Source organism: Theropithecus gelada, chromosome 13 (genome assembly GCF_003255815.1).
Source record: "Theropithecus gelada isolate Dixy chromosome 13, Tgel_1.0, whole genome shotgun sequence".
NCBI lineage: Eukaryota > Metazoa > Chordata > Mammalia > Primates > Cercopithecidae > Theropithecus > Theropithecus gelada.
Window position 1 is genome coordinate 11806872 of NC_037681.1, and position 72089 is coordinate 11878960.

The 72089-nt window shown below is 37.4% G+C and overlaps 1 protein-coding gene across 2 annotated transcripts; it reads right to left on the bottom strand.

Annotated features, from left to right (window-relative positions):
• Window positions 1–1962: 1962 nt before the first annotated feature.
• MRPS9 (mitochondrial ribosomal protein S9) lies at window positions 1963–58875 on the bottom strand. 2 transcript variants are annotated; one of them, XM_025354885.1, is made up of 11 exons: window positions 58128–58875; window positions 47931–48110; window positions 30719–30781; window positions 30605–30635; window positions 21724–21803; window positions 12792–12877; window positions 11876–11951; window positions 9309–9477; window positions 8235–8343; window positions 4590–4759; window positions 1963–2252 (listed from the first exon to the last, which is right to left on the bottom strand). In XM_025354885.1, the coding sequence occupies exons 1-11, from the start codon at window positions 58260–58262 to the stop codon at window positions 2161–2163; spliced, it is 1191 nt and encodes a 396-aa protein (XP_025210670.1). In that variant the 5' UTR covers window positions 58263–58875; the 3' UTR covers window positions 1963–2160. The 2 variants fall into 2 exon arrangements, with proteins under 2 accessions (XP_025210670.1, XP_025210669.1); XM_025354884.1 differs by lacking the exon at window positions 1963–2252 and having other exon boundaries at window positions 4189–4759.
• Window positions 58876–72089: the final 13214 nt, after the last annotated feature.

Consider the following 72089-nt stretch of genomic DNA (forward strand, 5'->3'; position numbering starts at 1 on the left):
TTACCACATAAAGGGTTTGATGTGTATATACATGTCTCAGAACTTATTCAAGATTATTTAAAAATAGACACTTATGAAGAAATCAGTGGATAATTGAGCATTGAGGGGGGTCTAATTCTTGAAGCAATATTTTTACTTAAAATAACTGCATTGAAATGAATTTTTTTTGAGACAGGATCTGACTCTGTTACCCAGGCTGGAGTGCAGTGGTGCAATCTCGGCTTACTGCAGCCTCTGCCTCCCAGGTTCCAGCGATTCTCCCACCTCAGCCTCCTGAGTAGCTGGGACTATTGGCACATGCCACCACAGCCAGCTAATTTTTGTATTTTTTGGTAGAGATGGGGTTTCACCATGTTAGCCAGGCTGGTCTTGAACTCCTGGCCTCAAGTGATCCACCTGCCTCAGCCTCCCAAAGTGCTGCGATTACAGGCATGAGTCACCAAACCTGGCCTGAAATGGATTTTAAAGTACCCGTCACCAACTGCCTCTTTCCCCCCTCAAAAACCTACTGCACAATTGCATTAGAGTCAAAATGCCAAAGCTTCTTCGTTTTAAGGTACTTTAGAAATCCTAGAGCAAAACGCAATTGAACGCTTAGCTATGACTGAGGAGTCTAGCTCCTGGTCGAACACCGATGTGTGATCCTTCATGCCAAACCATGGTCAATCATAAAGACTGCCTGGTGGGCCTCACGGGGGCAAGCTACACTCCCCAGCCCTGACTTGTGCATAGCCAGTGCACGACAGGTTCTGGGGGCTGCAGTCAAGGACTCAGCCCACTTCCCGCAGTCCATGCTCTTCCAGAGCTATGTGCACTCCTGGCTGGGTGCCTTCATTCAGAGGGATCTGTTCCCTTCAGCCAGTCCTCCCTCAGGCACCTCAGCTGAGACTTCCTGGGGAACGGGAGCTTGAAGCCACTTTTCTCCACATCTGTGCTGATCCAAAATGGAATCCACAATTATTTCAATAAACTGTGGCATATAGATACACAATGGAATACTATTCAACCTTGAAAAAGGAGATGTAGCCATTTGCCACAACATGGATGAACCTAGAGGACACTAGGATGTAAGCCAGGAACAGAAAGATAAGTAGTGCAAGATCTCACTTAGCTGTGGGGTCTTAAAAAGTCAAATGTATAGAAGCACAGAGTAGCACTGTAATTACCAGAGGCAGGGGGTGGAGGAGGGCGAGATGCAGGTTAAAAGGTACCCAGCTGCAGTTACGTAAGACGAGTGAGTCTAGAGACGTAACGTACAACATGAGGACGACAGTGAATCACACTCTATTGTATGCTGGAAATGAGAAGAGACCTTAGGTGCTCTTTCCACACACCCACACATAGGAAACTGTATGAGGGCTATGCTAGTTTGCTTGACTGCAGTAATCACTTCACTCTGTAAATGTGTATCAAAACATCCTGTTGTATACCTTAAATATACACAATAAAACAACTTTTAAATACCCCCAAAACAAAACTGATCCAAAATAGGGGGCAGGGGTGCCTTCTCTGCTGTAGCCTTGCTCGTATTCCTGCAGCGAGTGAGCACAGACAGACTCGGCTGTGCCTTTCACTTGGCTGTTGTCTGCACCAGCACCTCCCACACCTGGCAGCTCAGCTCCCTGGCTCCGCTGAGCTCCTGACCGACTCCAGTTACTTCATTCTTCTGAGCGAGCACTCTCACCTCTCATTTTGAAGAATATGCGGTGACAATTGCCAAGTGGGAAAGCAACAGAATCAGGGGAAGTGAGTGCTAGTCTAGCTCTAGCACGAAAAGTACCAACAGTATGGCTCTGGTTGGTTGCTTAATTTTGGGGGCTTAGCCTTCTTGTCTGCAAAATGAGGTAACTCAACTATATATTGCTGAATATTCCTTTCAGGTCTAATATGCCAGATTCTATGAATTATGCTTCTTAAAACTATCTTCTGAAAAAGTTAAGAAAAATAAAGTGGCAGAATAAGACTAACATTCTTCTTTTTCTTTTATTTTTTAAAGGTCACCTTTACAAAGTAGCATTTAAAAATAAATCCATCTCACAACTCAAAGAAATTTCTGACAGTACTGCCCTCATGCTGGGCAGTCACTGTTTCCTCTGTGTCTGCCACGTGCCAGCGCACATACACAGCTCTTCCTCTTCTTTCCTGGGAGCAAACAAACCCTTAGCGCTTCTTCCAGGTAAACTTTCTGCGGGATCCCTCTTGGCCTGGCTTCTTCCGTTCTCTCACACGTGGATCAGTAGTGAGGAGTCCGGCTGCAGCATAAAAACAGAAGCCTTTAGGAACCATTAATATGCACGCTGCCAGGAAGAAAAGCAGGTTCGTGAATTTATACGTACTGTTGTCTGAGAAAAAAAATTAGAGGAAAGCAACCAGCCCAGTAATTGACCAGCCCAGTATCAACCTCGTGACGGCAGTTTGCTTCCACTCTTTGAGGATATTTTTCCAACCTCTGAGACAAACACCAGTTCCGTTATTTAAACCTGCTTTCCTTATCTTGTAAGAATCATGGTTCCCTTTTGGCTTTTCAGCTGGCCTCATCTAAGCGAGATAAAGCTGCTCTTGTGGGGGCGGTCACTATTCACTGTAAAGGAACTTAACCTGCACACTTACTATTGCAGAGGCCAGAGTTTTAATGGAGACAAGAGGCAGAGAAGAAAAACTTACTGTAAAGGTGAAGTATGAGAAAGTACTTAGATATCATCTATTAACAGTTTACATGAATATGCATATACATACAAATATGACTTGTCAAACATTTAACAAAGGAAACTTATTATTTTAATTTATGCCATAATATTCCCTGTTTTTTTGTTTGTTTGTTTGTTTTAGAATCTAAAAGATAAGTTTTAGAGTTGTATTCTCAGCACAGGCAGTTTCTTCTAGAAGAATAAAGTCAGTTGAAACAGGAAACTGTCATTCTCCCAGTCATCAGGAGTGAGAGTATGTTTCTAGGCAACTGCTGGGGTGACTCCTAGCTATGGCCCACACGGAAGAGCCCAGCAGTGGCTGCAGCTATAGTAAGTTAGTAAGGACCACAGATTCCAAGAATACCACTGATGGGAAAGCTCTTACATTGCTTTTATAAATATGTAAATGTACTTTTTCCTTGTCTTTTTCACTCTTCCAACGTTAGCACTCCTCTTACTGTATACAAGGGTTGGGTATTTTATTAAGGACCATTTAATGTACATATAGCAACACTTCAATTATTTATTACATACCCGTAAGCTTTTACACTTGCTTGTACTTAAAGGACATACATGGAATAAAACAGCGGTATTTGACAAAATACAGACAAGACCTAAGTTCTAGCTTCAATTGTAAGTAAGAATGCTTTATTACTTTCAGATATGCACAGGAGCTCAAACTAATCAAATTGTTAAGGTTCTAGCAAATTACTTCAATGACTAGATATGAATCCCATATGATGACAAATTGCTTATAAGCAAATGGATTTTTAAGAACCTTAAGCAATTAAGTAGCCTAAGCCATAGGTAGTGTTTTTATTGAACCCCAGTGGCTTGTACTAGCAGGTCTGGTGCCCAGAGACCATCCTTCTCGCCCAGAGGAGGAGCTTATGAACTTCGGTGCTAAGTGATTTGCTCAGGACCATGCAGCTGGCTGACAGCACACACGGTGCTTTCCTCTTCTCACAAACAGTGCGAAGATAGTCTTCAGCTCAAACTTCCCTGATTTATTCTAACTGCTAAAGCAGTACCCTAATGAAAGAATCAACTGCCCATCCTTTTTCACATTACACAGGGACTCTTGTATTCATGCTCAGGTAACAGGGTTACACAGAGTAGGGTAAAAGAAAATTCAAACACCGCAATGGGAAAAAATGGAAACCTCCAATAACTTACAAAAACAAAATACTCAAAGAACTTTATCATTAACCAAACAATTATTACAAATTTCGATGACAGACCAGGTGTGGTAGCTCATGCTACGTAATTTCAGTGCTTTGGGAGGCCAAGGCAGGATTGCTTGAGGCCAGGAGTTCGAGAACAGCCTGGGCAACATAGCAAAACGCAGTCTCTACAAAATACACAAAAATTATCCGGGTTTGCTAGTGCACGTCATAGTCCTAACTACCTGGGAGGCCGAGGCAGGAGGATTGCTCGAGCCCAGAAGCTTGAGGCTGCAGCTAGCTATGATTATACCACTGCACTCCAGCCTGGGTGACAGAGAGAGACTGTTTCAAAAACAAAACACCCACACATTTCTTGATAAAACAAAAACAAGCAATTTGTCTCTTAAATATAACTAAGCTAAGCACTTTGTTAAGCTGGACAAAAGGTTATGCATTAAGGACAAAATTAACTTTTCCCTGAGCTTGGAACTGAACATTTTAGCAGGGCTCAAATAATCAGTGCGGGCAGTTCTCCCCTTTTTCTAATTCAAGCTCACCTTGTAGAAATCAAACCTGAGAAATACTGTTGGTTCTGTAGCAAGAAAGAAGATAGCGAAGGGAAATATTACATATGTAACTATGTATTTTCTCATGAACTTCAGGCACTGGTACAAGAAACCGATGAGCATGTATAGCCAGTATTGGGCCACCATGCCCGTCCCACCTAGACTCATACCTTGTCTCATCCACTCAACCTCGTCCTCGGTGACAAAGCTGCACAAAGCTTTTGCCATTGCCAATCGTATCGCTCCAGCCTGCGCCGACCTCCCGCCCCCTGAGACTGTGCAGGTCACATCGTGCTTTCCCAGCCGGTCCACAAAGTGGAAAGGGAACATCAGCTGTTCTCTAAAGCACAGCACAAGAAAATGTGGTTACATTTACTATAAAGATACATAATTATGTAAACAACTGAAATTCTGAATATTCATAAAAACAATATTCTGCATGCCACTGTTATACTTTCCACACTTCTCAATCCATTTTACCAAGATATAGAAACACATTTCTGACATTTCGAATGATTTGCTGAGAGTTGTAAGGTTTCTTTCTTTTTCTTGGGTATAGCAGTACACTCTATCTTACTGTTTGCTGATCCCCTTTATCTCAGAAGATCTTTGCAAAGCTTGAAAATAACTTCGTAAAGAAGTCTTACAGTTGGGGAACTCCATTAATCAACTGAATTTAATGTCTCTGGATTGAATGATCAGATATAAAATCAATAGGCCTTCCCAAACAATTATCAAATGTCATTTGGATTCCCTAAATATACTATAAATTTATCTGTATAATGCTCATCTTGATATGGTTAGTTTTTAAAGTTTCTAAAACTGTATTCGACCTTGCACTTCCCTGACACCAAACGCATATTCCCAATATTCTTACAGTTCTCTAAATCACAGGGTCCTGCTACCTTCCTGGGGCCAGGTTGACATTCTACACAACCCCTGGCAGGCCTGCTCTCTCAGGGTTGGTCAGGGCCCACGAGACCCTGGGGCAGGCACCACAGACAGAACATGGCCCTGGACTTGCTCTTGCTCAACTCAACAAGTTATTTGTTGAATACCATTTTCACGCTAGGGAAGATGTTCACCATTACCTTTGTCAAGCACTTTGATTTTGCTATTTTGCCTTAATATCTTGCTACACTTTTATTCAGAAAAGCTCAATTATATTGTATTTGCTTTCTTTGACACTGTAGCTTCTGGACCCAAAATAAAGTTTATATAACACAGTTAAGCTGAGACACAGGTGTGGACAGGACATGCAAGTGCTATTCTTCATACCACACTAGTAAAATAATCACATGCAGATGGGCAAAAGATGACTTTCAAAAGCCACAGCAAATCGGAATTAATAACAATACGATCTAGGGATGACATAACTCCTACAACAACAAAAAAACCCATAAACCTATACTGTCTTTTTGAACAAATGCTTCCAAGAAACCAAATAAAAAGTAGCCATAAGTTATAAAAACAGTATTATAAGTAGTAGCTATTAATATACTATGATAACTAAAGAAAATTTCAGCTGGGGACCTGCAGTCCAAGCTGTCAAGAGGCTGAGGTGGGAGGACTGCTTGAGCCCAGGAGCTTGAGTCCAGCCTGGGTGACATAAAGAGACTTGTCTCTTAAAAAAAAAAAAAAAAAAAAAAAGTGAATATAAAAGAAAATTTAGGCTGAGCGCGGTGGCTCATGCCTGTAATCCCAGCACTTTGGGAGGCCGAGGCGGGTGGATCACCTGAGGTTGGGAGTTTGAGACCAGTCTGACCAACATGGAGAAACGCTGTCTCTACTAAAAATACAAAATTAGCCGGGCATAGTGGTGCATGCCTGTCCAGCTACTCAGGAGGCTGAGGCAGGAGAATCGCTTGAACCTCGGAGACAGAGGTTGTGGTGAGCCAAGATTGCGCCATTGCACTCCAGCCTGGGCAACAAGAGTGAAACTCCGTCTCAAAAAAAAAAAAAGAAAATTTACAGACTGAAAATCTAATTCCACTATTGCATTTACCTAACCATCTGGGTCCATGACTCAGTTATATAACTAGTAATTACATTAAGAAATCTATTTTTCTAGATTTTAATTGAAGTCTCTTTATTTATCTTTATTTATATAAGCATTTGTTAAAGAATCATAAAATTTTAAAAATGAAGCCGGGTAAGCGTTTAACCTCCCAAACAAACAGCTGTCCAGAAGCCTCCCTTGTAACTTCACTTACATGGCTAACCCACTTAACTGTGTGTTAGGTGATGAGAGAACTCCAATCAAGATCCCTGATTCCGGGTTCGCAAGTCTTCCTATTAGTCAATGGTCACCTCACTGCTGATTTGTAAGTTCCTGACGTGGCTGCCCTAAATCCCGACAACTACTTTAAAATAGTTGTAGGTGCCCATTCCCACCAAGACTAGCCTTAGGCTTCCCAACCATGTAGGAAGTTTCTTGCCAATAGGAATCATATCTCAAATATCTCTGATATCTTCACAATGCCCAGAACAAGACCGGAGAAACAGATGATCCTTAGTAAATAGCCACTGAATTCAAATCAAAGAATAAGATCTAAGAATGTAATTTCATTATGAGATCAAGCCATAACTGAGACTTGCTGTTAAATCATCAGGAGTTACGTCTGAATACAAATCAACAGACAGGTTATTGGTTAAAGGACATTCCTCCTACAGTTCCCAATGCTAAAGTTATCAGCCCCCGGAGTATGGGTTTCTCTCTGGCTTTTCCTAAGGGAAACAAAAGCTTCCTCCATCCCCTGCCCTGTGAGGATAATAGCAGAACTAATTCATCTTAAATGGAGTTAAGAATCCACTGCTTGTTGACACAGGCACACACAAATAAAATAAACATACACATCCTAAAGTAATGATTGCGTCCAGAAGCTTACACTGTATTAGGAGGTTCCTCTTTTGCCTACATCAGCATTGGTATCAAAAGAGCTTTAGCCCTTTTGACCTTAAATACCGTAAGACATGCGGGAAACAGGAGAAGGATTAGGAAAGGAGGAACTAATCATACCAAACTTCTGTTACTCGTGGATAATGACAGTAACTACTGGGAAAATAAGAACCATATCAAGAAGAGGCCTTTATATAGCAAGTCAGAGAGAGTTCTGAGATGAGTATATTTAGATTAGAAGAGCTGTAGTATCTATGTATGATTAATGCCTATTTCTCCATAGGATACAAAGTTTAAAAATTAAAACTGCCATATTTAGCACCCAGAACTAAGAAAAGCCTGATGAGTTCTTACTTTAACCCATAAATGCCAGGTTTCTTTGCTTGCTCAATACATATAATCACATTCCTCTGAATAGGAAAAAAATCCAAAATGATAAAGCAGAATTTTTCCAATATTTATGATCAGAAAAACAAACACAAGCCACAAGAAATTACTTGCACTTTTCCTTGCCTAGTGGCTTAGGTCAGTTTTAAGTGCCAAGGCTGGTTTTTGTGGTGATTGTTTTGTGCACACCTGTCCCCAAACTAGAAGGTGGAAATCTACCTTTCTCATGTTTTGGCACAGTCTGCACTTCAGAACATAAGCTACATATAAGACTACTCAAACTGCAGTAGGATCTGATGAAAAGGGGAGTAAGAGTCAATTAATGAGGAATTCTAGAGATGCTTTTTAAAAAATCAGGAAGCTGCTTTAAAAAATAGCTTCAATTAGCTAGTTTGATATGTTACATTGGTAAAGAGAAATAATCATTCAGATAAACAGAATTAGAAGATCACAAGCGTTCTTAAATGATCATGATGTATCATAAAGCATGTTTCCTTTAAAAACAAAAAAACCAAAACCCAAAACGAACCTGTCCTGTGTGACGGGGAAGTAATGCTGATAATCAATTCCATTTACTTTTATTCTCCCACTTCCATGTTCATAAACAATTGCTTCTGCTTTTGCAGTCTTTCTTTTACCTTCAAAAATATAAAATTCCTATTAGTAAATATCTTGAAGACCTGTGCTTTGAGACAGGTAAAACTACATTAGAATTTGTTTCCCCAAAATAATATACAACACTGTATATAAGCAGGTCCTATAACTATTATTTCAAGTCAAACCAAAATAAAGCAGGTAAACTACACCACAACAGATGCAATAAAGCTCACTGTGGGGTAATTTTGTTCTTCAATTCCATTTTAGAAACACTACAATGATTTTAAATTAGTTTGAACAACCAAGAAAGTAATTTATATTCATTTCGCTTACTTACGAGAATCCACAACCAATTTACACAGCGTTCTTCTTTCAGAAACAGTAAGAATATATCTAACAACATAAGTTTGAGAAATATATAAATAGTACGATGAAATATTACTAGTAGAAATAAAAAAACACTCAGGAAAGGTCACATTTCTTTGAAAACACCACAGTAGTTAAAAACGACAGTGATGAGAAACCTTTTAAGAGTTGTAAACATTTTAATAGGTCACGTCTTCAAAGCTGGACTACGTCTAACGGCTCTGAACAAGAATAATGTGAGTTAGGGATGTGAAGTTTTCATATTACATAGTTTCGGCATTGGATATGCAGATGCACTGAGCATTTTCATTTTTTGCAAGGAAAACTTTATTATAAATATTGTGCCAATTCTAGCAGCTTAAAATGTGAAAATTAAAAGATTTAATAATATAAATGTGTGAAAATAAAAAGTGTTAATATGACTGTATAGGTATGCATCCACATTTTTTTTCTTGGGATATTATAAAGTTCAGTTTTGAAAACTTCAATAGAATCTTAAAAATTAGGAAATCCAATGTAACAGTAGCAAAAATAAATAAATAAAAAATCTAACGGATAACAGAGAGCAACAGCAAATAAAAAATAATTGTAGTTTTTCAACCTTCACTGAATTTATTTTCTCTCCACAGAACGTCATTACCTTCGCTTTTGCTAAAGGCCATTCCTTGCTCGTCATACTGTACAGGTTCAATCAGCTGTTTTTTTGATCCAACAGCTATATTTCTTCGAAACCTCTGCACAAATTCTTCCTCAGCAGCACCGCACCGCGATGTCAGTAACTTTTCTAGCAGCTGAATGAGTTTCACATACTGCAGACAATAAAAATTCATTAGAAGGTGCAAGTGTAATTGCATTTGCTAAATTTTTTCTATTTTTGCATCCTTGATCTTTCCAATGTTGCTTTTCCTGATGAATTTTGACAGGATGACACTTCTGCATCTTCACGCTGCTTTTAAAACAGCATGCAGATGCATCACTTTTCCTGCGTATCTTTAGTGCCAAATCTTTTCTTTCAAGAAACAAAGAGATTTATCATTCAAAGAAAAATCTATTTCTCTGTATTATGATTATGAAATTTAGATTTAAATTCACTTTCAAAAAGTAGTTAGATGATCTTCAAGTGTAATTTCCACTCTTTTATTAGAACTGTATCAAGTGGAGCTTTATAAATAATTTCAAGTAAGTTATGTATAGTAATATGGAAAGAGTTTGATTTTGAGAAAATGTACCTCTTAAATTATATTTCATAATACATTTGGCAAATATATCTTTGGCTGTTCAAGCTGTGTTACTTTAATGTTTATGATTTCCTTTAAAACTGAACAATCAAGCTATTTAAAAATTCAAGAGATACTTGACTTAAAGGGCAACCTCTTGAAATAAATTATCCTTGCTCCTGTGTGCATTTTTTTTAATAGTTCTTGAACATGTGATTAGAAAGTAAACAACTTGGAATTAACCCCTTAAAATTAGAAGCCAGAATAATCACTCTAAAGTGTTTATGGAGAAGGAAACAACTAATGCTTGAGATTCTTAGTTAATATGGATTGTGAAACTCAGTCTTTGATAGCCTTCTTTATGTTTTTTGTCAGCCTTAAATATCATACTCATCTTTGTCACTATTGCCTTTATTGTAAAAATCTGCCATTAATAGTTTGAAATTTTTAAAAATCTCACCAGTAAGATTAATATTAAAAGAACTACTTCGACTCCAGCTTCCTATGACGTAATGAAAGAGAAGGCACTCTTCTAGTAAGGGTGAAACATTTAGCTACCTAGGATATTGGGTGGACGGAGTTCCATGCTCCTCTCCAGTCACCCATATGGACGTTCTGTGCTTAGCTACTCTCTCGATTCCATCTCACAGACTCTCAATGACTACTTTTGCACCTACAAAGGGGCACTACGGGTGGAACTCAGCCTTGCTTCTGAACTAGGTTAAGAAGTCACTGACCACCTCCACGTCCCTCATCTCGATACCAGCCATAAACATCAGGATTTCTTCTGATATCCAATACCCCAAAGTACAAAGTATCATATATAACTTGTTTCCTTTGTTTTCATACTTGTACACCTGCATTAAAGTTCTTGGGATATTACAAAGCAGAAAAAAGAATACCTAAGTTATTTAAAAAAAAAAAAAAAAAAATCAAAGCAGCCAGAAACAGAGGAAGTAATGAAATTACTCCGTAACGAAAAATGAGATTTTTCAGTTGAATTCAAGTACAGCAGTACTTGGAAGTTAGGATATTAGAAATTAACACTGGATCCACCACTAACCAAATGTCCGACACTTTGTTTAAGCAAACTGCAACTTCTCCAAATCATTAATTTCTATAATACATTAAATGAGAAAAAGAACAATTCAAGTACATAACTTAAAATCTATATATGGTGGCAAAGTACTAACAATGTTAGCCACCACCATCAAAGAAAAACTCCATCTTGGAAAAATTTATGAAATTGAAAAATTCATAAATTCATAGATTGGGTAAATCTTCCAGAAAGTAATAAATTTGGAACATCGAAATGTTTAAGACATCAACTGTCCTGTGATAATGTTGATATAGTAGAACATTTAACAAAATAAGACCTAAAGCAGGGGGTCACAAACTTTATAGGGTATAAGATTCATCTGGAAAGTTTGTTAAAAAGATTCCTGGGTAACCCCTTAGAGACTGCGCTAGATCTGGGGTGAGGCTTAGGACTCTGTAGTTTGTAACCAGCATTTCAAGGGATTCCGATAGAGGTGGTTTGCAGATCCCAAGATAAAAACCACTGACCTTACAGATATGGCGCACAAGGTAAACAGTAAATTGCGTGAAGGTAACCATGTGCTGCATCCCTTTTCAAGTTAACCAATAATGACTCCTTACACTTACTATCAGCTTGTAAAATTAGCTACTGGCCTTACAGAAGGAGATCAAACAACATCTGCTGTGCTTCCCTAAAACAACTGGCACAGGACATGAGGGCACTTATGAGAGGAGGACCTGGAGACTCGACAAGGCACCTCCTGACCACAGATAAGGTCATCCCAAGGCAGAAATCAGTGATGAATTTTTTTTTTTTTTTTTTAAAGATAGAAAGAAAAATCATCTTAGGAACACCTGCTTTGAGGAACACTACTATTAGGATCCTAAATACAGCAATTGTCTGCATTCTTATGGCACAGGTCCCCTTAAATTAAAAAGATTAATTACTTACATCTTGATCTGACAGGTTTTCCACTAACATTTCTTCTAGTTCCTCCTTAATCAGCCATCTGCTGCCAATCAGGTTTCTGTTAAAATATCACATATATTCTCTTTTTAATTAGTCATGCAATTAGAGTTATATCACAAAAGATCCCACATATAGTAGCAATTTTGTGATTTGGAAATAAGTTTTTATATTATATAGCAGTAATTTTACCCAACTAAACTATTTTTGACATACGTTCCATTTCCTCAATCTACTTTAGAAAAGGTATCTACTCTAGCAAATGTTTTAAGAGTTAAATATGCCACTATGGAACTCATTTGGTATTAAAAGCCCACCAGATTTCTTAAAGATTAAAATTGTGCCCGTATAACTTACTTCAAAGAAGATGTTATGGATACAACGTTAACCTGTCAATAGACTAATGCGGTAGCAAGTCCAACTAAAGGGACAGGAGTGCATTTAACTTAACTTAAACAAGGTGTTCTTCCTTTATGGAAGAAATCTTGAATAGATAGGCCAAAGTTTCACACTGGCTGATCAGTTGGATGGATCTGATCTATTGCTGTTTGCCAAATGGAAGCAGAAACCAAAACATAAAAATAAAATGTAAAAAATTAAAGCATGCAAATGCTAAATAAATGTGTAGCTATAAACATAAAAATTCTGAGGGCATCATATCCAGGTCTAGTAATTAAATATCCTATCATATATAAATCTGGGATAAAAATGACATAAAAATAACTTCAAGTCATGCTTTCTCCTAAATAAAAACCACCTATTATTTTGAACCCTAATCTTAATGCTTAATGATAAAATACTGAACAAATTTTAGGCTTCAGGTATGTCTAAAAAAATACCAATGAGTGGCATGTTTTTAGTTCAAATTTTATTTATATTTTAACGCAAGAAAAGAGCTTACCTGATTTCAGTTTTTTCTGGAAGCAGATCTTTGGCTTGCAACTGACTTTGATGTTTTTCTAAATTGAGTAACATTCCATATACATCCTATGGCAAATAAAATATACAGTACATACTAAAAATTAAGAGCAACGATACATTATAACTTCTGATATATTTTATAGTTTTCTCCTGTAAGTACTTCCTAAGGTGTCCTCCTCTTCAGAGAATCAAGCTGCAGAGTAAATAAAACTGAAAATGCTTTTAATAACACTATTTCTCATTTAAACTAAAGGATGATAGAGTAATTTCAATGAGAATTTAGTGTCATACATCACAGCACACTTAACTTTAGCTGATTTTAAAATAACTCTATAAAAATTTTACAACTCTACTTCAGTGAGGTTGGTTAAAAAAAACCAAAAACCTTAAACGATTTTCCCTTTCCTTCGGAAAAATCATTAATTTATATGGCAATGTGTACGTTAAACTTAGAGAATTATCCAGTAAAATACATGGTATTTACAGGTACTTATGTATTATTTAATACAACTTACTACTTATTTAATATTTAAATAATATTTAAGTCCTTATCATATAGTTTTTATCTTAAAAAGAGCTTCTATTATATTTATTTGATTTCTTCCTATTAATTTACTTCCTAAAAAAATCTGTGAATGTATGTCACTTGTTAAATTACAATGGAAGTAGAAGTTTGCCATTTTGTTAGAACTTGCAAAAAGCAATAATCCAGCAATAAGGATCATCAATGAAATGTATTTTCTAGGCAATGAGTTTACAATAAGCAAAACAGTACAGCTTTTGCCTGAGCAAACTTAACTTTTTGAAACACTCAATACATTTGTATTTATTCATTTATAATTTACACATAACCTACCATACTAATACCCAATGAGCAGATAGGCATTTTAAAAGAATGAGCTAGAGATGACATAAATTTACTTTTTGTTTTTTTTTTTTTTTTTTGCTAATCATGATACCTTCTAGTATCAGCAAATCTCAGAAGATACACCTTGTTACTGATAAGAGATGTCAATCCATATTTCAAACAGTCTTAATAATTTCAAGTTTTCAGGGGCAACTTCTTGTGGACTCTGATTAGACTGCCATATTACCTCATAATGTTGCTGATAAAGTTTTATCTAAGTGTAGGAGAAACGTCCCTTTGCCCCGTCATGATATTTACTAGTGCTTGCATTTCAGCACGGTCTTCACTCTGCAACCTGTTTTCAGGAACTGAAGGAAGGAAACAAAGGAAGGAAGGAGGGAAGGAGGGAGGGAGGGAGGGAGGGAGGGAGGACAGACTAAGCCTTTGAATTTTTGTAACATAGGTGAGAAAAGCTGATATAATACTCAATGGGTAGGACTCCTCAGTGAATAAGGACGTAAAAATTCATTCCTTTTGGCTGGGGAGATTCAGGTAAGTGTTTTTGGCTTTGTTTTTCATTAAGGGTAGTAGAATTGATAGTTTAGAAGAGAAAAGAAAAAAAGAAGCAGAGACAAAAAGAAGAAACAGCACTTAGAAGCTACAAAACTGGTGGTGAGCTAGACATTACCAGTGGACGTGAGTATCTCAAATTGAAAGTAAATCCATCACTCTAGCTCAGCAATTCTAAAAGTGCAGTCCCTAGATCGGCAGCAGCAGCAGCAGCAGCATCCAAGCCTAGACTGGCTAGAAATGTACATTCTAAGAACTATAGAGAATCTAGTTCAACACAATAGCAAAGGGTCAAATGAAGTTAATTTAATCCTAGTATTCATATTAAGTGTAACTGTCCCTACAACTACATTCCAAGTACACATCCATCACCTGCAGCAGCAGAGGAATGTATTTGACAATTAAAAAGCAAACAAAAGCCAACTGTCCACCCTAAAGCAAAACCACAAACCATCCACATATAGAAAAACAGGGGTATATATCCACATACATATATCCCTGTCACTCAACTGAAAGTACAAGTTTCCAATTTATCTCCCAAGAATTGGTAAGCCTTGTTGACTGTGGTTAGGGTACTTTTAACTCACTTTTAAAGGCTAAAATAATGGGTTGGGACTTCAAATGGATAGTATATCAGAAAAATTTCAATGCACCTGTTTCTAGAAGCAATTCTCAAATGAGCTGAACAAATAAAGAACTCCCCCACCACCCCCCAAAAAAATGAATGCTCCCCACTTATATGAAATGGACAGACTCAGGCAAACAGCACGCCACTGTGCACCCAGCACAGCCTGTCAGCAGGCTGGACCACAGGAGACTGTGGCTCCATCGGGGCGCTCTGGTAAGGACACTACAGTGAGCCTCTCAGCTGCCGGGTCCAGAGTCCTGAGATTCAGAGAGTGCAAGTCTATCTTTCAAACTAGTGAAGAATATATGAACTTAAAAGAATGCCAGCAATAGTAGTAAACTGCTGAGTAATTTACTACCCTCCTCTGCTTACAAGGGCTTACTTAATTTTCTGAAATAATTAAGTCAACTAAAATAACAACAATCAACCTATCTTGTACGTAAGTTTTAAGTCAAAGGATAGGCTGTCATCTCCCAAAGACTTTTGAGCAATTTTTACTCTAAATCCTTATTTTTCTTAAAGTATTCTTCCATGATGCCATTTCCTTCTAATGTTGTACTGAGATCCATAACAATGTATAAATGGTACAAATAAAACCGTCAGAAAAAAATGTGGAAGAGGAGAAAACAACCCATGAAAAGGACATGTCAGATTTCAAACACGGTGAATTCGATTCATTTGTGGCAAATGTTTACAATTTGATGATTGCAACCCATCAAATCACATAATGCCCATTAAACCACTCCATACACTTCTTTAAATAGGAAAATATATGTAAAGTACGTACTTAGCACAGTGCCTGACCTATAGTAATGGTCAAGAATGATAGCGGGGGTGAGGTATGGCTTTCAAGAGTCAAATAAACAATTTTACTGGTGCACCATTTCCATTTATTCTTTCTATTTTGCATAATAAAACCACTCTTAAGATTCTACCTTGGTTAGTTAGAGACAACAGTTCTCTGGAAAGTAGATTCTATAGCTTCAACTCCCTGAAGAGAGGTGTACTAATTTACATCAAAAAAATCCTTAAGGGTATAAAATATGCCAAGAACTGTCAACATCACAGATTACCACTGGTAGCTTCTGGTATATTGTTAAGTTTCCACTTAATTTTTAAGGGACACTAGAGAATTAGTATGACCCACCTACACTAAGTTTATATACTGTATTTAACAGTGTAATTTTCAAATATGACAGAAATAACCCAGATGTGAAATGCTGAATCATTAATCACAGCTATGATTAATATTTCATAAAATCAAAGCAAGCCTATCCACCCCTCGTGTCATCAGATTTCCATAATGTATGAGTCAAATTTAGAAGGTGCCTAATTTGAAAATACCAGATGCTCAGGTTACAGAAAAGAAATGCTTAATCTAAACCCTTCTGAGAGCATGAGCACTATGATTTTTAGTATCCTTCTGAAATCTGTTTTGGTTCTATTAAATCATGTGGAAATTCCAATTTTAGGAAGTGTAAACAAGTAACATTTCATGGGGAGGTGATATAGAAAAAGTCTGTTGTATTTTGGTACACAACATAAATAGTAACTAATAGTAATTATCTTAGATACTATATAGTAACAGTAAAGTAACTGACTTAAAATTTGTGTTTGTTAAAGAAATCACAGAAAATCATTTCTTAAATAATCTCCTCGATTTTTTGGCTGCTGGCATATACAAAATCAAATCAACAAATATAAATATAATCTGTTTATCATTAACTAAGAGAGGTTTACGCTATATATCTCAAGTTCCAAGTGACATACTTCTGTTGTAGACTCTTGGTATTACTTTGTGAATACAGTACAATATACTATATAGATTGCACATCATGTAAATGCCATTCAACATACAAAGAAAGTCATCTCAAGATGGATCATATGAAAAAGGACTCTAGGGAAGTCCACACGCAGGAGTGATGACCTGAAAGTTCTTGTAACTCAGACAGCATATATTTTTACTATTCAAATTAAAGCCCCATCATATATTATAATAAGTATACCATTACAAAGAGGTAATCTAATTAAAACCAACACAGAGACAATAATATGCTGAATCCTTTTCTAAAAAATTAATTTTCTTAATTGGTACACTTGGAGCATACCAGATATACAATGGTAATTATTCATATGGGAGGAAAATGTACATTAAAGATACCTCTAGAACAGCAATTTCGACTGCTGAATTAATTACTGAATTAACTCCTGCTGTCAAGGAAAGTCTTAAAACAGCATGCAAATATATTTTAGCACCAGTTTGTAGCTTTTTAAAAAATAAGCACTTTACATAGTTATAGTTATTCCGCAAGACCTCACTGTGAGAAGGGTCACTATTTTAATTCCATTTTAAAAGACAGCACTACATCCAAGAGTTTTCAGCAAGGTCACAAAGACGATCTAGAGACATCTGAACTAAGTAAGAATTCTGTGATACTCGGACTCCAGGACTTCTGCTAAGAGTCTGGAATCTTCACATAACGAAGCAGCACACTTCTGGGGCTGCTTCCAGGCTTTAAGAACCGAGTAGGTTACTGAAGTCCTTTAAAATGAACCAGAGATTCTCCAAATATGCCAGGAGCTTCTTTCACAAGGCAAATGAACCCTGTTTACAAACGAACCTAATAAGTTATAAGGATTAGAATTACCTGGTTTTCTCTCACATTTTAAACTTTACTACTTATCCCTTCATTTTACATATAAATTTCATCTGTGGCTATGTAACTCCTTCAGTTTAAAGAAAAAGTTTGAAAATATTGAATTGCTTACTGTAAAACTGGTTCTAAAACATAAATGAAGTTTCTACACAATGCTAAGTTCCTAGTGCAGTGTTTAGAGTTGCATACCTTCCTTTTCTTAAAGACTGAGATGAGGGGAGCTTTTGTAAAACGTCAATAAATGCTTAAGGTATTGGGGCTGATATCAGTCTTAAAACTGGGACTTTATTAACCTCTCTTTTGAGAAAATGTATTTATCTAATGCAAGTAATGCCTACAATGACAATGTATAGAGTTTTCAATATTCTGTACTACCGTCCTCCCCAAGCACTGGTCTCGTGGGACATCAAAAGGGGTTTGGAGTAGAAAGTGTTCTACAGTCCACTGGGTTTGAGCAGCAGAGTGTGAAAGTAACGTGTTTCTTTACTTAAGGACTTCACAGAGCTTGGGTTCTACTAAGTGTCTCCTTGTTAGAGTTCCCCAGTACACAATATGTAACATTCCTAAACGAACACTTCAGAGCCTCTTTCTTGAAGAATATTTCACAGTTTGTATTCTGCAGAAAGCACTTTGGGAAGAGCTGGGTTACAGACATGCCTTGACTTAATGGGTCACGTTTTACAAAAGGGTTACCACTTCAGAGTTAAATAATCCCCTCCCATTATGAGTTTTAAAGGATTTTCAACTTACTTTTAGTGAGTGAATTTTAATTTTTTTTTTTCCAGAAACATACATATTGGTAAATGTTTTTTTCTTCAAATTAAAGGACCTTCAGAAATTGAACCATGACCACCAAGGCTGCGGCCTTTGTCACCAGCTTGGTTGTCCTGGACAGGCCCAAGCTGCTGTGGGAAAGGGGGTAACACTGGTGGGGTTTACAGCCTTGGATCCAACGGGCAGCCCACTCTCTAGCCTAGTCCTTTCTCCACTCCCCACAGTCTTCACCTAGGCTAGCCACAACTCGGTTATCTTGCTGTATAGCATTTTATTTTTTACACAGACATCTATATACTCTTTAACGTTCTTCCCTCTCCTTTACACCTTTGCTCAATTGTTTCAGGAAACTTTATTCTTTCTCTCTTTCTTGAAACCTAAAACCCTAAATCATGTCAGAAAAGCAAACAAGTTCTACTAGTTAAATGGACATTAAGGAAATGGGAAGCCATCCATTTTTGGTGAAAAAGCCACCATGCAGGGGATCCCTTCATGGTACTCAATGATGCTTTCAGAAACTCAGGAAGTTTCTTATTTCTTCTTAAATTACTTTTTATTAAGAAATTATTTGTTACTATGGTTTTATACTTTTTTCATTATATACATACATCTTATTAGTGTAAAATAAATGAGTTTTTAATCGACTTTCCCAGGAACCTGAAGACATGCGGATCATTATATCCATAGGAAAATGGGGGCCCAAGTGCCCTGCAAGTGAACCTGTGGAGTGTGGCACGTTTCCAAAACGTGAGAACATCACGGATCAGCACATCCCCCTTCACTTTATACTTTCCTATCACGCTTCATTTCTGGGCAGGAACAATAAACTGTATCTTATATTTCATGGCCATTTTTCCTCAAAAACCTCCCCATTTCTCCACAGAAAGTGGACAGACTAAATACAGGTCAACTGGAAACAGGACCCACTAAAGCATCATACACTGATCTTAACTGCAAGGTGCATCAGCGCCATCTTTTATTAACTGCTATAACGTAATATATATGCTTCATATGCAAACAGTCACCAAATACTCAAAAGAAGATTTGGCATCTTTAAGGAGGATAAGAAAGGTTAATCGGCATTAGAAGGGTCTCCTCACGCCAACTGCACGCAGGCTCTAGATGTGTTTTCCTGTCACAACTCCTGGCCAATGGCATCCGGGCCTCACACAATTACAGTTGGGCAACGACGTGGGAAAAACAGTTTGGCTTAGTGTCTGTTACCCTGTCACATAGGGAAAAAATTCTATCAACGAAAATAAATGGTAGCAACAAGGATTCATTTCCAAGTCTTTAGAGCTTGCCACAGTCTTCAGGGGCGACCTCCCGTGCCGCAGTGGGGACGGCCGTCCTGTGATCACTCACGGTGGGAAGGGGACGGCTCCCCTCACCATCAAGACCAGGCAGAACAAAGAGAGTGCAGACAGGCGAGATGGCTCCTAGTGTTATAGCTTGACTTTCTACGCAGTGCCTGGCCACTACAAAAACGCTTCTGTAGGGTGAATGATGAACATTTCGTCACTATTTCAAAGTCTCAGTATCTCCGGCAGGTGATCGTGATATGTGTTATCTGGGAAACTAGGCTGGTGTGACTGCAGCTGTAATTAATAACACCTGCTATACATAATGCTGAAATGTATGCATAGGGCATACATTTAGAAATTACTGCATTGCACTAAAATAGAAAAGTCCAAAGGACTCTTCTATTGATCCATAACAAAACTTAAATTACTCAAAAACAAAGAATGTTTATTAATCAGATATCATTTGACATTTTAGTCAGAGAGTATGGTAACATTTTATCCACTTAGAAACTGATCAGTTTCTTGAACAATACTTTTTAAAACATAAAAACAAACTTAAAAAAAAAAAGTTAGGTCTCTTATAGGATGTGTAATTTCCTCATTATGATGGAATGCAACAAAATATCTTGCCCTTGGGTTGCTCAGTTTCAGCCGAAACAAATGCAAATGGCATGTCAGATGACAGCTGTTTGATAAGGCTCCTCTACAAGACCTGCATGCTTTACTTTTTTCCGTGAAACTTGGGATGAAAGGCAGAAGGCAGGAAGAGAATTAATGTAGCATACAGTCTAAAGGCAATGCTACAACCGTGATTAAGTAGAAAAGTTAAAAGGCACAGATTTTCCACAGCTTCGCTGCGTGCAACCCATCCGTGTAACAAGTTGACAGGCCTAGCGCGTCAGCTCCATCATCCCCTCCGACAGCTAAAACGCAGCATTGCATCCCTTTTCAGAGAAAATTTGCGTCTGCACCATGAAGCGTTGTACATTATTTCTTAGCACTGCAGGGGGCTCAAGTCCATATGGAACCTTCACAAATATTACCACAGATCAAACCGGCGGCGTTTGGAGGCAGATTTGACATACCTATTTAAATGAACAGCGGGGGTCCTCGGGCAGCCTCGGGCTGTGCGGGAGAGAACCTCTACGAGCCGGAGCCCCAGCCGCAGCTCCATTACTCAGCAAAGACACACTCTACATTTATCATTCATTTCATTTCTGCCAGGGCAAGAAGCTCATTTGCCCAAGGTCAACAAAAAGCGAAAAGAAGGTTTTCTTTTTTTTCCCCAAGAAATAAATGTACCTGACAAGTGGGAATTTTGTCCTTTGGGTTTGTGGAGCACAAATAAACAGCAGATAATTCTAAAAAGCAGAGTAAATGTGTGCACTGATTCAAGCCACTGCAATCTGACTGTAGATGGGGGAAGCCCAATAAATATTTCTGAAACTTTAAAAAAATCATATAACGAGTAAAATAGAACTTGATATCATGTTCTAAAAATAAAAACAGAATATTGGCATCCGGCCTTTTTTTCCACAGCAATTCTGGGGAACTCTTCCAAATTTGCACACTATCAGATACTTATAGTTCTGAAAACAAAACAAAAATTGTTCACAGCACCCTAAATGCAGTTGGAAGTCAAACTGTAATAAAATCATTTCTTAGGTTGTTTCGGGGCCCAAATTCTAGGCTCGTCCACTGCATTAATCTATGAAAGGCAAAAATTGTATATAAATAATAAAAAACAAATGAGAAATAACCATTTGATTCTTTTTCAAGGCAAATGCCTCAGAGCCCCTGACAGCATCATACACTTGGCCTCCTCCTTCCATACCCTGGAAGCACATGCACACACTATATAATTGAGCTGAACATCTATCTTCCAACATGATTTCAATTTGTAAGTAAAAGCATTTTAAAGACAAACCATTCTGATATAAATTCTATAAAGTTTATCTTTAGCAAAATGAATTAATATAAATCATTTCATCAACATACTGTCTTACCTCTAGAAGTCTTATTTTTGCCCATTATAAAATACTAGGTAAATTCTGAAGCTGAGAACAGTATCCAGTATAACTAGTTTTGTAGCTTACAGCTTGTATTATTGATCATAAATGCAATATACTTACATGCATTAATGAATAGTATGACTGTTTGCCAGTATAGAAGAGATAGTGAAATGGACGGCCATCTTCTCCCCACTGGATTGCTGATAAAATAGCCAGATGAAAACAAATAAAAATATACACAGAGACAGACCAAATAGCTGCATTTAACCACAGTTAGGAGACACATTTATAATTGAGTAACAAAAAATACAAAAATCACCAACATTTAGAATTTTGATATTTAGTTTAGCATATTTATATGCAAATATTTAGGATATTTAATATTTCATACCATTAACATAAAACAATGTTTACATTTAATTTAAAAATTACTAAATATTAATTATGAGAATTTCTGTAATTTGTTTCAAATAAAAGCTTATAAAATAGCCAAAATCATCTTGTTAGAATAAAAAAATTTAGGCTTGGCTATACACATAATGCCCTCCCATATTTTTAGAAGGGAAAACTGATAAACAACGCAGTACATTCAGAGAATCTAAAACAGGCAAACAAAGATGAAAACTAACGAATGTATTTTTCTTTTTTTTTTTTTTTTTTTTGGAGACGGAGTCTCGCTCTGTCGCCCAGGCTGGAGTGCAGTGGCCGGATCTCAGCTCACTGCAAGCTCCGCCTCCTGGGTTTACGCCATTCTCCTGCCTCAGCCTCCCGAGTAGCTGGGACTATAGGCGCCCACCACCTCGCCCGGCTAGTTTTTTGTATTTTTTAGTAGAGATGGGGTTTCACCGTGTTAGCCAGGATGGTCTCGATCTCCTGACCTCGTGATCCGCCCCTCTCGGCCTCCCAAAGTGCTGGGATTACAGGCTTGAGCCACCGCGCCCGGCCACGAATGTATTTTTCTATGCTACATCATTTGTTTCAACCCTGTGGTCATCCACCTCCGAGTGTAAAACATCGACAACAGAAGGGCCTCAAAAAGGTGTTGGGTGCAATTCCTTCTGGAATACACATGACCATTCACATCTAACTAACCACCACCAAGCAAACTGAGAAGTGGTGTTAGTCTAAGAAACAAGACAAATGCTAACTCTGTGTCCTCTGCCCATGCTATCTCTGTTGAGATGCTTCTCTGAAGCAGATTATACTCTTTGGTCCATTACAGAAGTTGTAAACTATTTTCCCCCAGGCCGTCACTTGCCTTTTACTTTTACTTACGTTACCTTTCATAATTGAGAAGTTTAAAATATGTAAATAGTCAAATCTGTCGCTTTTCCTCTATGGCAGTGTGACTTGTTTTTTTCATGATTCATCCCATGAAGGAATCCTTTATAGGCATTTTCTCCCTAATTGCAGCCCCCCCCATGAAATGTTAATACCACAGGCACACTACACATCTGCTGATGTATACTGTGGCCCACCGGAGGGCCACAAACCATTGTAACAGCTAGGTTTCCCCACCCCCGTGAACCAATCTTTGCCCCCACTGAGGAAACATGCTTTAAGGCTTTGGGCTCTCTAAAATTATTTTCTTGTATTTCTTCTGGAATTTTTATTTATTTTCATGTTCAAATATTTAATCTATTGGAATTTATGTTTGTGAGGCAGAAATCCAAGAACTATCTTGTCCAGCAAAGAGTCATTATCTCTCTACAGTTTTTTGAATCGGACAGGCTTTTCTATTGAAATACCACCTGTATTATATAGGAGGATGTCTTTCTTCTGAAACAAAGACCACATTTTCATAATAAATGTTGAAAAGAAAGTCTTGCTTGGCTACTTAGCTTGAAAAACCAAATTCTTATTTGCTAATGGCTTATGGATGATTTCAGCACTTTTCCAAAATCATTGTCATAGACTTCATGAATCAAATCCAGCATATTTTCTAATATTTTTCTTTTCTTATGCAATTGATTTTCACTGTATGGTTAGTCTGTCAGAAAGTGATAAAAAAAAAAGACAAACATCATGGTTGCAGACAAGACTCTACTGGTAAGCTTGGAGATATGTTTGAGTTGAGTCTCATATCATGGGATTGATTTCATTACATATGTGAATGTGTATACACACACACACACACACACACACACACACTCTTGACTTCACTGAACCTAAGGTATCATAGATTTTAAGATGCCGCATCATGTATCCTATATATCACAAAGAAAGAGAAAAAATACTGTCAAACCACGATATGTATCATATTCACAAAAATTGTAAAGTGTTTCCTGCTGTCAGACATTAAAATTTGAGGAAAAAAAAAAAGTCCTAGAATTAACTAAGTAAGGCACAAACATATGCTGCCAGTACTCTGCCCATTGGTCTGTCTACTCTGTGTCAGTAACCGCCATTTTAATTAGCAGAGCTTTTTGCTGGGTTTTGATACCAGGTATGATGAGCTCCCTTCATTACTTAAAAAAAAATTTTTAACCACTGCTTCTTGCACAATTAGACTTGACAAGTTTCTCCCAAAAGCTGTACCAAAACTTTAAGTAAAATTATATTCAATTTATCAATAATTTAGAAAGCAGCAATTTTGGAATATTGTCTTCCCTTAGAGAACCATGGAAGTTTTCCAACTATTCAGATTTTCACTTCTGATCTTTAACTGAGTATCATAATTCTCCATATAAATCTCATATATTTTGCAAGTCTTATTTGTGTATTTTAGTTTCTGTTTCTCTTGATACTGCCCTCCCCTATTCAGTTATCTATAATACAAAAGTAACTTTACACAAGTAACACATACTTCCCAGATCATATGTTAAAATTCTTTTGGCAGAGCAAGGCGGGAGCTTATTGTTCTGGACTCTCTGTGCATTTACGTATGTATGCCTGCATGAAATAGGATTGTCTGTGTGGGTCTTTTAAAGATAAAAGTGGTATTAAACTGTATTTATGCTACATATACCATTTTTACTTGCTTTTTCAACTCAACAATGTTACACCTCTACTAGCACAACTAGCTCTATCTCACTCTTTTTACGGCCTATATATTATTCCACAGCATGAGTTTATTTAGCCACCCTGTGATGAACATTTAGACTCTTTCCAATTTGTTGCTGATACAATATTTACAATTTCCAATCTGATGGGTGATAATTGCCTCTCATTATTGTTTTACAAGATGTTATTTCTGACCTCTGATATTTTCAAATGTTTACTGGTAGTTTAATTTTTTCCATTTATGAATTGCTTATTTTCCTTTGCTCATTTCTCTAGTAAGCTGTTTTTGTTAATTTATGAGTAATTTATTCTAGGTATCAGACCTCCGGCACATTTCAAATTTTCTGGTGTCTTTGTCAAAGAGAAATTTTTAACTTCAACATAAATAATTTATCATCTCTGTCCTTTAGCTTTTGTGATTTAAGGACATAATATCTGTTACTTTAAAAGTATTGAAAGCTGTATGTATATTCTTCAACTAGCCACTTTATTTCTGTTCTAGAGTTTGAATTTCTTAACTCGAAAAACACACAATAATTTTTAAAGTCTTGACCAAACTCTGTTATCTTCTGCATACAGCCTATTTTTCAGCATACCATTAAATGAATTGAGAAAAGGAGGTACATGCATGCATATACATATGAATGTGTCTGTATGAATATGTAGATATGTATTCATATAGTTGGAATTCAGTGTTTTTAAAACAGTTCTTGTCTGCCAAAATACATAAAGGAAGTGAAAGATTGCAATTCATTTGCTACCAATAAGACCATCATGTTACTTAGATCATCATTACATGCCATCCCATACTGATTTCTTTGTGTGTAGATGTGGCCGCCACAGAGTCATGAACTGACAGGATGCTCATATGATCTCTGCAGGATCAGCATTTCACCCTGTAACTACACTGTGGCCTGCTTGTATAAGAGGGTATCATTTTCTAAATTTTTAGAACAATTCATGGTTTAAATGTTTTGAATTCAGGGACCCAAATAATGGTAGTCTAGTGAAATTCTAATACAGTTTTTAGTGTAGGTTTTCCATTTTCTAAGCAGGCAGTCATAACATCCGTGAATAATCATCAATTTTCCTAATTTCTTTCAGTTTTCTAATTCATACTTTTTTCCTTTTTAAGCCACACTTTTTTTTAACTATGCTAGTTAAAACTTCCAAAACAATGCCAAATAACAGAGGTGAGTATGCACGTACCTGTCTTATTCCGGAACCAGGATCTATTGATATATTTTAAATTTGATGTGTTTCTGTTTGTCATGATAGGCTTTCTCAAACTAGAAAGTTTCTTTTTATTTCTAGTTTGTGTTTTTACCAAAAAAATTAATGCCCAATTTTGTTAACTTTTATTTATTGAAATGTTTTAATCTTGACTCAACACAGAGAACTAGATAAATCATTTTTATTTTCCCGGAGAGAAAAAAGGCCCTCTGGTATATTCTCTTAATATAAAGTTTACTTGGTTTGCTAGTGTTTTATTTGGTGACAACAGACTGTAGGTTTCTTTTTCATGAAATGTGTGTCCAGATTTGATAATTGTGTGAGCCTCTGAAGGGAATTTGGAAGTTTCATTCTTTTCTTCTGCTCTATAACAGTTTAAATGATAACAATAGTTACATCCTCCTTCAAAGTATGTCAGAACTTCCTGACAAAACCTTCTGGGCCTGGGCTTCTTTCATTAGACCTTTGGTGCCCTTTGATAACTTCTGCAGCTTTTAGATTAACACAGGGGTACCCAACCCCTGGACCACGGACAGGTACCAGGTTCTACTGATTTTTTTTTTTTCCTACTGATTTTTATTTGCTGTCATGACTGGTCAACTGGGACCAGAGTGAGTGTTTCACAATAAGAGCACTTGGTTCTATAGCAAGCGTCCCCAGCCCCTAGGCCACAGACCAGCATAGCTTCATCTGTATTTATAGACGTTCCCCATTGCTCACATTACCGCCTGAGCGCCACATCCTGTCAGATCAACGGTGCCATTAGATTCTCATAGGAGCGCAAACCCTATTGTGAACAGCACACGCAAGAGATCTATGTTGCGTGCTCCTTATGAGAATCTAAGGCCTGATGATCTGTCACTGTCTCCCATCACCCCTACATGGAGCCATGTAGTTGCATAAAAACAAGCCCAGGCCTCACACTGATTCTACATTATAGTGCGTTGTATAATTATTTCATTGTATCTTACAATGTAATAATAGAAATAAAGCTCACAATAAATGTAATGAGCTTGAATCATCCCGAAACCATCCCCCAACCCCTGGTCCGTGAAATCGTCCTTCACAAAACTGGTCCCTAGTGCCAAAAAGGTTGGGGACCACCAGTTTAACCAATACTCTCCTGATTAAGACATCTGTGGCAATTATATTATTCTTTCAACTACATGACTGAGAGTCAGTTGAGTCTGGTGGTCATACATATATGTGTGTGCCACAACTGCCTGGGCCTCTTTACATTCTGGCTCAACTATTTCCTGGCTGTTATGTCCTTGGTAAGTTAAACTCCATGTGCTTTTCATTCCTACATCTGTGCAGTGGGGGAAATTACAGTATCTACTTAATAAACCTATTGTGAAGAGTGTAAGTTAACACATAGGAAGCACTTAGAATTATGCCTGGTCTACTCTGTTTCAATAAACGCTAACAATTCTTACTTGAGAGATTTTTCAAGTTAGAAGAAAGTTACCCATAACAATTGTATACTTTAAAATTACCCTCTGAATATTATTATTTACAATTCTTAATATTGCCCTCTTATGTTTTCTCTTTTTTCCCTGGCCAGATTTGCCAGAAGTTGATTGACTTCACTAGCTTTTTCAAAGAATGACATGGTTTTGTTTATCATACCCCTTCTTTTAAATTTCTTCGCTATAGGCCGGGCGCGGTGGCTCAAGCCTGTAATCCCAGCACTTTGGGAGGCCGAGGCGGGCGGATCACGAGGTCAGGAGATCGAGACCATCCTGGCTAACACGGTGAAACCCCGTCTCTACTAAAAATACAAAAAACTAGCCGGGCGTGGTGGCGGGCGCCTGTAGTCCCAGCTACTCGGAGGCTGAGGCAGGAGAATGGCCTGAACCTGGGAGGCGGAGCTTGCAGTGAGCCGAGATCGCGCCACTGCACTCCAGCCTGGGTGACACAGCGCGAGACTCTGTCTCAAAAAAAAAAAAAATAAAAATAAATAAATAAATAAATAAATAAATTTCTTCGCTATGCTCCTCTATTCGATTTTTCTTTTTCTGGCTTCCTGAACTGAAAATTTAGTTCATTTATATTCATTCTTTCTTAATTTCTAACAAATATATGCTTGTCTCTGTATAATACAATGTCCATATTCCATAGGATTTAATAGGAACTGTTTTCATTGTCATGTCTGTAACCTCAATTTTGATTTTCTCTTTAATTCAACAGTAATATGGTTTTACTGATTTTAACTCAGAAAAATCTAACGATATGATTTTTACTACTTGGAATTCGTTAGGTTTTCTTTATGGCCAATTACATCATAATTCTAGTAATAGTCCATAGGCCTCTGCATAGAAAATGTATTCTTTGTATCTGTAACTATAAAATCATGCTGTGTTATTCAAATTCGTTAGAGCCTTAGTTAACAGCTTTTGCTTTAAATATTTCAATGCTAAATGTTGGTGCAAAAAGGTTTGTGGTCATCAAATCTACTCAATGGAGATAAGGTTTTATCAACATAAATTAACATTCTTGTTTCATTGAAGTATTATTCACACTCCTTGAATTCCATTTTGTCTAATATGAGGTGCTACTCTTTGCTCCTGTTGACCCAGTAGTTATCTTTGTTTCACCTAATATTTTTATCACTTGCTTTAAATCATAAAGAGCAAGACTTTTATGTTAACTCAATCTAGAAGCTTCCATCTTTTAATAAGGAAAGTATTAGTACGCTATAAGTGTCATAATCTACCCAAATCTAAAATTCACTGGTACTTTTTTAGCATACAAAAAAATCAGTTTATCCTTTATTTACGAAATACAACAAAATTGGGAGGTAGGGACATAAGCAACAAAAAATATTTTACTAATTCTCAAGGAGTACTGTTTACATATAGCTACATATAGTAAACTACAACTTAAGATAATCCTACCAGAAGTGACATATTTTCAAATAATACATGGGCATTTTGCAGGGATATATAGAAGTTTCAGTTGTTACAACCTGGCTGCTAATAACAATAAACTTCTAATACTGAGAAGCTGGTACAATTTGAAAGAACAAACCAGTCTTAGGGGGCAGATGTATAAGAAGAGATGCAACTAGCAGAGATATAAAGAACGAAGAGAGAGACAGAGAAATAGGTGGGGAGCCTGAGAGGTTAAAAAAATAGAAGAGTTAGTAAAGAAGAAGAAGAAAAAAATCACTGTCATTACAAACATTTACTGAAAAGTTACTAGGTGTTTAATATAAGTTACTGTGCCCTGTGCATAGTTTTATTTCTGTAACACTTGAGTTGTATCTGCAAAAGTGATGTGCACTTTTAACAAAGTCTTCATTTATTATTTCCCCAAAAGCTATTGTTAGATTGATGGTATAATTTATAATCAACTATGTCTAAGAATCGAGGAAATACCAATGATAAAGCATATTTATAAAAAGATTCAAAACATTTATAACAAGATTCAAACTAAAAGTTATCATTTCCAAGAGTGAACTGGAGTGAAAGAATTCCTAGCTTTGAATGAAAATAGGACTTAGCAGAAATACCACTGCAAAATAAATAAGTCTTCTATGGAAATATCTGCTATCTTACCAATTTTTATTTAATTCTAAACACACTGATAAAGCGGCCTGCACATTGAGCACCTGTGGCCACCCAGCTGTTCTCAAGTAGATCCACACATTTTTGCCGCTGAGTTTCATGCTTACTAGTAGTTGTGTTTACTCCCAAGCCTACTTTATTGCAGTTGTACTTATTTCTATAAATACATGAATTAAGTATTACATAAATAAATGAAATATGAGTGCAAACATAAAGTTCCTACTTCTAGGAAAACTAGGTTGAATGCTCTAGAAAGGCAAGTTGCTAAAAAAAAAAAAGTCATGCCAACTTCAGTGAGGTTGATGGGAAGAATTTATAGAAATACAAAAATACTCTGCACTCAGATTTCTTAGGAAGTGTAAGTTCACTGCTCCACTGCAAGAAAATCAAAAGTGAAAGACTGCGATGATGCATCAGCGGCATAGTTATATAAAAGCTGCGGGGAGGAGCAGACATACAACCACCAAACCTCTAGGGTCACAGCAAAAGCTTGATGGGTAAGCAAGTTACATTTTGAGTGTTTTTTTAAAGAAATGATTTCTAGCTTTAATACTTTTTAAGTTAACAGAGAACTACTGGTCCTCACTGGATAAGAGGCTTCTAATGTATAGTAAATATATTAATCAATTTCTTGGCAACCTTAAAGCTTGCTGTGTATTTTTTTCAAGATTTTTTTTTTTTACACATTTAAAAGACAAAGAGAACATCTTAATAGAAGCCAGAGAAAACAGGAGACACAATGAGAAGATGGCTAACTGCTCACTAGAAGCATGTAAGACAAGCCAATGGAATTACATCATTAAAGTATTGAGAGAACAGAAAAGAAAATCTATAGTCAGTGAAAATGTGCTTCCAAAATCAAGGAAAGTTTTAAATTTTCTTAGAAACAGAAGTTGAATTAGTTGCCAGCAGCTCTGTACCAAACTCTCCCTCAAAAGGACATGTTGGAAAGCAAATAATTAGTGACATTCGTATAGTCATAAGCTCTAACCCCCTCTAATTTTAGTATTTAATTTAAAAGATATGGTTTGCAAACTTCACTCATTCATTGTTAGTTACAAAATTTTCTGACCTACTTCACAACTACCATGACACAGGAGGGCCACCCTACAATATGTGAGCAACTGCTGATACATAACCTGACACGGAACTACGGTAAAGAAAAAACTGTTGATCTCATTCTTGAACCAACTTACCTCTTTGTTTTGGAAAAATCTGTTCAGGATGCTGTAAAATAAATTAATAATGTATTAGATAATTATCATAACATATAAAAGTGAAATTTTTTAAATAGTAATTAAAATAACTACCTTCATTATTGGCCTGGCTCGTTTCTCAAACAAACCACTTGGGAAAAGGTAAGCAATAGCTCTCTGAAAATATACACAAAGGTTAGTTAACAACTGTTACATAAAAAAGGTTAGAACTAATAGTTATAGAGTGCTTTCTAAAGGCTGAACATTGAATTAGAGTTTCAAAGCATTATCTTATTGCATAATTGTTTCAATGGGATGATAAAATTACTACACATTCATCCAAAAAGAAAAAATTTTAACGATTAAACTGGTTATTGACAATTTTCAAGTGTGAGCTTTAAATGTGTCATTCCTTGAATATGAAAGCACAAATAATCTCTCTTTTATTTTTAAAGGATCACTTAGAGATGCTCCTGTCCAGCTTCTGTGGAAATGTGCTTAAGAGCAATTGTTCCAGCTCCCAGCTGGTCGTGCACATATCAAAGAGCAGGCTGCAAAGAGCAGGCTCTAAGTCTCACCCACTATGACACCCCTGATGTCTTCAGATGGTCTTTCAACTTTTTCCAGAGTTTTTAAACTACACTCTTCCCAAACAAGTTCTTCTTCCATGTCTGTTTTTCAATAGGGATGCTGCTGGCATTGTGGGTGTGACAGCTCCATCATAGGCACCCTTCTCCCATACTGCAGGTCATTGAATATTCCTGGCTTTTTTCCAGTTGACACCAGTAACACCCAGTGCTCGTGATAAATCTCACCCCCACACCTTTCCAAATGCCCCTACATCCTAGGGAGCAGCACTGCCTCCCAGCTGAGAACAATAGCTTAAGCCTGTATAGTGTCTTCTCCAATACCCTGCCTCACCATTAACAACAAAATGTACACTTTCCTTCTTGTTGAACAGTGCCAGAGGAAGAGTCCACGGCCTGGGACCCGGTAGTGCATTTAAATACACTTCTGCTCGTTTAGAGAGCCTGTTCTGAGTGGGCCTTCTCTGCCCGCCCACATAGTAAATGTGTTGGATCAGACTTTGCCCCCGAAAGGAGAGGTCTATAATTTGGAGGTATAAATTCAGTCATATTAGGAAGCCTAATTGTGTCTCTGGGTCAAGCTTCATTCTCTCATTCAGCTTTTTTCAGAACAAAATTACACTTCAAACAAAACAAAAAACCTAGGTCAGGCACGGTGGCTCACGCCGGTAATCCCAGTGCTGAGGGAGACTGACGTGGGTGGATGAGGCCAGGTGTTATAAACCATCCTGGGCAACATGCTTTGTCACGCAGGCTCGAGTGCAAAATAAACAAACAAATAAAAAACTTTGATCAAACATCAGTGTGCCCCTTTAGCAAACTTTTTTGTTTTAACTAGGTCCCTCTCCAGCCACCCCCTTCCTTCGCTGCAGGGAAAAAAGGTAGACTTTTTCTTTTATTAGAGACAGGACCTCACTCTGTCGCTGAGGCCGGAGTGCAGTGGCACAATCATGCTCACTGCAGCCTTGACCTCCCAGGCTCAAGCAGTCTTCCCACCCCAGCCTCAGGAGTAGCTGGGGCTATAGGCTTGCACTACCACACCCAGCTAATTTTTTTTTTTTTTTCCTCTGGCCTTGGCCTACCAGTATTGGGATTACACACATGAGCCTTAATAAGTGATACTGCAACTGATTGCCATTTGGGAAAAAAAGATACAACTGAAATCCAAACCTCACATCACATAGCAGAGTAAACTCCAAATGAGTGAGAGGGCTACACATACAAAATAAAAACAAATACATACGACACGGGCGAATTCCTTTATAACTAAGAAACAGGAAAGTCTTTCATAACTATGACTCAAAATTTATAAGTAATTTTTAAAAAAAGATTGACAGGCCAGGCTTGGTGGCTCACATCTGTAATCCCAGCACTTTGGGAGGCCGAGGCGAGTGTATCACCAGGTCAGGAATTCGAGACCAGCCTAGCCAACATGGTGAAACCCCGTCTCTACTAAAAATACAAAAATTAGCTGGGCATGGTGGCGGGCACCTGTAATCCCAGCTACTTAGGAGGCTGAGGCACGAGAATCGTCTGAACCTGGAAGGTGGAGGTTGCAGTGAGCCAAGATCACCCCATTGCACTCCAGCCTGGGCTACAGGGCAAAACTTGGTCTAAAAAAAAAAAAAAAAAAAAAAAAAAAGATTGACCAATTAAATTATATTTTTAAAAGAAATATATGGCTCATAACAAGATAAATGCAATTAAAACCACTGAGAGAACACTTTTTATCTAACAGGACTAGCAAAAGTTCAAAAGTCTGACAGCACACCGTTGGTGAGGCTATAAAAAACACCCTGCCACCTTGCTGGTGGGAATGCCAACCAAGTGCTGTAACCTCTTCAGGGGGAAGGTGGGAGCTTTCTAACAAAACGACATATATATTTCCCTAGCCATCTGACTCGATGAATTTACCCAGAAGATACACCCCTATGAATACAAAAGAACATAAGCACGTGTTATTCACTGATTTATGAGAACAAAATACTGAAAACAACCAAATCCCCATACATAAGAGGTTGGCTGAATAAATGAGGGCACATCTGTGCAATCTAGTACTATAGAGCTGTAAAACAGAGAAAAGCCAAGATACAAAAGAAATGTACCTAGAACGCTGCTTTGGTGTAAGAAATAGAAAAAGAAAAGGCATGTAAGTATAGGGGGAAAATACGCATAAGCTTCTTTTTGCAACATAAACACAAAAAAAGGTAAGTAGAAACCAATAAAAATCATTTCTCAAGGGCTGGGTGAGAGTAGAGGGAGGGGCACAGGGATGAGGGCAAACTCCTGTGGGCATCCCTCGTATAGTTAAGCTCTGAAGCATGTAAATGTTTTATATATTAAAGAATCATGTTTATAAAGAAACTAAAAATATAAACAGAAACAAATAACAACAACAAAACAATTGCAAAGAAATCTTCATCTTTACTTGGCAGGCTTATGGCCAATCAGAACATGGATATTATAATTCTGAAATATTTTATGTATACTGCAGCATAAAGCAAATAAGTAAATATATTAATTTTATGAAGACCAATATTTTATTATAGAAGAGATCCAAATGTAAAAGGGAAAACCCTATAATGTTAAGTAATATAAACTCTTATCTTAAAAACTATTTCTTGTAATATTCAAAAAATATTATTTCCTAGTTCTGTTCCCTGAAAAAGCATAAAGCAATGGAACTTTAGGAGCAGTGGGAGGATCAACTGGTTTCTACATACATCCCAGTATAAGGAACCAAGTACCTTGGAGAAATGGCTGATTCTAGGCATAAGGCAGACAAAGCACAAAATGAGTCTGATCCCTTTTTAGAGACAGTGAGATCCCAGCTCTACAAAAAAAATTTTTAGAAGTGTGGTGGCACATGACTGTAGTCCCAGCTACTTAGGAAGCTGAAGCGAGAGGAATGCTTGAGCCCAGGGGTTCAAGTCTGCAGTGAGCTATGACAGCGTCACTACACTACAGCCTGGGGCGTAGAGCAAGACCCTGTCTCTAAAAATAAAAGAATAATGATAATGCTTCACAACATACTCAATATGTGACATGCACGTTCATGTGCACGCACACACCTACACATATACACACACACACACACACACACACACGGGAGGAGGGGCAAGAAGAAAAAGAAAACTACTTTACAGAACAATATGTTATAAAAGTAAAAGTAATGACAGAAGTAGAAAATCACCATTTTACAACTTCCAAATTAACCATCAATTTCAGGCAAGGATCACCAACAAATGCTAAAGCCACTGGCTGAAAGGTTACTGAAGAATGGCAAATTCACATGAACTCAAAATATTACCCTATGGATTGGTTACAAAGGGAAAAGGCTACTTCTACATTAAAGAGGTCTAGTGGTCACCACTAGAGGGATCAGTCACAGCAGGACAAACTGACTATGTACCTCTTAGACTTTGTGGATGCAATGAGAAGTATACGATATCACCTAAGTAGTATCCTTTATACATTCTAAATCTCATCATGAGAAAGCAAGCAGAAAGCCAGGATGTGACACAATTGTACAAGACAAGTGGCCTGGATTCTACAAAACAACTAGTCAGCTATAAAGACATTCTGGGGAAAACTGAGGAAATGTTCACGAAGATTATATATATGGCATATAGAATTATTATCATTCTATCAGATGTGATAATGATATTGTGGGAGATAATGGTATGAAGAATGTACCTATACATATTGATATATTTCGGGGCTAAGTTTATGTGCAATTTTCAACAAAAAATGTTTTACATATACAAAGAGACAAAGAAAATGTGGCGAAATGTTAAAATCTGGCAAATCTAGGTGATGGGGGTATGTGTTTATTTTTATTCAATGCATATTGAAGTTTTCTGGAAATTTGAAAAGTTTCAAAATAAAAAGGTGGGAAAAAATGTTAAAAATTTAAAAATAAATAAGATTTTCCCAAACGCAACCTGTCTCAGTAAAGCCAACACTAGCCTATAGCACTTGTGGCCTATCTAGACCTCAGGCCTCGTTCTCAGTCATACAGGGCAGCCCAAGGCTGGTTGGCTTCTTAGCAAAGGGACCACTGAAGCCAGGGCCTGGATCAGAACACTAGACGGCGTGGAAGACTAAGCACAATTCTTCAACTTAGAGTGAACACACTGTAACCACAAAGGAGACAATTCAATCAAGTTTCAAACTGTCATTGGCATCATTTCCAAATATGAAAATTACTGTTAACTTACGTGACCAAAGAATAGAATCCTAGAGGGAAACGAAAATTGAAGAATTGCAACCTACAGCTGGATTTGTCATGAAGACTAAGACAGAAAAGTCAGGAGGAAGCTAATGGGTGAAAACTGAAAAGAAAGCATCGATTGCAAAGGATGTCTAGGGCTTACGGGCAATCTCTCTTTTAAAAAGACGAAATAAGCCAACAAAGAATTTGCTAGAAGTCTTTTGAAAGTATCGGAAAATGTGGTTTTGCCTTTAAAACTTTTTCTCAGCTAAAAGGAAATTAATACACACTTACTAAATTATAATCCTTCACTATATTAGGTACTATACCAAATACTGTGAAAAGGTCCACAAAGCAAAAGATATCATGTCAGATAAAAAGCAATATTGCACATTCAATGAAAACAATGAAAAACAAAAGATGAAAGAAAAACGAACAAAAGAGGGAACAGGAAATAAAATAGGCCAGTTGTTTTAAACCAAATAACAAAACACACAAAACAGAAAAGGCATATTCCCGGCACGCGATCTGCCATCTGTTTAGTATGTGTGGAACAGTACTAACACAACCTAACCTATTACTTCCATTTATCTCCTATGGGCATTCTATGCAGAATTTTTTCTTTTTCTTTTTCTCTGTTTTTTTTTTTTTTTTTTTTTTTTTTACAAATTCTGAAGCAAACAAAGGACTACCTGGCTATTACGAAAAAAAAATTGTGTTGCTTTCTGTGTCTGCTTAACTTTCAGTTACCACAGTTGTTAAAACACAAGTAGATGAATATCCTTTTGAGATAAACAGCAAATACACATAACAAGACAATCTTGAGTGTTAGTACTGAGTTGAACAGCCTTACAGATATGTTTTGGGCAGAGTATTATGTGCTATAAAACAGGAAAATCTTTACTTTCACTAAACACTGCAGAGTTCAAAAGAAAGGAAGCGGTGAACATGAAAACATGATGAAAGTGTAAGTAATAACATAATCCTTATTGTGTCTTATAACCATAATAAGACTTTTCAAATACTACCACTCCCAGTGATTCTGATGTGCGAGGATATCAACTTTATCTAGTTGTTGTGAGGATTTACAAAGGTATTTGTAAAAATACAACACAGTAGTCATTCAATACATATTAATTAACTATACAAAAATGTTCAGTTTATGTAAAACACATTATTTCCCATATTATTTTATGACATAAAATAGCATGCATTCATGAGCTCTACTTTACAGACCAAGAAGTAGCAGTTAAGTAGCTTACACTGAAATAAATGGCAAAGCCAGAACCTGAACCTTCTGAAATTTAATTTCATAACATACGCTCCTTTGTTCATACCAGGGAACCAATCTTCTCTCAGGTAACAGATTCGCTTTTTCACTGACATCAAGGACATCCAGCTATTTAGTAGTAAAATTAGGATAAAAAGCCAAATGTGCTTAAAGAAATAGATTATTTACCTAAATAAATTTTACTCAACAAATATTTATCCCACCTGAGTTCTAGGTACTCTGCTAGTTTAGAAAGATACATATTAAGATATGGCTCCTGACCTCATTCTATCAGTGGAGACAGATGCACACATAGTCTCAAATACAGGGGCTGCTGTAATAGTACACATAAAAACAACACGGCATGATAAAATAATACACACAGGACCTATGAGAGAAATATTTACAGGTTACACAGACGGTACAAAGGAGAGTGGTCATCTAGTCTTTTCAGTGATACTTTGCATCTGTCTCTTTTTACCAGTCATCCAGTCATTTATTGCTTTCTAAACAAATGCCTTTGCAAATTGTTTTGTCTGCCTGGAATACTGCTGTTGTTCTTCTCCACTTAACATATCGCTGTTTGTCTTTCAAGATCTTTCAAGATCATAGATCAAATGCAGCCTTATCTGGAAGTCCTCCCTATTCCACTGGGCTCTCCATTACTCCTCTTGGTGCCACCTCAGTCAAACAGAGAACGAGCCTCTTTCAAGGTCCACACCATCTGGCCATTCCATTCCCTCCCCATCCTTGTCACTGCCTTCAGCCTCCACATTGCTCACAGCACTCATGAAGGGGTGAGGCCCACCTTTCTCCCTTCCATACCAATGATGCCACATTTGTGAACAACCTCAAGGATCATGTGAAGCACCCATCTAAACAAGACTGTGCTCCTGGTGGCATCCAGGCCCATAAACAACTCAATTCTCACTCGCATTCCTGTCCTGAGAAGCAATCACCCACTCCCCTAAGTACCCACTGCTTTCCTCCCCAGATTTCAATCTGGCCTAACCATAATTCTGGTCCTGCAATTACTTTGTCAGGGGTCACTGAGGCCTTTTTTCAAATCCTGTGGCCTTCTTTCAGGTCTCATCCGCAGGAGGCTGCTGGCTCCCTTCCTTCTTGTAGCCACATTCCCCTCCGACCTCTCTGCAAGTTTCCTCTTGATGTCTCCTAAACACACCTCTGCTCATCCCTTAAGTGCTGTTTCCTCAGAGTTCCATCTTTGATTCTCTTCCTTTCAAGCAAATTTATGTAGGGAGAGAGACCAAATCTATTTCTGTAGTTCTAAACTATTTGTCAACTTCCTTAGGGATTTTTCCATTTACGTATCCAAACAGCACATCCAAAACTGTTCCTCAAATAACTTATTTTGCTTTCTACCAGTTCTTTTTTCTCCCATGCGCTGTTACCAAATCTTTGATTTTACCTTGGTCATGTCTGCAGGTGTGTTTTTGAAGGCAAAAGACCTTGTCTTAGTCAATAATTTCTCACTCCAGAATTAGAACATAGCAGATACTCAAAGAATAAATCAACAACCAAATGGATTGCAGGGCGCTTGAGAGAACCAACTATAAAAACTCTTTTATAGACAACTAGGGAAATGTAAATACAAACTCATAGACAAAATTTTCCACCTCCTGCTACAGACTATATTCAGATTAATTTTCTTAGGTGTGATAGTGATATTGTGGTTACACAGGCAAATGTCCTAATTTTTTGAAGATATATTTAGGAGGGAAGCATCATGATGTTTGTAATTGTATTTTACTTTAAAATAAAATAGTGCAGCCAAAAAAACATAAAGTTGAAGCAAATACAGCAAAATGTTAAGAAGTTAATCCAGGAGATAGTCATATGGGTACGCATTGTAGAATTTCTCTTTTTCTGTCTGAATGAAATTTTTCATAAGAAAAAGTACACAAATTAGTATTGACTGCTGTTGCTATTAGACTAGGGTGTTTTGATGTTTCTCAATTCTGGTTCCAACATCCATGCAATATACATATTAATACATAAATACGTATGTATATACATATGAAAGTCATATAAACCTTTTGTTCTTCTACAATTTGTGCCTATTTTAATAAACTTTTGTTTGTTTTTTAGAGATTGGGTCTTACTATGTTGACCAGAAGAGCAGTGGCTATTCACAGAAGTGATCAAGGCGCACTACAGCCTTGACTCCTGGGCTCAAGAAATCCTCCTGCCTCAGACTCCCAAGAAGCTGAGACTACAGCATGTGCCATGGCACCTTGTCCATTGCTGTTTTATTCAGATAAAAGCAACCATGTTCTATACTTCTAAATTTCTTTTTTCTCTTTTGTAGTATTTTTGAACTGTTTACAAAGCCAATTCTTCAGATGTTTTTAACTGTTTCAATGAAAGACAAAAGAGAAACTGTAAACCAATATTACTTATACTTCCAAGTATTCTCTTTCCTGTAAGTAACACAAGGCAAAAATTACAAATTCTTATATGGGAAGAAATGAAGGAGCAATCCTAACACGTCCAGCAGAACTTCCTCTGATAATGGAAATACTCTGTAACCTGTGCTGTCCAAAATGATAGCCAGTAGCCTATGTGGATACTATGCCCAGTGTCATGTGGTTGGTGCAACTGAGGAAGTAAATTTTCATTTTGTTTACTATCAATTTCATTTTATTTACTGTCAATTAATTTTAATCATGCAACTCAGCACTGTACTAACGTTACTGAGATGTATTTCAGCAAGGTTTTTTAAACTTCATTAAATGGTTACAAGGTTAAAGTCTGTATTGTATTGTTATTGATCTAAATTAACAAACATATCTATTGTTACAAGACAGAATATTAACAACCAAGTGGTCTCCGAATAGGGGATTTCTACAACAAAGCTGGTAATAATGGCCATTGAACTACAGCATGTCATCTATACTTAATGTGAATCCAAAATAAAAAAGTGCTGAGAGAAAAGACAGAAAAGGTAAGAATGTACATTTTAAAAATTTAATCCAAATAAGAAATGGAGTAAGGTAATCCTCATTAGTAAACACATTTCTTCCATTTTTAGGTTTTAACTAGAATACTGATATTCAACAGTTCCCTAAGATGAAAGCAAAGTATTTGAGTATATTCTTAGGCTTAAGGCAAAGTATAAAAGGATTGCAGACTCAACCCAGAAGCACTGGGTCAGGAATGCAATCTCTATTAATTAGGCATCCCAGCTGGGCAGTGGGTTTGCAGCTGTTAACTTGATCAATGACTTACCTAAATGTCATCTCTACTGATTCGCTTATAAATTACCAGCAAGTGAGACTAATGTACAGGTGCTAATTTATTTAAACTGTTCTCTACAGTTCTACATAGCTTTATAAACTGCATCTGGCACCTAATGTTAGCTGTCAGTTGTACTTAGACATGCCTGTCCTAACGACTCTGTTCATTAGAAGTGAGCACAAATTATGAAATATTGTGAAAAATGATACATCAAATGGAATGGGCACAGCAAATCAATTAGAGAAACTTCATATAGCATATTCACACTTAGGAGAATAAAACATTCTGGTTTCAGAACGAGGTCTATAATACCAATTAAAAAGTAATTGGTAGACTTCAGCAGTGCTATATATCAATTTGCTGGCATTTTTCCTGAAATTGTATAGTAATGTAGAACTTAACTTTTAATTCCCAAATAAAGACATTAGGAAATGCAAGTGCAAGTCTGTATTCATAATATTTAATATAACTGAAAGGTCTCCAAACTAAACTTTATAACAACTACATGCTTCATTGGAAAAGGAAAATGCAAATATCACTGGTCCTCAACTTTTTGGTGTTTACAGTATGATCTGGAGTAAAAGAATTTTTGATGGTGCACATGACAGGATTAAGAAACTTCACTGAACAGGTTAGCAATCACTGCTACCCCACGTCCACTCTAGCACAAGGAGGTGTTACAAGGTCTATAAAGTTAGATGGGCACTTGCTGCCCTCCTCACCTGGTTGTTCTTTAGTCTTGGGGTCAATAAGGAAAACTGTTCCTGCTGCCTCTGTTACTCACTCATGGGCTTAGTGCTTCAGTTTCCATACACACCAAATTTTCTTTACACTAAAAAACAAGACTCACTCAGCTCAAGTTTCCATCTGACAGATTCCTCCTAACAGTTATGTATACTCTTACAGCCAAAAATAATTTGTACACACTGATCAACATTTGGCAGTAACCTGTGAAAGATTTATGAAACAGGAGTTAAGGGTAACAGCATTAAGGTCTATTTGCTAAATATTTAGTCTGCATTTAAAGTCCTTTCAGCATAACACCATATACACTACTAATTTTGTTAGAGGCTACCTGCTTTTCCTCCTGTTAGATCTTCCAAGGTTATCAGTAGCACCATCATGGTTCAGTGAGTACGAACAATAGGTAGTTTATTTTGTTTCAATATAATTTAAGAAACTGGGCAAAAATTAAACTACCTTGAAATGAAATTCTATACCTGCCAATGACGACTTCCTTTTTAGTTATAGCACTTTACTTTTTCACCAATAAAAATAATATTTTTCTTGTAAATTTAATAAAAAGATTGAGCACCAATTTAAGCTAAGTAATCCTGGAAAAAAAAAATTCCAAAATATATAGAATCCTGTAGCCCTAATAATGATAAATCTTCTAAGTGATAAAACTTTAAAATAAGTACCACCAGTGACAAGCAGAATTATTTTCATTCAAAAGTTTTATCCGTCATATTCCTTTTTACCAACTCACATTGTACTCTTTAATAAACCTTATTAAGGAAGCATTAGCATATTAGATTAGCTAGGTGTAATTTACACACATAAATTATATATGCTGTATTCGGTGAGGCCAGATTTCTATTCAAACTTAACCCTCTGAAGTAAAGTTGTAAAACTAGAAATCAATGAAAATGACCTATAAAGAATTGCAATAGCTGACATAAATTCATGGATTTACTTACTAGGAGGGCACATAGGTCCTCATTCAGAGTCCAAAGGCTTTTAGTTTTCATTCACACACTTAACAAGTTTAGTTATGCCAGAAGGTTGGAAGACAGGTGAGGGTGGCTAGAGGCAGACACATAGACTAAGACATCTTGACAGCAAGGGAGATGACAAGAATCAGTAATACAGCATAGCCGGGCCATTCATCGCAGGGACAGTCGTGCTCCACGAGCCACAGTCAGGGGCTAACAGCCATACTAAAAAGGAAAATCCTGTAAGATTAAATTATACTCACTATATCCTACTAAATAAGGTTGGGGAGGCTGAAATTTATTTTAGAAAATGTCACCTAAAAGATTAATCTGAAAGTGTAGAAAGAACAGTCTTTGGATACAGAAAGACCTTGTATAGCCTTAGTATTGCTTAAAAAAAAAAAAAAAAAAGATACCTGCCCCATAAGGTTTTTACAAAGATAAAATGTAGCAATGTATATCAGGCTCCCAGATGGCATTTCACACATAACATAGAAGGGTTTTAGTATATGGTAGTAATTTTCATTACAAATAACACTTAAAAATAGGTTTCCCTTATCTGGAAAATTCACTTTTGTGGAATATCTAATTTCCTGATCAAACTAAATAATTAGAGAAAAGTTACTGCACCTAGTCTTAATTAATATGTTAAAAGCCAAATATTTTAAAAGCATTATAACTTCTAAATATGTAACAGCAATTGCAACGGAAGCTTAGAATATTTTCTTGATTTTAGATAAATTATTTTTGTTTTCAGAAATAACCGATTGTTGCAGCCTGGAAATGCTGACTCATCAGCCATAGTGTCTCTTTCAGTTGATATACACTGTTGAGCCACTTATAAAAACAATAGTTTAAAAAACATAAATGAAAACAGAAAACCATATGAGTACTTAATTTTAATTCTTTGGTAACGGTTGTCACAGTCCTCTTTTGCTTTTACATCTACTCAGGTGCCACAAAGGTGGAGGGGGTCCACTAAATTTAATAAAATGCAGTACCAAAAGGGGTGCACTACATTTAATAAAATACCACAAGAGTCAGTGAAGCCGATCAATCACCTGCAGCAAAGTCTAGCACAGCAGAATTATGTCACTGGTGTCAAGGAAAATGGTTAACGCTAACTTCCATAAGGTCTTTTTAGATACCAAGCTAGGTGAGACAATGTCAACCTACAGGAGATAAAGCAATCTCCCCTTTAGTCAATCAGTGATAAATCAATGTACCCAACAGTGTTTCAGATGATTCTCCCCAGCACTGATTCTCAGGTGGCATGGAAGACTTGTGTGGACAAAGCAGAGAACTAGGGAATGATTCCAGTTATGGCAGATGGTATTTATTACTGTTAATAGTAACAGGAATAATAACACATTGCATTAATCTCATGCCTTTTAGATATATTCTGAGGTAGGCAAGTTGGTATTATTATTTTAGAGATAAGAAAATCAAGTGACAGAGAGCGCTGACTTGTTCAACAACACTAGTTAGTGACATCGCAAGGAATCTCCTAATCCCAGGTCCTGTATTTTTCTACAGGATCATTTCAACTACAGTGAATTTTTAATAAAAAGACAGAAAAAAATCCATCTAATAAAGCTTTCTATATGTTCTGCATTTACGTTCCTCACAAGAAATTCAACTTCATTTTAGAAGAGTCTATATATTTTAAAGAAACAATTGGATGTTTTTTCCTATTAATTCATGATTTGATTACTTAATTGGCTAAATCTAAAGGTAGATTTTTATAATATTCGGTTAACACAATCACACAAGATGACATCAAGTTGCTTTTACCATATATACACATGCACAGTTTTAAAAGTATAGAATAGCTGCCACCACTTATCTTTACATAGTGATGTTAAATATCTCTTCTCTATCACAAAAAAGTGCCAAATTTAGACTCTGAAAATAATTCTATATTTTGAGAACCGGAACTAAATACATTGTTTAAAATTTGTTTCTACCTGATTGAATGATAATGTATTCACTAAGCTACAGGATCCTTTTAGATTTCTCTAACTATTAAAAATGTACTCTAGATGGAATCACCAGTTTTTATCTTTTATCTTTTGTAAATACTCAAAAAAAATTTTTAAAAGATATTTTAATACATGAAATAATTGTTTTAAATCTTAAATATTTTGCTCAAATGCAATTAAAAAATGGTCTTCATGATCATTTAGTAATTGGGTAACTAGTATGAAAAAGCTAGTTTCTAAAATATATAACTAATAGCTTAATCTGAATACAATGGTGCATAATTTGTCTATGTGAAAATTACAGTGAGCCTAGACTTTTAACTATGTACTTGAATCAAATTATAGACGATGGCTACTCTATATAAATGAAGTCCTCATGAAAATAATATTAACATCCCAAACTAATATTCTGGGTAAACATCCAAGCAATGAACAAACTACTCCAAACAACAAAATTCATGTTTAATACTTACACTGTGAAAATACTTATCCCCTCAGACAAAATTACAAAATTGTTGAATGATTCTGTTTTCAATAAGCTACATATGCCCAATGTACATCCAAAAAGGTAGTTAAGTGGGGCTGGGCATGGTGGCTCATGCCTTTAATCTCCCAGCACTTTGGGAGGCCAAGGTCAGAGGATGACTTGATGCCAAGAGTTCCAAACCAGGCTGTCAACAAAATAGCAAGACCTTGCCTTTATCAATCAAACAAACAGACAAACCAAAAAGGCAGTTAAGAGTTGCTCAAAAACATGTTAGTGGTAAACTTAGTTGGGTAATGAAATCCTACTGCTGAGAACAGTTACTCAGGGACATATAAACCACAAGGAGAGAGGTAGGACCATTTTAAAAAGCAAGCAGTTAAACCCAACAACAACAACAACGCACAAAGAAAAGCCCAGGCCCAGACAGCTTCACTGGGGAATTCAACCAAATACTTCAAGAGGAATCAATACAAATTCTTGACAAATTTCCAAAAATAGAAGAGGAGAGAACACTTCCCAATTCATTCGATGAGGCCAGTATTACCGATATCAAAACTAGACAAACACTTTAAGAAAACTACAGACCAATATCAATTAGACATAAAAATCCTCAAGAAAATGCTAGCAAACCAAATCCAGAAACACACAAAAAAGAGTATATGCACCGAAGTAGTGGGATTTATTTCATGAACACAAGTTTGATTCAACATACAAAAATCAATTTGTGTGATACATCATACCAATAGAACAAAAGACAAAACCAAATCATCAAAATGGAAGAGAATCTGACAATATCCAATACCATTTCGTGACAAAAACACTAACCACAACAACAAAAAAGTTCAACAAACTAGGTATGGAAAAAAACTTACTGAATCTGATAGAGCATCCATGAAAAACCCACAGCCAACATCATATTTAATGGTGAATGACTGAATGCTTTTCCCCAAGATCAGGAACAAAATTAGGATGCCCACTCTTGCCATTTCTACTCAACATTGTTAGAGGTTCTAAGCCAAGGCAATTAGGTAAGAAAAAGAAATAGAGGTATCCAGATTAGGAAAAATGAAGTAAAACTATTTCCATTTGCAGGTGAAATATCCTACTAATTCTCGTAGTTTTTAGTGGATTCTTTGGGATTCATAAATATATGGGATATCCTGCTACACCCTTCTATATATGGGCTATCTTGCTATATCCTGTATTTAGAAAATCCCAAGGAATTCACTAAGAACTATGAGAATTAGTACGTTCAGCAAGGGTGTAGATTTAAAATCAAAAATAAACAAAAATCAACTGTATTCAGTTGCAATACGAAACCCAAAAATATTATAAAAGAGAACAATTCTATTTACAACAGAGAAGTTTCTAAGGCATTAATACTTAGGAATAAATTTAACAAAAAAGTGCCAAATTTAGACTCTGAAAACTACAAAACATCACTGAGAAATTAAAGAGGATCTGTATCTATAGAAGGACACTCCATGTTCAGAGATCAGAAGACTTAATTAACATAAAGATGGGAGTACTCTCAAAATCAATCTAGAGATTCAGTACAATCCCTATCCAAATCTTAGGTGGCTCCTTGCAGGAACTGACAAGCTGATCCTAAAATTTCATATGAAAATTCAAGGAGCAAAGAACAACCAAAATAATCTTGAAAAGCAAGAAGGAAAGAAGAGTACTTACACTTCCCAATTTCAAAACTTACTATAAAGCTACAGTAATCAAGACAAAGTGGTACTGGCATAAGGATAAATGTATAGATCAATGGAATAAAATAGGGTCCAGAAATAAACCCTATAGTTACACTGATATTCAATATGAGTGACAAAATAATTCAATGGGAAAAAATAGTCTTTCCAACAAATGATGCTGTAACAACTGAATGTCCACATGTAAAAGAACAAAGCTAGACCCCTGCCTCATATCACACACAAAAATAACCTTAAAATGGATCAAACACCTAAATGTTAAGAGCTAAAACTACAAAACTAGTAGAAGAAAATATAGGAGTGAATTTTCATGACCTTCGATTAGCAATGGTTTCTAAGGTATATACATAACAGAAATAAAAACATACGTCTGCACAAGAACTTTACAGCATGCACATTCATGGTAGCATTATTCATAACCAAAAATGGAAACCCAAATGCCCATCAACTGATGACTGAATTTGTAAAATGTGGTATATCCATACAATCAAAAACTATTCAGTATTAAAAAGGAATGAAGTAATGACACATGCCACAATGTAGATAAACATGAAAACATTGTGCTAAGTGAAAGAAGCCAGTTACTAAAGACCAAATACTATATGATTCTACTTATATGAAAGTCTGGGGTAGGCAAACCTAGAGTCTAGAGAGTCTATGTTCTAGGTGATTTGAAAATTAGCGCCTGAATTCTATTCCTGTTGCACTCTTCAATTATTACATTCCTGATAAAAGCAGTAACGGTCAATAATTTTTTTTTTTGCTAAATGTCCCAGGATAGCTAGCAAAGGAACTTAAATTTAAGAACTTTGAACCTTGTTCTAATTTTTAAAAAGTAATATCTAACATCTCATATTTTATACACAACTGAAGAATAGCATCTCTTCACAGATAATATACCCCAATATTGTCCAGATTACCATAAAATTCAAAAAGAGGACAGCAGCTACAAAATCCCTAACTACAAATCACGTAACCTAGAAGAGCAATAAGAAATCCTTCTGGACCAGGCCCAGTGGCTAATGCCTGTAATTCCAACACTTTGGGAGGCTGAGGTGGGTGGATCACCAGAGGTCAGGAGTTCAAGACCAGCCTGACCAACATGTTGAAACCCCATCTGTACTAAAAATACAAAAATTAGCTGGGTGTGGTGGCACATGCCTGTAAGCCCAGCTACTCAGGAGGCTGAGGCAGGAGAATTGCTTGAACCCGGGAGGCAAAGGTTGCAGTGAGCCAAGATTGTGCCACTGCACTCTAGCCTGGGCAACAGAGCAAGACTCCGTCTCCAAAAAAAAAAAAAAAAAAAGAAAGAAAGAAATCCTTCTGGTTGAATAAAAAATGTTGCTCTGGGGCCTGAAACTGATACTTCAGTACCATTTATAAATAGGAAAGGTATACAAAAAGATTGAAATTAAACTAAAGTGCACAAAATGACTAAAAATAATATTAAAATCATATAAGAATGTTATTATCTATACAAAGTTGTTGTTCTACGGTTAAATATAAAACATCATGGGATATTAGATGTTACTTTTTAAAAATAAGGACAAGATTCGAAGTTGTTAAATTCAACTTCCTTTGCTAGCTACTCTAGGATGTCCAGCAAAAATACTATCGACAATTATTGCTTTTATCAGGAATATAATAATTCAAGAGTGAATAGAATTCTGATCCTAATTTTCAAATCACTTAGACTATGCCCCCATTTTGAAAATTCAGATATATATTTAAGTTGACAAAAACACTAGGCCAAGGTTTACTTATAGGACTTGATATAAATTTGACTCTATTTTCATTATCATCTGTTTTATCATTTTGTAAGAAAGCTGAGTCTAAGACTACACAATAGGTTAAACATTTCCCAATAGTGTATGAGCATTTATAGACTCATTTCTAGGTAACACCTAAAACTCACCATACTATGTAAATCCTGCACATTTGTCTTTTAAACTGTGGCTCCAACTTGCAATGGATAGCAGCATTTTTCTTTATTCTGACAGCTTGATTAAAACACAGAGCTAAGGGGCTCATGAAGAAAAGTGCTTTTAATATCTAAAACTCTACAGCAATTACTTTTCCAACAGAGTAACTGTACTTACATCAATATCTTCTTGAGTGAAAGTCTCTGGATCTTCTCCCATCATGTTGGCTAAATGTCTCTTTCCTATGTTGAACTCTTCAATCTGCTTTTTAATAAAATCCTCTGTGTAAGTTTCACGTTTTGAGGCGGGAACATTTTTCTTTGTTGTTCTAACTGCAGTATGTCTTAGCCTTAATATCTAACAGAAAATACAGACGGAAAGAAAAGAAAATAAATTAGACTGTGATCTTCTAGGGCACTGTCCTTAAATAAAATAATATATGCGAGTAATTGTCTTTTTTTATTATGGTATTCAAGTGACAAGAGTCCAAAAAAAAAGTTTAAAAGGTCTGCTAAAAAAGTTGTTAGAATCTGTCCCCTGCTCAAAAGCTTGCTTACAATGTAGTTTAAGCTACTAGCATTTCAATACATTAAAACCAAAAATACCTGTAAGTGGTATGCTACCTCCTGATCTCTTTTAAACATCCACTTTTGATAATGATTGGTCAATGTCAGTGAGTTTTGATATTTGGCACATGGGATAAAGAGTAAAAGGCCACTCCCTTAAAAAAGCAAATACCGATGCACCAGAAACCTGCAAGCAGAAAACATGAGAGCAAATGGCATGGCCTGGGGAAGAGCACCTTACACTGCGGGTATTCACCTTACTTGTGGGTAAAAATCCGGCCTATCTTTAACCATCTTTTGGCTTAGCTTAAGACTTTATTCCATGGTCCTTATAATAAAGTGATAAAAAGAAAAAATTGCTTGACTAAACATTGGGAAGATTTATTATTATTAATTTGGTTCAACATGCTAACTGCAGAAATAAGGGCTCGCATATCTTTTAAAGGCATCAGTAATTATATCACACTTGCTGCTGCTGGTCCTTTTATGCTGTGGTACTAGGAATTTCCCTCAAAGGCATTAAGATTTCGCCTTCAATCAAAGATGCTAAAGAACGAGAAAAATGTTTTCAAATGCCATTCAGCTGCATCCGGTAGCTGGAAATAACTAGAACAGATCTTTCTGGTCCTGGCTTTTCTTAAGATCTTAAACCTGTACTTCTCAACCTTCATCCTGGCCCCAACAATTCTAAACACTCTTAAAGCAATATTCAGGCTTTAAAACCACAATCTTAGCAATCCACTCACTTCCTTTTTCATAAACATAAATCTCACTCAGGCAGACATCATTCACCGGCACCATCCCTCCTATCTCCATCCCCTTCCCTTCCAAGAATCCTAAATAAATTCAGATGCCTCTACAGTAATTTGTCACTAAAGTTACACTAGAAAATACAAGAAAAAATACAGCAGAAATGTAACAATACCCAATTAATGAAAAAAATGTATGTTTTTAAACTCTTCCGAATTAAGATAGTAAAAATATAGTTTCTTCTTACTCTTTAATGAGTAAGAAAAGGGCAATTCAAAATTATCTGAAACTTGAGTTTATTTTTACTTAAGAGATCACATCCTTCTAAAACATACTACTAGCCAATCATTATCATTTCTTACAATGCTTTGTGAAGATACAGTGTTGCCGTCAATGAGTAAAAGCATGACCACAACTGGCTAATGCATGGTCCCTTCTTTTACAGGCACAGCCTGTCTGTACACCCCTGCTCCCCTTGCCACAGGCCAGCACCACCAGCACCAACTCCCCACCATAGTGGTTCCCATCTCACGTTTTTACTGTTTTCCAGGGGATTTTAAAATGTGTTCTTTATGCGTCTACGTCTTCTTTAGGCAATGGAGAATGTTGCTTCACATATTCAAAGTGAAGAGAAATTATCTTTCTACCTCAAGAATCATAGCAAAGGTGTGATTAGGGGGCCGAAAAGTAGCAATCACATAGTAGAGATAATTCTCCCAAATGTTCCATTGCCAAAAGGATGATTATATTGCTGGTTTTTATACATAACATGACAAAATGTTTTTGTTCACAGCTAAAACAATCTTAATACAGGTGAACCCACAAAGACTTTCTTTCAGGTCACTACAACCACACTCCCTGCCAATCACCAACCACAGCCCTCAGGAGGAGAAGTGTGCCTCCTGGAGCATATGGCTCCTCTCACTGAAGGGATTCCAGACGAGGAGCAAGATCAGGGAGGAAAGTGATGCGTTCAGATTTGAGAATGTGTGTGAGATATTGATGGACATCCCAGGAAGACAGATGTCCAGGAGGCAGGTGGCCTTGTGGGTGTGAGCATGGACAGACCTGAGCTTCAGATACAGGTCTGTTAATAATCCATACCTGAGACATGAGGTTGACGCTCAAAGAGAAGCAGAAAAAAATGGCAAGCATTAGTGCTAGGACAAAAAACAGTCTTCTACTAGTAATGAAACAAATTGTTTGTAGGTGAGGGAAGGTAGGCAGAAAGGCAAGGTTACTTATGTCTTACGCCCACTATTTTCTCTGTGAAATAGAGGATGGTCTGCTGAGACCAAAAGGTGGTAGGTTTAACAGATGGAATACCACATATTCAAAGAACTGTGATGCAGTGGTTGTAAAGACAGGAAAACTGTAAGAAAGAAATTAGAGACGGCTACATACGGTGGCTCGTGCCTGTAATTCTAGCACTTTGGGAGGCCGAGGTGGGTGGATCACTTGAGGTCAGGAGTTTGAGACCAGCCTGGCCAACATTGTGAGACCCCATCTCTACAAAAAATCACAAAAATTAGCAGGGTGTGGTGGTGGGTGCCTGTTATCCCAGCTACCCAGGAAGCTGAGGCAGTAGAATTGCTTGAACCAGGGAGGCAGAGGTTGCAGTGAGCCAAGATCACGCCACTGCACTCCAGCCTGGGCAACAGAGGGAGACTCTGTCTCCCCCCCAAAAAAAAAGAAAGAAAGAAAGAAAGAAACTAGAGAAAAAAATTTTAAGTATCCATTCATACTAAGAGAAAATTCTCATTACTAGTGAGCCAGGAGAATAATTCCAAACAGACAGGAATCTATATTCATACAATGTCTGTAATCTTTTGTCAATTTTCTTTCCCTATGGTTGGTTTCTTTTGTATGTTTCAGTGGTCTATTCAATGTGCTATTTAGTTCCACAGAGTTATATCTTAGGGTAGATTGTACCGTTCAGCATTACAAAGTTTTCTACTCCTATGTAATATTTTTTTTTCTTCAACTCTGTTGGGTCATAATATTGTAACCCTTTCTACCTCCTATTTACATTTCCCTGGAATATCACTGCCCATCTTTTTCATTTAAGTTTTAGACAATTTTAGGTTTTTTTTTTTTAACCCAGTCTGAGATTTTAGTAGATGAGAATACCCAAGTCACATGGGGTTTAACAGCTATTCTGTCTTGTCATTCATCTTATTTAATCTTTATATTTTTTATGCTTCCTTCCTATTTTCTCTCTTTTGCTATAGGAAAAAAAAATTGGGTTTTCTTTTTTATGGCTTTTGAGCTGGCAATTTGGACCATATACAGCTTGCTCTCATTTTACCAGTGACAATACATGTGTCTCTGAATAAAATGTTTAAATGTACTCCTATCAACTTCAAAAATAAATATCCAATGAATTCTGACTGACTTATTCAGCTCTCTTTTTCAGCCACAGCAATTATCTGTTCTTCTGTTCTCCACAGTTTAGATCAGCTTCTCTTAGTCTTATTTCTTATCCCTTGTTTCTGCATTCCGTATGATTTTGAAATCTTGACTCTATGCTTTTTTCCCTCTTTCTGCAGTGTCAATTCTGCTTACTGCAGTCACTATGCATTTTTAGCTTTTTATATCATTGGTCTATCCTCAAAATTCTCGCCTCAACAGTTTCTTTTAATCACATCTTCTTGTCTTATCCTATCTCATAGAGCTCTTCCTCACTCAACTGATTTTTAAATGTTCTTGACAATGTGAAGTAGCTGTGGTAAAATAATTCTTCCATTTTGTTAGGTAAATATCCCTTTGTATTTTCTTCAGCTGTCTCTTCCACACTGTTCCTTTTGCTCCTACAACGGTTTAGCATCTTCTCAAGCAAAAGAGTTGATTATTGAAGACTTGGTTTTTCACTTGATTTAAAATTGCATCTGTCTATAGTCTCCAGAGTTTGTGACATAAGGTGGCGGCTTTCCTACTTTTAACATCATTGAGGTTTAAACATATATATAAACATTTTCACTGTTGTTCATTTAGAAAGGGTTTAAAAAATTGCCCTAATTTGCTATTTTTCATAAAAAGTCTTTAAGATCTTTTTCAAAGACATTTCTACATATTGCTTAAGAGTATGACATTCTGGAAATCTGTAACATTAAATTTACAAAGTTATCACAGCATCAGTATCTGGATATTGAATATGTTTACTAAATGTCCAGAATTATTCCAGCAATGAATTCACACAAAAATATTTACATTCAAAGGAGTCCATTATTCATTGGTATAATCCCTTAAACAAGGTGAGGTTAAGAGTGTGAAAAAAACAGATCTTTATCTAAAAACACCAAGAATTCTTGAAGGGAATTTGCTTTGCCACTGTTAAGAACAATTTGCGGCCAGGTGCAGTGGCTCACACCTGTAATCCCAGCACTTCGGGAGGCCAAGGAGATCACGAGTTCAGGAGTTTGAGACCGGCCTGGCCAACACAGTGAAACCTTGTCTCTAATAAAAATACAAAAATTAGCCAGGTGAGCTGGTGGGCACTTGTAATCCCAGCTCCTTGGGAGGCTGAGGCAGGAGAATCGCTTGAACCCGGGAGGTGGAGGTTGCAGTGAGCCGAGAGAGCGCCACTGCACACTCCAGCCTGGGTGACAGAGTGAGACTCTGTCTCAAAAAATTAAAAATAAAAATAAATAAAAATTTAAAAAAGAAAAAAGAAAAGAAAGCAGGCAGGGTCCAATGGATGTCTATCAACTAAAAGTTATCCATGCAGGTTCAATCAGAATGTGTCCATTAAGACAAAATGGTATTCCAGCTGTCCTGCCTGTATGCTCAGGATCTCAGAAGAGGAACATCTGATAGGATTACTTTGAGTCAGGTGTCTCAGATTTATTCCGGACTATAGCCAGATCTTCTCAACTATAACCAATGAAAAAGAACTAATTCCTCCTGGGGAAATCAGGATGCTACTATGAAGGGGAAATGGATACTATGTTAAGTAAATAAGGAAATCCACTTATTTAAACAAAATTTACCATTTATGTTAATTCCACAACCTGTTATAAATTAAAACACTTAATATACTTATCAATCAAATAAAATGCATAAACCCTGTTTAACTCCCAATTAAAATAAACCAACTATAAAAAGCTACCATTGGGACAATTCAGAGAAATTTGAACATGAAATAGGTAACAGATGATAAGAAACTACTGTTCTTTCTGTTAGATACGGTGGGGGCAAGGAATCTATTTTTTTTTTTTTTAAAAAACCTTTCTGTTAGAGATGCATATTCAAGTACCTATAAGTAAAATAACAGAATGTTTGGGGTTTACATTAAATGACTCTGGGGGGTGGGAGGGGAGAAATAAAAACAAGACTGGGAAAATACTAATAATTGTTGAAGCTGGTTGACAGATCTGTGGAGTTCATTATATTATTCTATTTTTTATATGCTTGGTTTTGCAGAATAAAATTCTAAAAATAAACTACTTTACTAGTTCATTTAACAAATTTGAGCAATTATTATAGACCAGGCTCTGTATTAAGTGTTAACAGAAAAAATTGTAAAAAAATGAGTGATATTAAAATGAGAATGTTGCCATAATGAGATAAGAAAACAAAACATAGTAAAGATGCAATTTTCTTTAAGCTAATAATCCTATCTGACAGAAAGAATGACACAGCAGGTGTTCAGATGTACCCACATGTGCACACACATAGGCACTCATATATGCCTGCACATCAGAACCGTAGAGGAAAGACCTAAATACATGAGAGAGACACTGAGATAACAAGAAAAGAAGTATATGTGGGTTTTCCACTGTTGTAGGAAGCTTCCAAGATGGCTCCCAGTGAATCTGCCGCCTGCTGTTCTGCTCTCTTGCTTACCTTTTCTTCATCAGCCTGAGGGAAGCCAGATGTGCTGAGCTGCCCTAGAGGCACATGTGGCAGGAGCTGAGGGAGGGCTCTGGCCAACAGTCAGCAAGGACCTGGGGCCTTTAGTCTGACAGCCTGCAAGAATCTAAATCCTGCTAATGACAACACTGAGTGAGCCTAGAAGCAGACTCTCCCCACCCACAGTGGAGCCTTGAGATGACTGCAGCCCCAGCCAATACCTGGACTGTTGCCTTACCAGAGACCCTGAGCAAGAGGACCCAGCAAGGTGTGCCTGGAGAACCCTGACCCACATAAACTGTAGAAAACAAATGTCTGTTGGTTAAGCTGCTAAGTTTTAGGATAATTAGTTATGTAGCAATAAAGAACTGATACATTCATCATCCTAATTACAACAACGAAGCATAGTACAAGAAAGTTTACTTATCTTGTTTTATAAGGGAAAGAGAGGTGGGAATGACAGTAGCATTTATTATCAAGCTCTTATTAAATAAGAAACTTATAAATTGCCAAATAAGGAAAGTGTAAATTTTAAAGTAGAGGTATTTTTTGTAATTAAAACAATGAGGAACACACTCAATTCTATGCTTACAAGGACAGGATTAGATCTCAAAGGCAATAGCTTATCCTACCAAAGCGTTTTTCTTTTCCATTGCTAATAAACTGGGATTCAAAATAAATATATTCAAAAATTATTAGGGGTGGGGGCATAACTAATTTACAGAGCTGTATAGAGCATCTGATACAAATTCAAGTCAATTATACCATTTGTTTTCCAAAGCGTTTTTTAGCCATTTGTCAAAAAAAATTTATGAAGCCCCTACTAAAGTAGACCAACAGAATGCTGTGATAAATACAGGTTATTATAACCTCCAGGATCATGGGAGATGAAAAAACAAAACAAAACAAACAAAACCAGATACTTTAGACAGAGACAGAAATGTGTTTACAGTGAAACCAAAATACAAAGGACCAAGCCATTTAATGTCATTGATCACTTCTCTGGCAGATGGTCTAAATCAACAAAGGAATCTTGGCTTGGCAAAAACTAAATGTTTAAGCACCAGGAAAGTGTTCAGTAGTAGAGAATAATTAAGAAGCATCCTATTGTGTTGTAGAAATACTTCTCAAAATAGCAATTGCTTTTGCTTTTCCTTATTATAAAAATCATAAATATTATAGAAAGTCAAATTAGCATTCCTGTATTAGCCACATTGATAGACGATTTATGAATTCATGGGTAAACTTTGTAGTACAGCATAGAACGGAACTGTCAACTGCGCATAATAATGCTAACACTATTTGCATTTGTGACAGGTAAAAAAATCAGCTACCTAAGCATAGCAAAACAGACCATACTGATTCCTGCCAAACTTTCCAGTCCTGTCTCTCACCATTCTCTCACCAAAACCCTATGCTATAACCAATTGTTGCTGACAAAACCCACTATCACTCAGTACATTTCTATAGCCTTGTGCACCTATTATGTCTTCCTTGAAGAGAATAGCTTTCTGTTTTCATATAACTTCTAATTGCTGCTAAAGACGCTATTTTCCTTTGCTTCCTCGGGGAAGCTGCCCATGACGATCCTCTACCTGGTCAAAAACTCTAGTCTGACTCAGGCATATCATTTCTGTGCTCTTCTGTATATACCTCTGTAAATATCACAATACACTGTAGATCCCTGATATTCATGGATATATAATCTGAAAAGTTTGGCCATTCATGAGTAAGACTGCCTCTTCCGCCCCAAATTTGGGACACTCAGACATTTGCAATTGTACTGAGGTATTGACACAAAACATGCATACCACAAGACTGGTATGCAAGAGGTAGTCTGCTAGTGAAGGTCTCAACTGAGAACCCAGGAATAGCTTAACAAAACTCGCTCTTTTTCCTTTTTGAATCAGTGTTTCTCAAACTTTTTAAACTGTGACCCATAGTAATATCTACTGTTTATATCACCACCTAGTATACATTTACATATATAAACAAAATGCAAAAATACTCTGCAGGAAATGCACTTTATTATTATTCTGTTCTCCTACACCCTTCAAGTTTGCTGTAACCTCTGAAGAGATTTTCTAATTAAGGAAATTAAACTTTGAACAAACAAAAGACCAGGTATAGTGTTTTGTCACTCATTAAGTGATTAAAATTTTTATTATTTTATTATTTTATAAAATAATAAAAAACTTCTCTTGGGCTACCAAGAGAAATCTAACTATTAATGTTGTAGGCAGAAGTGAAAAAATGTTAATATTTAAGACAGATAAGCTCTGTGCCAGGATAAACAAAAATCTTTATCAACGTCTTTAGGTATATGTATGCAATCATAAGAATCTAAAGGGGAGTCAGCTAAGTGTTTCAGTTATAGCTGAGCTGTACTTCATGTGGTAAAACACATGCTGTAGTAGTATTCAGGAATCTGGGGATTCAGCCATTTCAGGACCATCCCTTAAGAGTGCTAAGGGTGGATACTGTCTTGTAATTGTTCGACTTTAAATTGTTTACTTCACAGTGCCTGGCAAAGTGCTCAGTAAACATCTGCCATATGGGAGAAAGGGGTTGTTTCAAGACTGGTCAAGGAGATGAAAATTAAAGTAACAAGGAGAAATCATTCTTCATCCATTTTACTAAACCAGTACTTAACAACTAGACCAGATGTTTACTGAAACTTTATTGGTGCAAAGAAAGTAGAAACAAAGCAAAAGTCCATCAATTGTTACATTAACTTTTATATATTCTTATCATGGAATAGTATGCAGCAGTTAAAAATGCTTTTAAAAACATAATAGGAGACCCTGAAGGATTTCTACTTTACAATATACTGCATATGTAGAAGAGAAAAGCAAAAAAGTAAAATGCAATCAAATATGGTCCCATTTTTTGTAAAGTACACCTGTGCATGTATGTTTATACACGATTATAAGAACATGGAAAAAGCATAGAATAGATACTAGGAGGGACAGAAAGGTAGCCATCCCCCAATACACACATTAAATGTCAACAATAAAAATACTCTGTATGACACAGTCCCTCTCATAATCATGTGTATACAGCAAAGATATACTCAAAGAGATGCACGAAAAAATAAAAATTTCTAGCACATTTTCCAGTAAGAAAAAAAGTAAAAATAAATATCCACATGAATAGATAGAATGGATTAGTTGATCTAGGTTAAAATATAAAACAAAGAACATATAAAAAGATGGTTTTTTTTTTTCAATATAGTTTTTAAAGCATGGTATTTGATTTCCCTGCAATAATTGGTACTGGTTATCACTCTCCCTCCTTGAAACATTCACCTGTTTTCCATGATACCACACTGGCTGGTTTCTCCCCTGCTTGTTTGGTCCCTCATTCTCAATCTCTTGGGGCCTCCTATTTCTTATTTGTCCTTCAGGGCCCTGTCCCTCTGCCTACTCCTCAGTACACTCTCCCTAGGTAATTTAATTTGTTTACAAGGCCTCAATTACCATCTACAAGATAACAGGGCACTTCGAAATCAGTTCTTCTCCTGAGCTATAGACTTGCCTATTTATAGACCTACTGGAAATCCCAGATGCCTAAAACATAATCCCAAACTAAACTCGTTTCTTCCCTCTCAAATCTTTTTCCTCCTCTGAGATCGCATGTCAGTATATTGGCATCATCAGCCTACCAGCTGTTGACTCCCCACTTCCCTCTGGATTAAACGAAATGTACAAGTTCTGGCCTGCATCTTTCCATAGAGAAAGATTCGGGAAAATTAAGAAGACAGAAATTGCGCAGATTGAAGGCACTTCTAAAAAGTCACTGTCCTCTACAGAACGTGACTTTCTCCATTGTCTTCCAGGCCCCTGCAGGAATCCAATTCCCATCATTCTTCTCTGGCGCGGCCCTCCTCCTCTCTGGACAGCAGGGCAGGGCAGGACTGGACCCAACACCAGACCTAGGCACCGACCTTTAGCTCAGCCGCCAATTGAAAGAAGAGGTCGCTCCACTTCCACCTGCAGGTAAGTTCCCCTCGCTGCAACCCGCGAAAAAACAAGTAACAATCTCCAGAGCGGCCGCTGCAAGCCAACACCCACCTCCCCACCCCCAACCTCAGATCTCCACTAAACATCTACCCTGCCTGAAGGCACGAGACGCTGGGGGGTGTCCGCGCTGGCTCCACATCCTCGCGCGGCAGAGATAAACCGCTTCCAGTCCTCCCAGGCCTTACCTGGGATCTGACATTTGTTTGCAACTCAGCTGCCGCGGTTTTCCAGAGGCTTTGCTTCCGGACGAGGGTACCCCTACCCCAGAGAAGAAACCAGTAGGAAACTGCTCCGCCGTAGGACACACAGGGGGCCGCCATGTTAGCTGTGGGAGATCCAGGGCCGCAGGGGTGACGGGGCGGGGCCTAGAGGCGGCGCAGGCGCTAATGGGCGCGGGGCTCCAGAGGCTGTCCTGAGCAAGAGCTTCTAGGGCCTTTGGATCGGGGGGCGTGTCCCGCGACCCGAGACTGCAAGTCGCTGATTGGGTGCATGGAGTGCGCGGGCCGTATCCGACTCCACCCCTGGCTGGTGTCGCCCTCAAGAAGGAGCGCTAGTGGGTAGTTTATCGCGGCCGCTTTCTCTTCACGTCCTGAATTCTGTCTCTTAGGAACTCACTTCCACGCTCTCCTAGTCTCTTTGGCGCTCACTTCCACGTGGCACTTTAGCCAGCCCTTCCCTCCCAGCCCCCTTGCTGCATCTCGAGCGGGCTCTTCCTCCACCTTGGCAGGGCGGCCGGGGCCCCAGATGGATTCCAAGCATTGCTTCCTGTGTGTCTTATCCTAGTAGGGGTTTTCCCCTCCTCTAACTTTCCACGTTCTTCTGGATCCAAGTCAAGACTCTCCTGCAGCAGCTGTCAAACTGGCACTTTCCTGCGTTGTTTCTTAACTGTACAGGATAAACCTTAAACCGGTGAGGTCAAACACTACCTTTCTCGTTTTTGCACGTCGCTACCTAAGCGTTGGTACTAAGCCTTACTTGAAAGCCAATCAGAACTGATCAATTGTTAGAGATGAGTATGTCTTGCTTTCTGAAACTTGCGTGCTCCTGACGGTTAACTCCCAGGGCGCTTTCTACGAAACACATATTAAATGATGTAGTAACACACTTTAAAAGGGTTTACAAACACTTAGATTTGAAGGGTCAGTAAAAGTAAAACACAGAAAATCGGAGATCGTATAAAGTTGTCAAGCAAACACCCTGTACTATCACCATCATTTCACGAAACAACTTTTTAACATTAAAAAGGTAGAATGACATAATTTCACAATAAATAAAAATCTTTTAAATGGAATACATTTACTTGTATAAAATGCTCATCCTGTTGTTCTTTCTGTTATTAGCTTTTAGACTAGCAAAAAATATCATGAGAAATTGGCAGAGGTCGGAGGACTAAACTCTGATTTTTTTATCCTGCCCAAATTCCTATCTATGGGGTTTGGGGAGTCATGCCCTACAAATCATAAATTCTTATCAGATGGGTTTTACTTAACCCTATATATGGTGACTTACTTTCCAACCTGACTCTGGCATAACATCACGAGACAAGGAAGAAAATCAAAATATTTTACCCCAAAACATGTTTCTTTGCCATATCTTGAAATGGCCCTGCAAAGCTGTCCTTGGAGGGGTGGGATATGCATCTGTAAAGAATCTCTGTTAACATAGCTAGATCTTTTTCTTCCAGACCCTCCCAATCCTAAAGAGATTAACTAAGATCTGAATAGGAAACATTGGTCATCCATTGTCTCTAAGGGCAGCCACTATAAGACTTCTAAAGAACTTTGGTCTCCACAATCTTTATCTTAAACTGAACATTCCCTTTCTATCAGTCCCAGGTCTTTCTGGACCAAACCAATGTATTTCTTAAATGTATTTGATTGATGTCTCATGCCTCCCTAAAATGTATAAAACCAAGCTGTGCCCCAACCACCTTGGGCACATGTTCTCAGGACCTCCTGAGGGCTATGTCACAGGCCATGATCACTCATATTTGACTCAGAATAGTCTCTTCAAAATATTTTACAGAGTTTGACTCTTTTTGTCGACAGATGGATAAACTAGCTTTTGGGAATCAAGACTTTATTTATTTATTTTATTTATTTATTTTGAGATGGAATTTCGCTGTTGTCGCCCAGGCTGCAGTGCAGTGGTGTGATCTCGGCTCACTGCACCTTCTGCCTCCCGTGTTCAAGCAATTCTCCTGCCTCAGCCTCCTGAGTAGCTGGGATTACAGGTGGCCACCACCACGCCCAGCTAATTTTTGTATTTTTAGTACAGATGAGGTTTTGCCATGTTGGCCAGGCTGGTCTCGAACTCCTGAACTCACATGATCCACCCACCTTGGCCTCCCAAAGTGCTGGGATTACAGGCATGAGCCCAGCCGAGAACCAAGACTTTATAGCTCATTAAAATAGATGTCTTTAAACAGTAGTTCCTACACATTGTGAGATTATTTTAAATTTTTTTTTTAAATTTTAATTGTGGAAATTTAACCAAGTAGAAAACAGTAAGTATGTGGAAGCAGGATTTATACTATTAAAAAATTATTGATATTAAACCATATAAAAACTAAGTACTAAAATTAAGGTTAGGAGTGGTGGAGATTTTTCCTTTTTCTGAAATTCATGTCGCAGTTCTTTACTAGAATGCTGTCATGCACTGCATTATGCAGTTTTGGTCAACAATGACCTTCACGTAAGAGAGTGGTCCCATAAAATTATAACACAGCTAAAAAGTTGCTATCTCCTAATGACGTTATAGCCATCAAGACATCATAGTAAGGGAGGAGACCACCCCTCATATTGTCTTATGCCCAATTTGTACCTCCAAAGAAAGAAGAAGTAAAAACTAAAAGGCAGAAATGGAATCCACAGGCAGATAGCCCAGCACTGTGCCCTGCGCCTGGTAGTTGAAAATCAACCCCTAACCTAACTGCTTGTATTATCCATAGATTTCAGACATTGTATGGAAAAGCATCGTGAAAATCCCTGTCCTGTTCTGTGCCGTTCTGATGACTGGTGCATGCAGCCCCCACTCACATACCCCCTGCTTGCTGAATCGATCATGACCCTCTCATGTGGACCACCTTAGAGTAGTCAGCCCTTAAAAGGGATAGGAATTGCTCACTCGGGGAGCTCGGTTTTCGGAGATGTGAGTCCGCCAATGCTCCCAGCTGAATAAAGCCCTTTCCTTCTACAGCTCAGTGTCTGAGGGGTTCTTGTCTGCAGCTCGTCCTGCTACAATAGTACAACGCATTGTTTACCCGTTTGTGGTGATGATAGTGTAAACAAATCTATGCACAGCCAGTCCTATTAAAGGACATACAATTATGTACAATACATAATACATGATAAGGAACTATGTTACTGGTTTATTTATTTACCAGGCTATACCTTATAGTTTTTATTGTTAATTTGGAGTGTACTCCTTCTACTTATAAAAATAAAAAGTTAGCTGTAAAACAAACTCAGGTAGATCCTTCAGGAGATATTCTAGAAGGCGTTATTGTCATAGGAGCTCCATACGTGTTACTGCTCCTGAAGACCTTCCAGTGGGACATACTGTGGAGGTGGAAGATGGTGACGTTGGTGATCCTGACCCTGTGTAGGATAATGTGTGTATTTGTGTCTTTATTTTTAACAGGCAAGTTTAAAAATCTAAAAAAAAATTAAAGAATAAAAAAAGCTTATAGAAGAATAAGGATATAAAGAAAGAAAAGGAATATAAAGAAAGAAAATGTTTTTGTATGCCTGTACAGTGTGCTTATGTTTTAAGCTAAGTGTTACCATAAAAGAGTCAAAAACTTTTAAAATATTAAAAAGTTTATGAAGTTAAAAAGTTATAGTAAGCTAAGGTGAATTTCTTATTGAAGAAAGACAGGTTTTTAATAAATTTATTGTAGCCTAAGTGTATTGTGTTTGTAAAGTCTACAGTAGTAAACAGCAATGTTCTAGGCCTTCACATTCACTTACCACTCACTCACTGACTCACCCAGAGCAACTTACAGCCTTGCAAGCTCTGTCCATGGTTAGTGTCCTATGCAAATGTACCATTTTTACCTTTTATACAGTATTTTTACTGTACCTTTTCTATGTTTAGATACACATTTACTTATCATTGAGTTACAGTTGCCTACAGTATTCCAGTAACATGCTGTGCAGATTTGTTGCCTGGGAATAATAGGCTGTACCATACAGCCAAGATGTATAGAAGGCTACACCATTGAGATGTGTGTAACTACACTCAATGATGTTTGCACAGTGACGGAATCACCTAACGACACATTTCTCAGAATGCATGATTGTAGATTGTACAGTAAAGCGAATGTAGTACATTTTCCGTCTCTAGGGGCAATGCTTGTACTCCTGCATTAAATTTCCTGTGTAGCCTTTGAATTTGGGAACAAATGCACTGCTAAATGTTCACATTAGGTTCATAATTTGGAGACATAGGAAAGATTGAAATGTGCTGATTAATCTTTAAAATATGAAAAAAAAAAAAAAAGGAGGCCGGGCATGGTGGCTCACACCTGTAATCCCAGCACTTTGGGAGGCTGAGGCGGGTGGATCACCTGAGGTCAGGAGTTCAAGACCAGCCTGGGCAACATGGTGAAACCCCGTCTCTACTACAAATACAAAAATTAGCTAGGAGCGGTGGAACGCGCTTGTAATCCCAGCTTCTCAGGAGGCTGAGGCAGGAGAATCACTTGAGTCCAGGAGGCAGAAGTTGCAGTGAGCCGAGATTGCACCATTGCACTCCAGCCTGGGTGACAGAGCGAGACTCTGTCTCAAAAAAAACAAAAAAGAAAAGAAATGTACTCATGTACTTTACCAAATGGCTAAAGCTTAGATTCTTTTCATTTTGTTCTCACTTTTTGAGCACCTATTGTAGGCATCAGGAATCCTAGGTCCTAAAAATGCAATATAGTGGGGTCATGTCTAATGTGAGGGTTTTGTTCTAAAGTCAGCTTGTTAGATGAACATCAGGAAAATCAGTGTTGTACTAACACCAAGTGTTGCTGAGATGTGGGATAGCAGGAACTATTAGATGCTGCTGATAGGAGTGTAAATTGGTACAACTCATGAAATCAACCAGGTAATTAGTAACCTATTCAACTTAAGATGAGCACACCCAACAATTCATCAATTACATTCCTAGATACATACCCTGCAGAAGGTCTTGCACAGTGCATCAGGAGACATGTATCAGGATGTTCATAGCAACATTTTTATTTTGGTAACAACAAAAATAACCTGTCTGTTGATAGGAGGATGGATGGACAAAAGAGCACCATACAGCAATGAGAATGAATGAACTTTAACTATACATATGAATATGGTTGAGTTTCACCAGTACAGCAAAAACTAGGAAGTCACATATGCATAGCCACAGTAGGATTCCATTTACAAAAAATAGGCAAAAGTAAGCAAGATACTGTTTAAGGGTTTATCCCTACATAGTAAAACTGTAAAGAAAAGCAAGACAATGAAAACACAAAATTCAGGATAGTAAATACCTCTGGGAGGAGCGAGAAGAATGCCTTCAGAAGGGTACAGGAGGTGCCAATGTATTTTATCTTTAGATGACTGGTGGATAAATAGGTGTGCAACCTACCATTATTCTTGAAATGCTACATACTTGTTTTATATACTTCTGACGAGGAGACTTGATTTTCACCTTCCATCTCTCTCTGACTCACACTGAAAGGTATGGCAGGCTGTGGCACCAGTGTAAATTGGCACAATTGTAATTTCTTTCTCCTGTGTTCCGCATACCTCATTTCCTTATTCCTTTATCACCTCTTCCCCATCCTCCTCCCCTCTTCCTACCTAGTGAGCATAGCTAAATGATGCAGTCCTCAAAAAATTGATGTGCCCCTGCTCTGCCCTGCATTACAGGATTCCTGGAAAGCATCCCTGGAGCTGCAGAACTTTGTGGATCTATACAAAAATCTAAGCCTGGAAAAAAATACAAAGACTTAATGGTTTCCACAGACAAGTGAGATCTTTCACTCCCCAAACTCCTTCCTCCAGCCCCTCACACCCACCATTCTACTTTCTGTCTCTATGAGTTTGACTGTTTTATGTGCCTTTTATAAGTGGAATCATATCCAATATTTGTCCTTTTGTATCTGACTTGTTTCACTTTGCATAATTTTTTTCATTTTGCCATTTTTTTTCCAACTTTTATTTAGATCTGGGGGTACATGTGCAGGTTTGATATATGGATATATCATGTGATGCTGAGGCCTGAGGTATGAATAATCCCATCACCCAGGCACTGAGCATAGTTCCTAATAGGTAATTTTTCAGTCCTTACCCCCTTTCCTCTTTCCTCCCTCTAGTAGTCCCCAGTGTCTATTGTTCCCAACTTTATGTCCGTGTGTACTCAATGTTTAGCTTCTACTTATAGGTGAGAACATGAAGTATTTGGTTTTCTGTTTCTCTGTTAGTTCACTTAGGATAATGGCTTCCAGCTGCATCCATGGTGCTGCAAAGGACATGATTTTGTTCCTCTTTTATGGCTGCATAGTATTCCATGGTGTACATGTACCACATTTTCTTTATCCCTCCACTGTTGGCAGGTGTCCAGATTGACTCCATGTCTTTGCTATTGCAAAAAGTACTGCAATTAACATACTGTCTTTTTGGTAGAATGATTTCTTTTCGTTTTGATATATACCCAGTAATGGGAGTACTGGGTCACATTATAGTTCTATATTTAGTTCTTTGAGAAATCTCTAAACTGCTTTCCACAGTGGCTACACAAATTTACATTCCCACCAACAGGGTATAAGCATTCCCTTTTCTCTGCAGCCTCACCAACATCTGTTATTTTTTTGAGTTTTTAATAATAACCATTCTGACTGGCATGAGATGGTATCTCATTGTCGTTTTGATTTGCATTTCTCTGATGATTAGTGATGTTGAGCATTTTTTCACATATTTGTTGACCAGTTGTATGTCTTCCTCTGGGAAGTGGCTGTTATGCTTTTGCCCGCTTTTTGATGTGGTTATTTGTTTTTTGCTTGCTGAATTATGTTTCTTATAGATTTTGGATATTAGTCCTTTGTCAGGTGCAGTTTGTGAAAATTTTTCCCATTCTGTAAGTTGTCTGTTCACTCTGTTGTTAGTTTATTTTGCTGTACAGAAACTCTTTAGTTTATTTAGGTCCTATTTGTCAATTTTTGCTTTGGTGCAATTGCTTTTGAGGACTTAGAGATAAATTCTTAGCCGAGGCCGATGTCCAAAATGGTATTTTCTAGGTTTTCTTTTAGGATTTTTATAGTTTGAGGTCTTACACTTAAATCGTTAATCCATCTTGAGTTAATTTTTGTATATGGTGAAAGGTAGGAGTCCAATTTTATTCTTCTGCATATGGCTAGCCAGTTATCCCAGCACCAGTTCTTGAAGAGGGATTCCTTTCTCCATTGCTTATTTTTGTCGGCTTTGTTGAAGATTAGATAGTTGTAGGTGTGTGGTTTTATTTCTGGGTTCTCTATTTTGTTCCATCGGTCTATGTGTCTGTTTTAGTACCAGTACTATGCTGTTTTGGTTACTGTAGCCTTGTAGTATAGTTTGAAGTCAGGTAATGTGCTGCCTCCAGCTTTGTTATTTTTAGCACAATGTATTCAAGGTTCATCCATGTTGTAGCATTTGTCAGAATTTTCTTCCTTTTGAAGCCTGAGTAATATTCCATTGTATAGATATACACATTTGTCTACTTATTCATCCATCGATAGTCACTGGGGTTGTTTCTACCTTTTGGCTATTGTGAATTATGCTGTTATGAACATAGATGTACAAATATCTGTTCAAGCCCCTGCTTTCTGTTCTGTGGGGTATATACCTAGAAATGGAATTTCAGAATTCTTGTTTTTAATATGGCCAGATTTTTAAACTTAATCCTCACAGCCAGATACCCACAAAAGATAGCTTGAGTGGTATTTAAATCTACAACTTGAAAAGTCTCTAATTATCTAGACCAGGGGTCCCCAACCCCTGGGCCGTGGACCGGTACTGGTCCGTGGCCTGTTAGGAACCGGGCCACACAGAAGGGGGCCAGTGGCAGGTGAGCCAGCATTACTGCCTGAGATTTGCCTCCTGTCAGATCAGTGGCGGCATTAGATTCTCATGGGAGTGAGAACCCTATTGTGAACTGCACATGCGAGGGACCTGTGTTGCATGCTCCTTGTGAGAATCTAACTAATGCCTGATCTGAAGTGGAACAGTTTCATCCTGAAACCATCCCCCAAACCCCAGTGGTGGAAAAATTGTCTTCCATGAAACCGGTTCCTAGTGCCCAAAAGGTTGGAAACCGCTGATCTAGACCACTCCCAGCTAAATAAATATATATGGGGTAAGACAACAAGTCATGTAAATTTCACTGAAATTTAAAAATACTTATTAGAGGAAATTTTAGTACATAATTGCTATATATTAAGCTTCTATACTATTCAAAATGGAACCTGTCCTAGCCCACAAGTAAATCTATCCCAAGATGCGTATATTTTACCGTATTAATTGAATCTTAATACATAACAAATAGAGCAAGTATCTTCTTTGATTTTTTTTTCACTGTGTTCGGTATGGACCAAATCCATACACATGTGCAGCTCTTTAGCTATGAGCTGTCAATTAGGTTTGCTATAAAAGATGCAACACTTAGGGAGCTGTCAGTCAATGCTGTTGTGATGCTTGAAGCATCATTTCTCCAAGTTTAGCTGTCAAAAATAAAACAAATTTACATGAGACCTAAAGGTAGATTGATCGCACCGCTTGCTGTGCATTGAAAATGTCTTCGAAAGTCCCCAGGTTCAGAGACAATATGCTTAAGGTCAGTGTTTCTTTGGCCATGTTTGTAATTATTTTACATAGACTTTGTTATCATTATTTTTTAAAGTGGAGGCCAGGCACAGTAGTGTGCATCTGTAGTTCCAGCTACTTAAGAAGGCTTGACTCTAGGGATTTGAAAGCAGCCTGGGCAACATAGTGGGATCCCATCTCAAAAAACAAACAAACAAAAAGCCCCCTAAAAGTGCATGTAGACAATGAAAGTAGTTGTTGTGAAATGGTGATGGGATTGTAGTGCCTCCTCTATTTGAAATAATAGTGTGTAGACAATTTCTATGGTGTTATGGACATCTCTTTCACACATGGATTTGGAGTCAGTGTAGGACTACCTTGTGATGAACAGAGTAGAGGTAAAGGAAATCTGGCAGAAGAGAACTAAATGACCACAATTGCAGACTGGATTTATTCAGGATACCAGGACTTTCTGAATGAAAGAAATGAATGTGAATAAGGAACATAACTAAAATCAATAAAATCATGAAGGGCGCAGTGAAAATAAATAAGACTTAATCAAATTTCAGAAACTAGAACCAAAGTGAAGCTGCTTCAAGCATAAAAGAGAGGAAGTACCACTTTACACAGCAGGGAGGCAACTTAAAAATCACATTGTCCCTAAGAAGTGGATGCAGCCTGAAAATATAAGCAGAAGATGGTGATTCAGAACCCAAAAATGAGAAACATTCTGAAGTGGGTAATTTTCATTCTTTTTTTTTTTTTTTTTTTTTTGAGATGGGAGTCTCGCTTTCGTTGCCCAGGCTGGAGTAATGGCATGATCTCGGCTCACTGCAACCTCCACCTTCCAGGTTTCAGCAATTCTCTTGCCTCAGCCTCCCAAGTAGCTGGGGTTATAGGTGCTCACCACTATACCCAGCTAATTTTTGTATCTGTAGTAGAGATTGGGTTTCACCACGTTGGCCAGGCTGGTCTCAAACTCCTGACCTCAGGTGATCTGCCCACCTTGGCCTCCAAAAGTGCTGGGATTACAGGCGTGACCCACTGCACCCAGCCAATTCAATTTTCATTCTTAATCTTTTTTTAAAATTTATTTATTTATTTTTATTTTTAGATGGAGCCTTGCTCCGTCACGCAGGCTGGAGTGCAGTGGTGCAATCTCAGCTCACTACCACCTCCACCTCCAGGGTTCAAGCAATTCTCCTGCTTCAGCCTCCCGAGTAGCTGGAATTACAGGCACATGCCACCACGGCCAGCTAATCTTTTTTTTTTTTTCTTTTTGTATTTTCAGTAGAGAAGGGGTTTCACCACGTTGGCCAGGCTGGTCTCAAACTCCTGTCCTTAGGTGATTCACCTGCCTTGTTCTCCCAAAGTGTCGGGATTACAGGCGTGAGCCACCGTGCCTGGCCTCATTCTTGATCTTTTGAGGAAGCAAAGGTAAGAGCGACATATCTCTTGTGTGTCTATCAGAGAAAGAGTATTGATTGAAATGTACCATGGGATGCAATTCTAAGAAATACAATAGAGAATAACATAAATTATACATATATGTGCATATAAACAACACACATTATATTTAACATTAAAAATTTTAAAGAACATTATGTAACATTCAATGGCTAGGCATGGTGGCTCACGCCTGTAATTCCAGCAATTTGGGAGGCCGAGGCAGGTGGATCACCTGAGGTCAGGAGTTCAAGACCAGTCTGGCCAACAAAGTGAAACACCGTCTCTACTAAAAATACAACATTAGCTGGTGTGGTGGTACATTCCTGTAATCCCAGCTACTTAGGAGGCTGAGGCAGGAGAATCACTTGAACCTGGAAGGCGGAGGTTGCAGTGAGCTGAGATTGCGACATTGAACTCCAGTATGGTCAACAAGAGTGAAACTCAGTCTCAAAAAAAAAAAAAAAAAAAAAGAAAGAAAGAAAAAATTCAATGGCATTAATTGAGTACTGAGTACCTTAAAGGTTTTATCTCTGTTAGTCATAAAATACCATCCCTGTGAGGAAGGTACTGTTAGTATCCTTGCATTAGACATAATGAAGCTGAAGCGTCTCCTAGTCCTAGCACCTCATCCTCGCCTTTATCCATGTCATCTGCCCTCTGTAGCCCTTCTCTTTAGGGACCCAGCTTACTTGTCCTCCTACTTCAGCACTCAAGCCCCACTGGTTAACTCTGCCTGCTGTTCTCACAGTTATCACCTATGCCATCTCCTGTGTAAGGACATGAGATTCTATTTGTCTAGGTTGCTCTTTGGAAGTGAAAATCTGGCAACCCTTCAGCTATGGTTTCTATGGCCTGAACAGTGTTGGGGGTGTGTGTGAAATTTAAACGTGGGTGCTATGATTGATCACACAACGTCCCTTCACCATGTCCCCAGCACCCGTGGTGTTCCCACATTAACAAGACAGCCTTGCATTCTACAGTGCCTATCATGAGTTCAACACATGCACACTTGGCAGATGCAAGCATGAACCCCAGAATTGTTCAGGCTTTGCCTACTCCATGAGGGATTGGAGTGCTGGGGCTAAAAGACCCCCGGGATTCTTCCAGGAAGGTCAACTGGGAGACTGGATATTTCACAATTTGGAGACGTGGACAATCCTGCCCAGCATTCCTGCTGACTTTGCTGCCCTGCTGGAAAGTAGAAATTTGGTACTTTAGGAATTAAAGTAAGAATTTAATCTATACAAAGGTGATTTTATCTCTATCAACCAATATTTAGTGACACATGCTTTGCAAGGCTCTGTTGTCAAGAACCATGTAGGTGTTAAGATGATACCTGCCTTTGAGAGGCTTATTAGCTTATAGAAAAAGAAAAGATATTTACATGAATATGATAATTCTAGGAAGACCATGATAGAGTCAAGAAAAAATTGCAAAGTAAGTTGGGAGTTCAAGAAGGAAGACATTACTTCCTGCCAAATGGTTCAAGATGGTTTTATTTCCTAAATGTTTTATAGAGTTGCAAATCAAAATAAAGAAACTGTCTAATTCATTTTTTTACTCTTATGCGGAACCACTTCTAAATGCTCTCTGAAAGCAATTAACTCATCCCATTTTATAGTACCTACAAAGTAGAATCTTCTATCTCAATTTATCAAATCATATGATTAACAATTATTCTTCAGTAACCTTAAATGATTCTTAAGCATTTGCATGCCACCTTTCTTATTTCCACTGGAGAAATATTCTTGGCCCATTTTCCAAGTGTTTTCCAAAATCAAGTATCATATCTGATATTTAAAATTGTGTCCAATTTCAATGAGCATATCACAGCCTAGTGTGTGATTAAACTATCTCATCTCTTTATGAACAGAGTTTGCTGTGATTAAATTGTAAACACCTGCATGATGTTATTTTGACTTTAGACTCAAAGGAACATTTTATCCTGGGAAATACAGACTTCCTGAAACAAGCATATCAGTTTTCCAGCCAACCTATTAGCATTACATTCTTAATGACCTTTGAAGCTTAGAAACATTTGTGTTTATATGGCAAATCCATGTTTTCCTGTCATCTAAATTATGTGTCCAGCACTATTTAGATATAGATTGCTGACCTCAGGGCATGCACTTGTCAAATATTCATATTCTCAGTAACTTCTTATCCAGTCGGCAAAGTGTTTCTTTATGTTGTCAAAATTAGAGTTCACTGTAGAAATTCAACAAACTCGTGCAGTTTATAGCAGGGAAGTTAAAACTGATAGGACAAATTAGCATAACTTCTAGATTTATATGTATATACATTTGGCTCATTATTGGAAAGAGAGAATGTTAAAAAAGCAGTGGAATTGTAGCTTTTGCCATCTTTTATTTCTTGTGTGTGCTGTAATCACACAAAAAATCATCAGTATTTTAGATGCACACCATCCTAGCAACAGAGAGAGATTCCCACTAAACAGTAGGCACAAGCATTGGCTCAGAAACAGCACATCCATTGTGGTCAGTTGCAGGCAATGGAAGGAGCTCTAACTGGTTTCAGTGAAAGGAATTTATACCAGGTATTAACTATACAAAATTATAGTAAGGGAAGCTGGGTCATGCCTTAGCTGAACTTTGGGAACACCTGTAGTCCCTGAAATGACACGGCCTCTGCCATGAACTGCACCAACCAAGGGATATCTTATTCTCTGCCCACCTATTCCTACTTAATTCAGTTCCAAATCCAAGTCTCGTGTGTCTCTGTCAGTAGAAACTAAATCAAGTCTAGAACTCTAGCTCACAAGAGTCTTTAACTTTTCATCATTAAGTGTATAGTAGGAAAGTTTTTTTTTTTTAACTGTTTTACTCATTGCTGTAATTCCTAACAGTTTTCCAAACAGTATCCAGTGCCTAGAACCTGGGACATAAATGTTTTTGAAGGAGTGAATTGGAATGGATGTTGAGCAAGCTAATCCACAGTTTTTGTAACAACCGCTTAATGAGGATATTGCAGAGGGGTCTTAAATGTCTACTAGATGGTTTCGATGAGAGGAATTTGAGGTCATTTTCAAATGCTTTGAGGGCAGGATCCATGTCTGTTTTGTTTATATTGTATCCCCAATCCAAAACATGCCTGGCATATACAAGGCAATCAATAAACACTTGGTAGAATGAGTGACTGTGTAACACGTAAGTTGCCTTTTTCTCCTATATTCTTCCATTTTTTTGGTGTCATATAGATATTTATGACAAAATATATTCGCATTATATTTTGTCATTATTTTCAGTGGCAAAAACTGCAATGACTTTTGCACAAACCAAATATTATCTTTTATAATTTTATCATTGAGTTTCCTCTTTCTAATTTGAGGATGTGTACACATTGAGAATTTATATGTTTTTGTGCCCTTTCTCTATACCGACAGCTAACTTTATTTTGGTGCTTAGTTAACTCAGGGAAGGACTGGCTGTTACAGGGACTGTGTGTGGTTGTCTAATGGGTTCATGTCTATTTTTACTGCACAGAAAATTATCATTGAATATTTTTACCCTCACAGAAGATGTCTTCCTTTTAACCTTAGAAAATGGTACCTTAGCAGCACACCAACATGGCACAAGTATACATATGTAACAAACCTGCATGTTATGCACATGTACCCTAGAACTTAAAGTATAATAATAATAAAAAAATAGCATTTAAAAAAAAATTAACATCATTTACTCTGAAGAAAGAGTAAATTTTTAAAAGTCATGTTTATAAAATAATACGTTCATAGCTTATATATTTAATGTCATATTTTAACTGGATTTTGTAATCAATAAAATGATGTCATATCCAATCAAAACAAAAGGAAAAAAAAAAAAAGAAAATGGTACCTTAGCTCTCGAAGGAAGGCAAACGCAGCATGATTAATTG

Coding starts and splice junctions, on each gene's coding strand:
- MRPS9 (XM_025354884.1), bottom strand. CDS start 58,262: ATGGCGGCCCCCTGTGTGTCCTACGGCGGAGCAGTTTCCTACTGGTTT. Junction 21,804..30,604: donor GATTTTTCCAAAACAAAGAG/GTAAGTTGGTTC, acceptor CTATTTTATCAG/CAATCCAGTGGGGAGAAGAT. Junction 11,952..12,791: donor CCAGAAAAAACTGAAATCAG/GTAAGCTCTTTT, acceptor ATATTTTAACAG/AAACCTGATTGGCAGCAGAT.